Source organism: Manis pentadactyla, chromosome 2 (assembly GCF_030020395.1).
Source record: "Manis pentadactyla isolate mManPen7 chromosome 2, mManPen7.hap1, whole genome shotgun sequence".
Classification (NCBI taxonomy): Eukaryota; Metazoa; Chordata; class Mammalia; order Pholidota; family Manidae; genus Manis; species Manis pentadactyla.
This window is the reverse complement of record NC_080020.1, coordinates 195,214,172-195,286,260: the sequence shown is the minus strand read 5'-3', so window position 1 is coordinate 195,286,260 and position 72,089 is coordinate 195,214,172.

Here is a 72,089-nt window from a genome sequence, read left to right as displayed (position 1 = left end):
TTCTCCATTTCTATAATTTTATCACTTAGAGAAAATTATATAAATTGAATCGTATGTTATATAATCTTTGGGGATTATTTTTTGCTCAGCATAATCCTCTGGAGGTTCATCCAGATCATTAGGTATGTCAATAGCATGTCCCTTTTGTTATCAAGTAGTATTCTGTGGCATGTATGTGCCAAGATTTGTTTAACCATTTACTGTTGAAGAACAACTGGGCTGCTTCCAGTTATTGGCTATTGTGAGTAAAACTGCCATAAAAATGTATGTACAGGTTTTTGTGTGAACGTAAGATTATTTTTCTCTAGAATAAATGCCCAGGAGAACAATTGCTGTTTTATGGTAATACTTATTAAGTTTCAAAGACTATGCCAATCTTTTCCAGAATGGCTGCAACATTTCACATTCCCACCAGCAATGTATGAATGATAAAGGTTCTCTGTATCCTCACCAGCATTTGGTGTTGTCATTATTTTTTATTTTAGTGATTTTGATAGATATATAGTAATACTTCATTGTGGTTTTATTTGTATTTCTCTAATGGCTAATGATATTGATCATCTATTCATGTGCTCATTTGCCATTTGTATTTTCTCTTCAGGAAAATGTGTTTTCATTTGTTTTTCCTAGATTCCTATTAAGCTTATCTTTCACTGTTGGACTTTAAGATTTCCTTTTATAGTGTAGATACTAGTTCTTTGTTGGCTATGAGGTTTACTAGTACATTTTCCCATTCTGTAGCTTGTCTTTTCATTCTGTAACAGGGTCTTTCACAGAGCAAACCTTAAATTTCAATGAAGTCTAATTTATCAATTTTACCTTTTATGAAACATGTTTATGGAATGAACTTCTTGCCTACAAAATGCAAAAATTTTCTCCTGTGTTTTTTTCTCATAATTGTATAGTTTTATACTTTGCATTTAGGTCCATGATCCATTTTGAATTAATTTTTGTATAAGGTGTGACTGATCTTATCAAGATTCATTGTTTTGTTTATATATATCTAATTGATCCAGCACCTTTCTTGAAAATGGTGTCTTTCCACCACTGACTTACACATGAATTTTTGTCACAAACCAGTTTATATATAGTTGTATGGATCTATTTCTGAATTATCTAGTTTGTTACATTCATCTATGTGTCTAACCCTTAGCCAATACTACACAGTCTTGAGTACTACAGCTGGATAACAATTTCCATTTTCTTTAAAAATTCCATCAGTAGGAGTAAAATGATTATATGGAGTTGAAAAAATGTGTAAAAAGTTTGGCTTTATGAAAGTACAAGAGACCAAACAATATTACTGGAATATTACATTGAGTCTGAAGGATTCAAGTGATAAATCTGCAAGGAGGAGTCTATAAAAAGGGCAGGTCAGAATAGCAGACTTCAGGTGCCAACCAGGTATAGTTCCATGTACCTGGGGCAAATACAACAATTAAAAGATTAGTATTTCAGATATTCACACCCTATTTTTATACTTTTTGCCACATCCATTGCCCCTTGCTACATTATCAGCTTTTTCCTTTGAATCAACTCACTTTTTAACTTAAATTTATTCATGAAATAAATTTTATATCATTCCCAGCAGTGAAATTCCAGTAGTTTCTCATTGTTGGTTAACCATTCAAATTGTAAATGTTCATTGCTGTATGCCTTAAAATTATCTTCCTTAACATCAGAGTTTCCACATTGAAAATAGTGTGTATATCACACAGAGATCTGCCTCTACTTTATAACTGGCTAGCTGATTTTAGCAGATTAAATACAGGAAATTATCATCTCTATACTGTGTACTCCTGAGTGGTCTTGCCATGCAGAAAATAATTTATGCAACTTGAAATAACTCATTCTCTAGCCCAAACTATAGAGAAAAGATATTGTCCAGTTTCCAGGATTTGGTTCTTGTAGTTCTTCGATAGATCCCTCCTAGAGTAGCCATGCAATATAATATTAACATGTTCTTTGTATGGGCTGCCCTGAAGAATGGGTTTGTCTCATAACAATACTGATGTCACTTAATCTTGAATAGTATTATGATTTAATTTTCTGTATATGGATAAAAAATACAGGTTTAATCTTCTATTTTTTAATATAAATGGCAGGGTGGAGGGTGGCAGAAAAGGAAAAAGGCAAAGAATCCCTATAGTATTACATGGGAGTCATGAAATTTAATGTGATAAATTTAACTTGACCGAAACTGAAACAGTGTGGAACTGGTTGTTTCAGGAGAGTAAATGGGCCATTATGAGGACTGAAAGAAGGCTAGAGGGTGCAGGTACTGAGAAAAGGGTGCAGGGATACAGTTGGAGTCTGGACGTAGGGACATGTCCCAGATCTGAAAAGGCATTGAAGGACATCATTGTTCTCAGGACAAGAGAATAGACCAGCTTTTAACTCAACCAGAAAACTTAATTATAGTACTGTCTGGAGATAATCCAGTCATTTTCAAATTAGACCCCAGTGACCAATTATTCTACATGTTAATATTTTTTACCACCTCTCAAAAGTACTTCAAAATACTAATATCTACCTACATCAATAACTGTGGTCATATTATATAGGCTTATTTTTGAGCTCTTGAATGTACATTTGAATCAAAAGCTGAGAAAATATCTTAAATGAACATTATGTGTTACTTGTATTTTGGACCACCTTGTGCTCATGGACACTCTCTGAAATAAACAAATAGACTATTTAAAAAGCCAGTTGGTTTGAAGATTCATTAGGGCCCTGTTTCATCCTAGTATTCTTAAACGTTATTCCTGACTTATGGACTAGAGAGAGAAAATGTTCATTTAGATGTGTGGTAGGCTAATTAGGTTTAAAATTTGAAATGCTCTTGATATGACACTATTTAGCGAGAAACTGTCTTTTATTCCATCGCTCTACTGGGCTACATATTTTCCACTTCCAATACTTGAAATATCTGTAAATCCTTAGGAACACTAGAGTGAATTGACAAAGATGTATCTGCAACTTTGAGAAATATGCTAAACCAAAATATTCTTAGGTACATTTGTCCATTGTTTTCATCAGCAACTTTCTGAGTTCTAACATAGATTTACTATTTCAAACCCTACAAGTATTGTTCTTACCTTAGCTAAAGCCAAGTAGATTTTTGACAAATAACTAGCAGACATTTTGGAAGGATAATGGGTAACAGAAATATGCCAAAAGTCGCTACCCAAACTCCTCAGAAAGAAAAAGAGAAGATAGGATTTGACTCCATATAGGTCAGTCTCCAGAGGTAATGTCCTTAAAAAAACTGCATTATCCTGTGTTCTGCTTCCAGTGACATTAATGCTTTTTATAACTTGCTGTTTCATCCCATCTTATATTTGTGTAGGACTAGAATCAGCATAAAGAGATAACAAAGGTGAAAACGTGTCACATATTTCTTCTTTCCTTTGGTATAACATGGAGCTACTCTCTAGCTCTTTCTCCAATATGAGAAAAATATACATCCTAGACATTTCAAAGGTTAGGAATTTAGTGAATAAGAGATAAGTATATTCTGTCACTCCTATCACTGGATATTACCCTGAGGGTGATCTCATAAATCCATGGGTTGATGACAGATGCTTAGAAGTTTGAAATCAAACCTTGCTATAATATTTGTTCACACCTTTCATTAAGGGAAAGATTACCTCCCAGACTTTCTTGGATGTATGTGCACCCCTCCCCACCATAACATCTGAATAACCTAAGTAATGCCCCCAAAATAGCAATGATATTCAAAGGCAGGAGGGCCAGGCTTATACATAGAAACTGCACCTCGAACCACAATTAATACTTAAAGTATTAAAATTTCCTGGTATATATGACAGTGTGTATATGTACCTTCCATCATCAGAGGCTCATTCATATTTATGCCTTCATAGGTCTCTGCTCAAAAGACACCTAAGTCCATCATCTCATTTGATTTTTACAATTTCTTAATGTCTCCACATTCTGATGAGCCCAAATCATAAAAGAGTCTGATAAGAAGTTAAAATTCCCTAGGAACCAGTGCTCCTTTTATAACTTCAGAGATAACCAAAAGTCTGTAGTTGATTTTCCAGTCTGCTTGGGGACATGACTCTGAATATTTAGGATATTGCCTCACTGGCAGTTAGTGACTACTATTATAGCTCAAGAGCTAAACCTTTAAAGTTCACAATAAAATACCTCAACTATGGGGCAGATAAACTAAACTTGAGAAATAGCATGACACCATTACATTCTAAAATTCCTTGGAGCAACTGTACATGCTTCTGGTGCTGACTAGGGCCTAGAAAAGGTCACTGAATGGCTGGATATGTCTGGGACAGTTCTCCTGAGGTAGTATCCCTAGGGCTTTACTCCTGGCTATTGGATGGGTTCCTCACTTCTTCTGCACATTGCAGCAATGGGGCTGGAGAGTCCAAAAGAGCTTCTTCATTTGCTTGTTTGGTATCTGTGACAAGATGACTAGAACAGCTAGATTTGGCCAGACACTTTTTTCCTGTCCTTGTGGCTTCTCTGTACAGTTAGCTTTGGCTTCCTCATAGAATGACAGTCTCAGAGTAGCTTCCCACAGGACAGGATTGGGCCAAGGATGGGCAGAAGCTGCTAAGCTTTTTTTTTCAACTTTGCTTTATTGTGGAAAAATATGCATAATACAAAATTTACCATTTAGCTATTTTTAAGTGTACAATTCAATGGCATTAAATGTGTTCACATTGTTGTGCCACTATTACCACCAAACATCTCTAAAACTTTATCATAATACCAAACTGAAACTCCATACCTCGTTAACAATAGCTCCCCATTTCCCCTTCCCCCAGCCACTGACAACCACCTTCTATTCTCTGTCTCTATGAATTTGACTATACTAGGGACCTCATATAAGAGGAATTACACAGTATCTCTCCTTCTGTGTCTGCTTATTTCACTTAGCATAATTCCTTCAGGCTTCTTTCATGTTGTAGCATGTGTCAGCTTTTTTTATAAATCTGCAAAAGTATGAGAACATTATGTCTGTGACATTATGTATTGATCAAGTCACCCAGATCTAAGATGGGGGGACTTAGACTCCATCTTATACCCATTTGCAAAAACTTTACAGCATCTTTAATATAACATCTCTTAAATAAAAGGACATTCACCATGAGGAGATATATATATTAATTCTGCTTCTCTCTTATGAACTTTGGTAAAGCCACTTGATTTTTTTTTTTGCTTCTGTTTTTTTCCCACCTTCAAAGTGGTAAGAATGATTATTCTATTTACCAAAAATAGTGACATAATACAAAAGAAAAAAAAATATTACACTGAATTAAGTTATTCAGAAAAATATTTTACATAAACAAAGAAGAGCATCAGAGTTAATACCCTTACCTTTGGAGTAAGATAGAACTAAATTTAACATAGTGCTCCACTTATTGTTATAAGGCCACAGATTAACTGTTGCATAGCCTTAGTATCTTCACTTCTAAAATAGGGAAGGATAACAGATCCAACCTCATAGTATATAATTTAACATGATTAACACAATTCCCATTGCACAGCAAATACACAATAAGTATTAGCCTGTATCTATTATAAGTTCTTCTTATCAAACATGAATTCATGAAGGTAAATTTTTGATGGAGATTATAGGACCAACCTTAGATAGGCTGGTGAAGACCAGACTCTATTCAATACCCTGGAGATGTTACTTTTGCAAAGGCAATGTGCTATATAGAATTTTTTTCCTTCTCTTTATTTTTCCAGTCAGCTCACACAATACACTTCTTGTTACTGAGAGCCACCAGTAGGGAAGCTCACTGTAATTAAAAGATTGATCTTCTGGAAACAATGCTTAATAACAGGCATGAAAAAGCGTGAGTAATTCTGCATTTTCAAACACTGTCCTCAAGTTAATTTAACCTGAGCTGTTTGTGAACCACCTAGAAAGTCTAGAATCAATAAGTCCAGGCTGAAATCAATGGACCAGAGAGAAGAGGAGACAAACTCCAATTGGCTAGTTCATTCAGATCCGTGGAGCCTTGTGAAAAAAAAGCAGGTGAACACCCATTTTATATGCTCCAGATGCTAACAGTTCAGATTTGCAATGGCAGTTTTTTGTATTTTGTGTGTTCTCTAAAGGAAAAATCTATCTTTATGCATTTATATATGTGTGTGCTGCAGGTATAGTGGGAAAAACACTTTGTATATTGAAAAGACAAGAAAATAAAAGTGATTCTGAGCAACTTTCTCCTTTTTATACTTTAAAACCTGCACTCTAAAAAGATGCACATTTTTAATTCCAAAAAAAAAAAAAACCTGCCCTCTAAACAAACAAGCAAAAGAAACACAAAAAACTAATAGACCTTGATTAATAATCTACCACATTTGTTCTCAAACTTTCTTCACTTAAGGACCTTTGGGACATCGACTTTTCATTACTACCTTTTTGATCTATTTATTTTATGCTCTTTACTTATTCTTCTTGCCAGTTTTACTATACATTTTATTTTCCTCCAACACAGTTTTTCTTCTTTTCTATCAGTCTCTAAGAGTTGATTATTTTTCTCCAGAAATGATTTCAGTTCAATATTCATTGAGAATCAAGCTTGAACAAAGTCTGGCACAAAATGTTACTCATTATATTTTCTTCAGTCTTTGTGTACCTATCTGACAGCCTCTGGGTTGTTTGTTTCATTTTCCCCCCTCCTATGATTCAGTTGGCAAGAAATCTGAAAACTTTCACCTCTGTAAATCACTAAAGACATAATAAACTGTACATAATCCAAGCAAAAAATACCTGATCCATAGGTTTCACTGATTTTTACTAGGTCCAAATAGTCCCTGTGGAATACCCTAAATCTTACCCACTTATTATTTACAAAAAATGATAAATCCTAAATCTAATGCATAATTTTAACTCTCTTGGACACAGTGTAAGCAGTCAAAAAACCAAGTAGAAAAGGTTTCATATTTTTTAAGGTAAAGTTCTTAAACTATTCATTTGTATTGCTTTTATGGTATAAAATGTTGCATTTCCTGAACCTTCAAATACACCTGACTTTAAACAAATCTAGTATGTGAAAATCCAGATAGTTAATAGTTTCACAAAATGATTTCCCATAAGATGCTTTTAAATAGCATATCTTTCTAATGCATTTAAAATTACATTATCTCTACAAAACTTAATTCACAAATATTCAAAAAAGTATTTAAAAAGTTTATTATAAGTATATATTTTATCTCAATACTTTATATTTGTAGAACTCATTTAAGTTTAATATTTTTGAAACTGATTATTTCATTTGATATATTTGATAATTATGAAAACCCTTTAAAGTTGTCAGGAAACTTATTATTTGTTACTCATTTCATAGTGAGGGATTTGGGGCTTAGAGAAGTGGGTTTGCCTAACATCGGTCAGCTACTAAAAAGCAGAGCCAGTGCTGTGACCCAGCTCTTCTACTTTTATAATACTTTCCATCTGTCACAGTAATACAAATTAAAAAATTTCATATGACCCTTTTATTAGTAATAACATTTTTAAAATAAATTAATAGACCCTAATTCCAAATCCTTCATTAATGTTTCTTCTCATCTTAAGGTTTTGTTTGATTCCATGCTAGACCCTCTGTGAAATATTTAATTCAGTTCCTTAATTTGGTTAGATCTGTTCTAGATCACATAGGTAAATAAATCTCTTCTCATTTTAAATGATTTACTGTTTATTACATTTTATCATCACTGGATTGTTTCTTTTCAGTAATCTCCATTTATCTCAAAATGTTACTGATTTCAAAATCTCAAATACCTAAAATGCTACCCAGTCTTGTAAAATAACAAAGATTTTTAAAAATGAAAATAATTCATGAAACCAGTCTTCAGAGAAATCAATGCTTTGTGTTTACATATTTTTTCATTTCTATACTGTTCCAACTTACCTTGTTTATATTAACTTTCTAGGTGTTTATGTTTAACTTGGTTCCAGAATAACTATACCCTGATATATGTGTGGTCTGTGGTCTTTGAACACTCCCAGGAATGTTTAAAATCCTGGAATATAAGATGCTAAAAGTATCTTTCTAGTATTCCTTGTTTTATTCAAAATGACTCTATATATTCTCACATTTGGTTTTCCCATTTTGCTTGGTGATGAATAATATGGATCTTTTTGTCCCCTTTTACTATAGGGAAAACATGATAAAAGTTTCTGAGCAACACAAGTTTTAAGGTATGTTAAGGAATCTTATTTATTTTACTCGCCTTCTGACTCAGTAGTAAAAGTATAACCTTGCATGTGTTAGTCTTTATAATAAAAAAAACAAAGGATTTTTCCATAATGTCTTCCATATAATTTGATGAAACATGTGCCTAAGTATAGAAACCACCAGTTTGACACCATGATATTATTATTCATTTATGGTGATTCTGGCTTGTGATTTTAGTGCTTTACTTCTTTGGAAGTGACATTTCCAGGCTGTCAGAGAATTAGAGCTTCTGTATTCTGCATGATTAATAGCACACCCAATTCTCATCTTTATCACTTGGCTTTCAGTTGTGACAGGGAGTGACAGAATGAAGACCCTTGAATTATTAGCTAGTAGGTTTCAGATTAAATCTTCCCTGCATCACCCATAAGTGGAAGTCATATTTATCTAGGTGTTCATATTCAATACATCGTTAACATTCCCAGCTTTCTCAGGCTTCACCAGAACCATCTCCTTTTCTCAACTCTGCCCATGGTATTCCAACCTAATTATTATTTTAAGGTTCTATAAAAATATTATGACTAAGTCAAGAATGTTGAGGTGATGTTGAAGTGTTTATTTCACCCAGTTAGAATAGCCTGAGTTTTAAATGTTCATAGCATTTTCCTGCTCCTCTGTCTCTTCTTTAAGATGTCGTATTTCCACCTGGGTGACAGACCTCCCAGTTAGACTACTCCACCTTACTTCCATCCCGGAATACTAAGTCAGGTGACAGCATTTAGCTACCTGTTCGACTCTGGAAAATTAAGGAGATTTTATATTTAGATCTCGGGATACTTTGTCCATTTTGCTCACTTGAATGACTAAAGCTCATTTCATTGAAAACAGGATGTGTAAATTATATTTACACTCTTTAATTTAGTACAGTCTGTAATCTGACAAATGTAGGGACAAAAGTTACCTATGAGTTTCCAATCACTTTTTTGGGAGGGAGGGCTTTGTCTCAACAGCATTAGTATAGCAATATGTATTTTTAAAGAGATTACAGATATATTATGCCATTTGATCCTTATGAAAACCCTCTGAGGTAGGCTGGACACTTAAAAGACAAAGAAATTGGCTCAAAGAGATTTTCTAGCAAAGCTGGTTAGTTAGTCGCAAAATTAGGTCTCTTTATGCTTAGCCTGTCCTCTTTCTGCCACTCTGAAGGCTTAGCTGAAAGAGTTGAAAGGAAAATTTTCTAAGGCTTGCAATACATCATTTTATAATGTTGATTGGTTTCTTATCACTTAAGATTTTTCTAAAAAACTATTCCCTCTAGATAACTTAGAAAACCCTGAAAAAATAAATAAGATGAAACTCACCAATAAAGTCACTGCCTAAAGGAAAAAGTTTTCATGAATATATTCATATATATTTATGTAATTTATATCATATTAAGATTATAGTTCAATTTCTTGTTTATAGCATCAACTTCTAATCATATCAGGGACATGTTTTCATGCATTGACATTTTAACAAATTTTCAGACATTTTAAAAGATGGTATGTTATATTTTATTATCTGGATATATCATCATAACCCTTACCATTTATTAGTCTCAGACAATCATGTTCTTTCTAATTTTTCACATCATCAATAAATTGCAATAACCTTGGATTTACATCTATGCTTAAAAAATTAGAATTATTAGTCATAGGATATAAATGTTTTAAAAATTGTTTTTACAAAGTATCAAATGTGTTCCTAAAGTTTTGTATCAATTTATACTCTTCTAGCAGTGTAGGTGAATACTCTGCATTAAAATGTACCATCTAATTTAATATTTGGTAGGTGGATCAACTTGTTAACTAGCTTTGGTTTATCTTCCTTTGATTACCAGTGCTTTTATTTTCAGTTTTAGGAGGACATGTCTGGTTCTTTTTCCTACATCATATTTTAGGTTTATTTTTCCTCTTTAAGTCTGCTGCTTTTGCAGATCACTCCTTCTACCCCATTGTGTCACCAGTTCTATAGGTTTTTAGCCTTATTCAGTTGGAGAAAACTTCCAAGAGAAGTTACCAGATCTTTACTAGTTATGTAGTTCTCCAATGTTCTCTTCTTCTTGGTGGGTAGCATTTTCCAGATTTCCCTGTGAAGAAATGATGTTGTTAATTTCCCAGATTTTTGAGAGAATGATAATTCATGATAATGATAACTCATTATAACAAAGTCTTATAGGTTAAAAGGTTAACATACTTCAATTTTGCTTCCTTTTCCTCATAATTGCAGGAAATCTCACTCTTCCTTGTTAAGTCACAAGGGGAAAATAAACTTAATTAACTAAGCATTATTTTACTTGTTTTAGAACATTACAAAAACAATGTCATATTTTTATGTAGTCTTCTGGAGCTTGCTTCTTTACTTAGTGATATATTTGTAGATTAATAGATGTAGATGCATGTAGCTGTAGTAAATTCATTTTCACAGCTGTATAGTATTCCATTGTATAAAAATACAAGCTATTTATTGATTTTTCTGAACATGAATATTTGAGTTCCTTGAAGTTCTTTGCATTACCTCTAATGCTATGAGAAATCTTGTACATGTTCCTCATAGACATTTGCAAAAATTTCCCCTGGGTAAATAAATAGAAATTCGGGTTAGAGCATGTTGCTCTTGAGAAGAGGCATAAATCAGTTTAAAATAATTGCATTCTTATATTCTTATTCATAGAACTGAGTACTCACAACTTTCTTGGTTGCTTAAGATGCCTTGTCATCTTAAGACAGGATGACAAGAAATCATTTTTCAAAAGACTTGGTTAAAAAAAAAAAAAAGAAAACAACAACCAATGAACAAAAAGCCATACCTAGGTTTAAGCTATTTTTCAGTTCCTTTGGATTTTGTTCCATAATTGTATTCGATATCATCAGACCCTAATCGTAATGGATGTATTCTGGACCATGGCACTAAAACACACCTCAGGATGCCATCTCAGCAAAGGAGAAGAACGGTTTGATGTAACCGATCCCCGGACTTTCCGAAGAACGAAAAGTAGTGTGCGTTCATCATCGATTATAAATGTTTATTGAACATTCCCCTGTTGTCAGAACTTGGACTCAAGAAGCAATAAGGTAAATGAAACTGGGAAAATCTGGAAATCCCAAGCAGATCTAAAAGGTTAGGTAAGCTCCAGATGTCAGAGCATGGAAGCAGGGAAAGCAGTGAACTGTTTCAGAGAGGAGTGCTCAGAGATAAGTGACCAGGTGAGGTTTTGAAGACAGGTAAGCTCCCAAATAGTACAAGCAGATGGTGATGCCATAGTCAGACAGACTAACTCGGCAAAAATCTAGAGGAAATTGGTTCTCAGGCAAGGCACACAAATCAAGGGGAGCCCATTTGGAGGGCAACTTATAGAGCACCACACGCGTGTGCATGTTTAGAAACTAGTCCCATGAGTGTGATGAGATGGAGAAAACTTTATACATAAAATTGTCACTTGGGGAGACAATCTACTTGAAAGATCAGCAGCCACAAGTGTTCTTAAGGTAAAAAACTCAGACGCTTAAGCCATCAATAATTGCCAAAATTTTAGAGAAGGGAGTGAATCCAATTCTACCTGAAACACAAAAAGAGAAAGAAAAAATAAAAACAAGTTGAGAGGAAAAAGTAGGTAAGGAAGGAGGGGAAACAATATACAGGACTCAGTTAAAATACCCTTTCCACAACTGTTTCTATAAATCTTCAGCAAGTCATTCTTATGAAGTGTAAATGTAAGTAGATTTTTTGACCAAATCCAGTAAAGTGCAGAGTTTCAAATGGGTGGAGGTGGGGTGGAACCAAGACAGAATGAAAAGATGTGGAAGCTGGAAGTAGGTGTGACCAAGGGAAAGCCAGTGCAAGGATCTTGAAACTACCACGGGACTAACTTCGGTCTCCTGTCAGCTGTGGAACTGGTAGGTTTTCAAGGAGGCAGAAGTTCTTTGCTGACAACTGGCTTACACAGAGAAAGTGCAGGAATACCATACTCCCTGCCATGATTAGCATAGGACCTTTAGCAAGACTGATCTTAGATTGGTGTGATGGAAGACTACATCTAACATTTGTCATGTACTCCGTTCTTGGACACAAAAATTGCTCCAGGGCCAGGAGTTGGTTTGAGCTCACAAGGATAGAATGGAGTGGTTGGATATATTAAGATTCAAATACTTCAGGCAAGGAGTCAAATTCATAGCACACATGAGTCACAATGGACATGTGCAATCAGTTTAAATGCCAGATACTGCCTAGGGCAATTGGTATTGAAGTAAGACTGAGATTAATGATAATGTCTGTTTTTGAAGGCTAGCTTCACGAGATTTTAAAATAGTTTCCCTTTTTGTTAAAGTTTATTATGATAAACCTTCATCTATGAACCAGTTGAAGATATTAAAGAGAAATTGCAGAGTATAGCATGGTGGAAAAATTGAAAACAAACAGCAATATTTTATGTCAATTGTTATTTGATGTAAGATCTGGTGTCACTATTATTTAAGGGTAACTTAAGGGGGGTTTCAACCTGGAAGTTCTTTTTTGCTTGGTAGTGACAGGAAGTTCTGTATAATATCTGACAGAAAAAAGCTACATGAGGGTTTTCAGTAGAGCAAGAAAATTGCAACTCTGGTCGCAAAGTTTGCGTACACTTGAGGCACTCTTTGTTCCCAGCCGACATAAACAATGCTGATTCCAAAGGAATAGGTAGTATGATTCACCTTTGAAACTTTAACTTAGAAATGGAAAAGGTTTTTTATGATTCTCTTCACACATCTAAGAGTGAAAAAGGCACATTATAGTAGTAATAAATGGAGAGTCTTTAAGCAAAAGATGGCAGATTCAATAAGTCATTATCTCTTCCTTCTCCAAAAAGTCCATTCCAAGGACAGTAAAAGGATTAAGACTTAAAACCAAAATAATAAAAATAATAATAATAATAGAAGAAGAAAAGGAGATGGTAGCAAAATATTTTTGGAAATGGCAGAGCAGAAAGCTGAATGGCAGTTCACTTAGCAGATGCAAATAGCCAAGACCCAGGCTGGCAGTGAGAAAAATTGAGGCAGCACAAATTACATGCTAAAGTTCTCAAAATGTGGAAGGAGGAACATAGGTGGAACTGAAAACAAGTGGACTGACCAAAGTCTAAGAAGGTATAGTCCCAAATCTCTTCCAAGAAGCTGCACAACAGTAATAGTTCAACCCCAACCACAGCATAAGACCAGAGAACTGTCCTCTCAGAAAATAATTCCAATTGGACACATGCCTCACAGCATATATAAAAATTAATTCACATTGGATAACAACCTAATATAAGAACTAAAACCATAAAACTTTTAGAAGATAGGGCTAAATACGCATAGCCTTGGATTTGGCAATGGGTTCTTAGATTGACACCAAATACATGAGCAAACAAAGAAAAAAATAGATAAATTGCATTTCACTGATATTAAAAACTTTTGTGCAAGGGACTTTATCCTTGTGCAAAAAAGTTGAAATGTCAACCTAAAAAATAGGAGAAAATATTTGCAAATTATACATCTGATAACTGTTTAGTATCCAGAACATGTAAAGCACTATTTTTAACTCATTAACAGTAAGACAGACAACCCAATTCAAAAATGAGTAAAGAGTTTGAATAAACATTTCTCCATAAAAGATATACAGATGACCAACAAGCACATGAAAAAACACTCACTACCTTTAGTCATTAAGGAAATGCTAGTCAGAACCACACAGATACCATTTGCACCTACTAGGATGGTTATAATTTTTTTAAAAGGAAAGCAAATGTTGTCAGGATGTGGAGAAGTGGAACCCTCATATTTTTTTTACTGGATGTCCTTTCGGTGTGATGAAAATATTTTGGAACTACACAGAGGTAGTGAGTACACAACATTGTGAATGTGCTAGATGCTACTGAACAGTTACCTTTAAAATGGCCAATCTATGTTATGTGAATTTCACCTCAATAATTGAAAACATTATTTTTAAAAGGGCAATACAGAGGATCCTTAGACAGGAGGACACCAGGCACATATGTGGTTTGTTGTATCATTGTGAAAATAGAGATGTTAAAGTAAATTTACATATTAAATGAAATCCTCATCTCTGTTCCCAAATTTGGTTCCAGAATTCTGACATGTTTTCAACACTTCAGACAGGAACATAAAAGATTTCTGTGTGTGTGTGAGAAATCTAACTAGCCCTAGAGAAAAGACCAAAGATATGCAGGACGCCCAAGCAAAATCATGCAGCTAGATCATCCTACAGTGAAGTCCTCGGTTGACCCCATTCACAGGCAGATAATTTATAAGAAACTTTTTAGGGTCTTACTCTTAAATATGAGCCCACAACAATGAACAGCAAAACATGTGGGATAAACCTTTGACAGGAAAAACAGGAACCAAAACACAGAAAAAGGAAAAAGGCAACTTGAAAAAATACAGACCAGGGAGGAATAAATGATAAAGCAAGATATCACCTAAAGGGTAAGAGAAGATACTGAAACAATTAAATAAGAATAGGGTGATGTTTTGAAAAAGAACAGTGAGATTGACAGGACTTTGGAAACAAAATGCATGACAGGATAGATGAAATTCTCAACAGAAATGTTGGAACAATGAAATTGAGTAAAATTCCAAGTAAATAGATAAGATTAAAAAGAAATAAAAGAATAGAAAAGATAAATCATCTGAAACATAGGAATTCGAGACAGAAAATGGAGGGGAATAAATAATCAAAGACCTAATTTTAAAAATATGTATTTCAGAGTTGAATTCCTCTTTCACTCTTTTGTATGTACATTCCAATCAGGCTTTATTTATCATCCCGTCAACATCCCATCAAAGCAGCTCTTGTTAATGTCACCCGTCATCTCCAAGTAGCTATATTCAATGTCCAGGTCTCAGTTCTCATCTTCCTGTACCACTTTGCATCATTTGACACAGCTGCTTACTCTCTCCCTCCTAAAATTCTTTGCTCATTTGATGTCCAGGAAATCACTCTCTAGGATCTTCTAACAGCTCACTTAGGGGCCCACTTTAGCCTGTTTTGCTAATGCTATACTCCCTGGACCACACCAGGACTGCTGTTTCTCTTTTTTTCTTCTTTTTATTAAAGTATAGCTGATATTCAATCTTATATTGGTTTCAAGTATACAACACAGTGGTGTTCAACAGTTACCCACATTATTAAATCCTCACCCCACTAGTGTGGCTACTATCTGTTAACATGGGAAGATGTTACAGAATCATTGGCTGTATTCTCCATGCTGCACTTCCATCCCTGTGACCAACTTATGTCATGATTGAGCATTTTTGTGCAGCGCTGCTTGAACCTCTTATTTTCTCTATTCACATTTCCTTGATTGTTTTATTCAATTTCATGGCTTTAAATATTATTCTTATACTAATGATTTGCAAATATACAGCTTTAATTCAGAACTCCTCCATGAATGACATCTTCCTATATCTAATTAGCTATTTAACCTTCCACTCAGGTAACTAGAAGACATTTCAAACTTTTAAGTTTTAAATCTAAATTTATAATGTCCAACCCCCAAACTTGTTCCTTCTCCAGATTTCCGTCTCAGTAAATCACAGTAGCATTCTTCCAGTTATTTTAGCCAAAATTCTTGCTGTTATCTTACCCATATTCTCTCATATTTAAGACATTTGGCACTTCATATTACATCTCTCTGAAGAATATGTCCAGAATCTAACCACTTATCTTCTCCTCTACCCCTGTGGTTCACTGCAGTATCTCTTACCTGGATTATCGCTATAACCTTTTCTTTCCTCATTCCTACCAATCTTCTTGCCCTACAGTATATCCTTTTCAAAGAAATCTAGGGAAACTTTTTAAATAGAAGCCAGACCATGCAATTTGTATGTTAAAGAATCTTCAATTGATTCCCACCTCATTCAGAATAAAATCCAGTGGTTTTAACAGATTTACAAGATACCATATATAATCTCACTTTTTATTGCTCTGTACCTTGTCAAAGCCACAGTACAATAGCTTTCTAGAAGTCTCTCAGATATGTTCAGTGTATTCCTTCCTTGATGTCTTTGCTCTTGCTTCCTCAGTTCTTCCAGATATTTTCTTAAACATCAACTCATCAGGGAGTACTTCACTGCCTATCTTATTTAAAAAATAATAGTAATGACTTACTGTCTCATTCAAGTGATTCATACAAATAATAAGAATTTCAACAACACTTAAATGTACAAAGAAAGAAAATATTACCCAAAATCCTACCACCCATAAAAAATTATGAAGTCTAATCAGCTTTCAGGGTAACTGTTCTTGCAAATAAAGACCCATGTGTTTAGGGAGACTGAATGCTATTTCTGATTAAAAGTATTAAATTTTATTTTATTTTAAGAAAATAATGGGAAAGTGAAGTGAGACTGAACAAATAGTTAAACATGGGATACATGTTCCTTTACCATGATAGTGACTTTTTTTCAAAGTACCATAAAAGATTAAAAAGAGAGATATAAAAATCATTATGAAGATGAAGTCTTTTTTTATATATATACATACATGCTTCAAATTTAGAGTTCTCAATATAGTCCTTGTTCTGCTGGTATAATTAGTATTCTTCTTTTGTTTTATCTCCCAAGTTTTATGAGATATTGATTTTATGTTTTTAGAGTGTTTAATATTTAGATTCCACTCTGTAACCATAGCTCTCATGGCTCTTTAGTTTTAACTCAATGTTGAAATAAATTCAGTGCTATCAGCTACCCAGCTTCCCATTCCTGATTTTTAACTTTCTATTCCTATTTTAATGCATTGGATTTCCTTTTCTTGATTTGTTTAAGAAAGGAGCATGGATGCTACAGCCCCTGGGTTCCTTTATGTCTGAGGATGCTTCTCTGTTGACTTTGAATTACGTCTTTGCTGAGTGTGCTCTTTTTTGGATCGCACTTTACCTCCCATAAACTGACTAGATGTTTCTCCATTATATTCTGCCAGTAGGTGCTGTGGTAGGTTAATCTGAAGCCAACTTAATATTTTCTTTTTTGGTATTTTTCTTCTTTTAATGTTCCTACCTAGAAGACTGAAATATTCATTCGTGCAAATGAGGATATACATTAATGTCAATTTCTTTATGTCATTTTTCTGCCTTAGACTGAATTTTTCAATATTAAATTCTCAACTAGTTTCATTTTAGGAAATCTCATACCATAGTTTAAATTACTGTTTTGTTCCATCCTTTGAATTTTCTATTCCAGAGACACAAGCTGTCCTCATGTTGGATTTTTACAGGCTGTCTTTCATTTCTTTCATATTCTCTACAATGTACTTTTTAATTTATTGGTTATTTTTCTTAGCATTCTTTGTGATTTTCAGAAATCTTTCATAATTGCTCTTAATGCTATTTCAGATCTATCTATCCTGTTGTTTCCAGTTTACTTAATAGTTTGACTTTTCAGTTTGCTTTCTTAGCTCTCCAGTCTCCTTTGTAATCTCATTCTTAAGTAAATGTTTCATTTTAGCAGAGTAACATTTTTACTTATTTGTTCAACAGCCTGAAACACTTGTAGAGTAATATCTTACATGTCTTGTGTGTGTGTTATTTCAAATTGTGTTCTTTTCCTGGACTGTGTTTACTATGTTTTATTTTCCTTTCTTCCCATGGAGAGACTACTAGTTGACTCTCAGTGTTAATTTCCTCCTTTCTAAGTAATAAAAGCCCAATTTTAGGCACAAGGCTGCTTGGATTAAAGGACACCTTTCCAGCCTCCTTAGTTATGTATGGCTATGAGGTTATACTCTGTTCATCTTGATGTAATTATAAATGTCTTCCATTTATATGGTGTATCCTTTAAGAAGTGGAATATACTCTTTTTCCCTTCTTGCCTTTTCCTGATGCCTGAAATATGGATATAAGGCTGCAACTTGAATGGTTATTTTGGAGTAACCACATCTTAAAACCTAGATCTCTGTTTACACTGTTATCAGCCTTAAAAAATCTGAACATCTGTCTAGAGACTTTCAACATGAAAAATAAATAATTATTAAAAATCTTGTTTAAGTTGCTGTTATCTTGGGGTATGTTTTGATTGCAGCTGAAACCAATCCTGACTGATAACCTCCCTCTATTCCTTCCTCTTTACCTCTCTCCTTAATTCTCTCTCTGTCTCTCTTTCCTTTCTGGTCACATCTCTGAATAATTTCATGCAGATTTTCTTAATTTTGTTCATGCTTCACAGCTCTGTTGAGACTTGCACTGGCTGTCATGCTCTGTGAGAGATGTTTCTGTTACTCCCTTCAGAGACCTCTTTGGTTTTCTCTCTGAGCTACAGTCTGTGAGCAGAGTTTTGTGTTCTGTCTGTCCATTCCTCTGTTACCTAAGAACTGGAACATTTGTGTGGAAGTGGGAACATCTGAGGAACTATGCCATCTTGAGGACAGGGAGACAGTCTGCAGCATTCAAATCCTGATTCTACCACTTACCAGCAGTGTGTCATGGATAAGTATTTAACTTTGCTATACCTTGGTTTCCTCATTTGTAAAGGGAGATAAAATTAAAAGCTAAATCACAGTGTTATGAAAATCAAATAAGACAATGACACAAAAAGGCTTAGAAGCTCACTTGGTGCATTTAGAGTGTTGTGTTAGTATAGAGAAAATTGAAGTTCCTTATTCAGTTCTATTTGACCACTGTACATGTGCAATGATGTAACACTTGGCCTACTGCACAGGCACTTGCTTACACACATGTTGACAATAAGCCATTTTTGTCTGTGTTGCTATATAAAGAGCTCCACCCAGTGCTCCGTGCAGAGGCTGGAACAGAGGCAGAGGTCCTTGCTGCATGCAGACTTGCTGGAGGCGGATGGGATTCTAGTACTGGACCTGCCACCACAAGAATAAAGCTTGGTATAAACCCTTTAACCGACAACATTTTGTTGTTGTTATTTGGTCTCATCGAATCCAGAGTGAACTTGCCCAGAGCTGGGAACCCCCCTCCATCCCAGAGTTACATTCTCGCATAGTTGTCAGGATTCAATACAGACTGAAAAATGGAACAAGCTGCCCTCGTGGAAGGGATACGTCATCAGGCTGTCCCTATGGATCAGGAAATACTGCAGGATGCCTGCATGGGTATGCTCACCGATATGGTGAGCATATGGTCCTAGGTGGTGGTCTTCCTAGAGGAGTGGGCCCCTCCCCAGGGCTGGGAGTGGGTGGAAGTGACACCTGGGACAGTAGTGGAGGCCCTCTACATGACTGGGAAATTCTTAAAGAAACAGGATGCCCTCAACGTGGTGGGACCCATGGGTTGGTTATTTCACAGTGTTATGAAAAGATGTCTTTAAGGATGTATTCCTGTGAGAAGCACGAGAAGAGGCAGCACAAAAATGCAGGCTGCAAGATGCTGTAGAGGAGGTAAAAGATTTGTTGATGACAGATGGCATCACTGTCAGGGGCTGTGGAGAAGGTAGAGGATGTAATGGTGGCATGAGAAGCAGCAGCATGAGAACACAGGCTGCGAGGTGCTGTGGAGGAGGTGCCATCAGCTCCAGAAATGGTAGAGGATACATTGGAAAAGGACAAGGGGGTGGAGGTAGTGTTGGAGGCACCAAGCTCTCCTCTATTGAACTCCCACTTGGTTGTAGTTAAGAAAATAAAGATGCAGCAACTGTGAGTTCCTCTGGGAGAGGGGCAGCCTCCTCCCCAGGACATGGAACACTTGATGCTCCACCCCTACACACAGATGGAGCTGGTGGATTTGGGCTCCCGGCTTTGGCAGAAATCCTTAGAGTTTGTGTTAACCTGGCTCCTGTGCCTTTGAAAATGTAGGGGCGGATGGGATTATTTTGTCTGGATTAGAAACGGGAAGGCTGGCTTCCCTGGCAATTTATCCTGCCTTGAGGCAGCAATTACAAAATATATACCCTAGGTAACCACTTAACTTCTGGAGTGGATTTTGGCTGCACTTCACACCGTATGGCCCAGTCAGGATCATGTACCCATCTTCCTCCACTAGATGGCAGACATATGCTGAGCTCCAACAGGTGTTTCTGGAGTTGGGCATGAAAAATGCCTTTTAGAACCCAGTTAATGATGGCCTGGATGAGGAGCTGTTTACAGTGGGGATAAGAGATACAGTGCTGCAAATGGCTCCCTCATCCTTCTCTGGGCCCTTAGTGGCCATTCTTGCCCCTCACTTAGGGCAGCCCATAAATGTGGTTACCCATACTGTGGCAGATTTGGTAACTGGTGTGGGTGTGCAAGGGAGTGCAGCTTGCTACTCAGAGGAAGGGCTTAAAGGGCCCTGTGAAGATCACGAGGATCCAGATGTGGGCTGATTTAATGGAGGCAGGAGCAGACAGAGAGAAACTGGATGGGAAGTAGAATAAAATCTTACTGGGGCTGTGGCAACAAAGGAAGCCAGAGCAGCAGTTTTGGCCATTGGCTAAAGCAAGGACCAAGAAATGGAAGCCAGAGACAAAGCCACAAGTCCAGCCTGGGTGCTTGCAAGACTTTCTGCTGGAGAGTGAGCCGGCCTCACCTGGACTCTCACAGGAAGACAGCTGGGTGATAAAGTGACTGAGGGGAGGGCTGAGGCACCCGCCTTTGGGGATCAGGGAAGGACCGAAGGCCAAATGCTGAGATATCAATTCATTAGTCCCCAGTGAATGCACAATGTTCCTGGCTTTGGTAGATACAGGAGCTGGATGCACACTGATGTATGGCAACCCTGAGTGGTTTCCCAGGATCCCTTCTGTTGTAGATGGATACAGGGGTAAGGCTATCAGAGTGAAACAAGCCTGAATCCTATTGGGAATAGGATGTCTAACACTATGTATGATGTCATGCTTACTTATGATTCTCTTACAGACAAAGGTAGCATTATTACAGGAGTTTTGGGGTGTTTTAGGCTACTAGAGAGTGTTTATTCCACACTTGGCACAAATTCTGAAGCCCTTAAGCTGTATGGTACCAAAAGGTGTCAGGTGGAACTGGGAGGAAACATGTACATTTATCTTTGCCACTGTAAAGCAGGTAGTCAAGACCTTGCAGGCCTTAGTGATGAACTTATCAAGGCTTTACAAGCTGGATGTCCATGTGACCAAAGATGGTTATAGCTGGAGTCTCTGGCAGCAGCTTGAATGGATTTGCCAACCTATTGTATCATGGTCACAATTCTGGAAGGAGCAGAGGTACAGTATACCTTAATAGAGAAACAATTGGCTGCTGTGTACCATGCCTTGCTTGCTACAGAGCCCATTACTGGGGCTTGACCCTGTGGCTACCAATATGGTACCATGCCAACTGGTTGGGTGGTCATCGGCCCCTTTGGGGGCAAGACTGTGGCAAGCCCTGTGGGCCACTGGTCAGACTAAAACAGTTACAATATATCATGTGACAGGCATTTGACACTAGCATCCCCAGGGAATGATGAAGCAGATGAACTGGCCCAGGTTCATTGGCTAGAAGGAAAGCCTGCCTCTGACGTGGTCCAGTGGTTACATCGACATTTGTTGCATGCAGGACAGAAGACAACGTGGGCTGTAGCCCATATGTGGGGCTTGCCTTTAACCTTTGAGGAAGTCAGCAGAGTCTGACACAAGTGCATTTTGTGCTCTAAAAGGGACTTACACCAAGTCTCACAGCAACCTGGGATGATAGCTAGCACACATTGCTGCCTCCCCTATACAACTGTAAGTACCAACCAAGGAGAAATTGTTGAAGCCAGGGTTTGGCCAGCAGAATAATATCTTGCTGCCATCACCAACTGCAGTAAACCCTGGAGACTCCATTCAATGGATAAGGCCTTGGACTTTTTGACACATGGACCAGCAATGGCTGGCTCTCCTGGCACCTTGGAGACAAGGCCTGGAGTCTGGCCTCCTGTATATTTCTGGAGTAAGGACAGAGTGACCTCCACAGATTATGATAGTATACCCTAAATGGCTGGAAGGCAAGAGTATCTTCCTGGGGAGTTTTGTTTTACCTTCATGGCTAGTGCACACACCTCCAGTAGCACTATACATAGACACTTTGGTAACTCCCACAGGAAGAGCGGTAAAGGTATGGTATACTAGACCCAGATGGGACCTACTTCCTGCCATGGTCCTGTCACAGGACCACTCTCTCGCATACATCCTACCTGATGGACAAGATTTGCCTGTATTGGTCTAATTAAAACATGTATTTTACCACCCTTAAGGTTAATCTCCTCTAATGTCTTTGTGAATTGGGCACACACCCCAGCAAAAACTGCTGCTTGCCAGGTGTGCATGGAGCTCCCTACCACTTCCACTATTGGTCTCCTATGGAATATGATTTGTGAACTCATCTGTGTGGAACTGGTTTGAATACAGCTAGAATGACCACTTGGTGGGAGTCAGTCTCCTAAGGTTTGAGGATTATCATAATTTTTGTTGTTATGTGTATATTGTTATAGCCTCTGTTGCTGTTGTAAAATCTGGTTACCATGCTCCAGTTTTCTCACACAAGGATCATTGTGGAATATTAAGGGCATGTAGTTGTGAGGCAAGAATCCTAGAGGGGTTGATTGTAGGGAAAATGGAAGTTTCATGGCCAGGATCTTCCCCTGATCTTAATCTACTCACACACTGTGCATCTGGCCTACTGCGCAGGTGCATGCTTGCATATGTGTTGGCAAGAAGCCATTACTGCTTGTGTTGCTATAAAAAGAGCTTCACCCAGTGTTTGACGCAGAGGCTGGATGAAGAGGCAGAGATGGAGATGTGCTTGCTGCACGCACACTTGTCTGAGGTGGACAGGATTCTAGCACTTGACCTGCCACCACAAGAATGAAGATTGGTATAAACTCTTTCACCCACAGTGTTCCACTGTTATTTGTTCTCACTGAATCCAGAGTGAACTTGCCCTGAATTGGGAACCCTCTCCAGCCTTGAGCTACAGTTAGAGTATAATCACCATTATTATCATTGTCATCATACATGAACTCTGATACTTCTTCTTAGTTTTTGTTGAATTTTGTACACTGAGTGCAAGGATGTAAATCCTGCCATGGGTGAATAATTTTACCAGGATAGTTACTGCTGGTCTTGGAGGTTTTCTATCAGTCCAACATGGATATCAATCTCCATCAGCTCCTTCATAGAGCCTAGTCTAGAGTCTCTACCTAGTAATCCTCAGTCTCAACATTAGCAGGAACTTTGCAATTATGTCATGAACTGTGGGTAAATATTAAATTGTTTTTGAGGTTCATTACTTCTTTGTGTTTTAATAACATTCTACAAACTACATCACAGAGCCATAATCCCGACTTGTTTATGTGTCTTCTATCATAGGTCTCAAAGAACTTCTGTAAACTCTCCCTGCATCTCGAATTTGTTGACTTCATTTGGACACTAAGTACTTGGAAGTCACGGAAGTCAAGAGCAGTGTGGGAGCAGGAGGAACAGAGTCTATGTGTCCTTCGTCCAGCCCAGGGACCCACGCACTGCTCAGTCATTCGCAGGTCTTCTCTGAAGCATGTTGCATTTGACCACTCTGAGGACTGAAATAATAAAATAAAAAGAGGTAAAAAAAATAATGACACAAAAATCCTGATCACAAATTGTAATGTTAAACCATTGTACCTGTTTTACATCTCCTCTAATTAATTGAATCTGTTAATACTCCTTTTCAACCAGCGGGCTCTTCTCCTTCCTTTAGAAAAATAAGTACAGAATAACTCTGATGATCCAAGGACACCTGGCATAGATTTAAGGGCACATTTGCCTTGAAGTATGTTTACATTGTAGATGACTTCTCTCTGCACTCTGTTTTTCTGTTTCCCTGACCCAGAAGACATAATCTCTGCTTTTAATATAGTAAACTGTCAGCTTTGACCCCCTTCTAGATTTGGTGGTGGATTTGTTTTATTGTCATTACTCGTCCATTCATTTTTGAAGTGGGAAACTAATTATCTTTTTATGAGTTGGATCTTCATGAAACTTCATCAGATAACATTTACCTGTAACATCTAATCTAAAAGAGCCTACAGGTTGTCTTTTACCTACAATGATAAATATTGGGTGAAATAGGATAGAGTGGCATAACCTGTAACATTTTCTCTCTTCCATTAATTCTAGTCAACCCCACACAGAAAGGGCAGATGACAAGTGAAACTGGTAGCGGAAACAGAGCTTGCCATGCCTCTGCAGGGAACACTATACTAAATCAAGGCAAACAATGGAAAAAAGCAGAAATGGAAATACCTGAGCCTCCAGGACTCTGACAAATAGGAGGTTGTCTCTGTGTCACATCATTCCTGGAAAACAAACAGTGATATATACTATGTACCAGTTATATGCCCAGGTTTTCTTAATTTAAAGAACATTTCTAATGATTTTCTTCTTTTGAAAACAGTAAGGAATCCTGTAGCCTTAAAGAAAAAACAGCAAGAGGAATGGCCTTTTAAAGTGCTTCCCAAGTTTTATCACTAAAATAAGCACTAAGAAAAGTGAAACAAAGGAAAATGTCATTACAGAGAAGAGCAGAGTGAGAATGGTTATGGATATCACACTTGAGAAATTCAGTTATATCAACTAGAAATATATTAGCTTCTGTGGATTAGATACAGTGGGCATGAAGTACGTAGACTACATTCCAGATTCTTTTCTTCAAAATCCTAGCAGGCCTTGACAGCAGGACGTGTTTATTTATGAAAAATGTGAACATTTTAAAGGTTGATTAAATAGGCTAATTATATATGTATGTATGTATTTCTGCTCGCCTTCCAAATACTTATTACAGGACAGTTAGTAGAAAGCCTTTCCTTGTTGTCAAACTTGTTAAGATCTAGTTTTACTGCTCACCAAATATCTACACCATTCAAAGCCACATGACACTCAGGAAAAAAAGTAAAGATAAAATAAGAAACAAATAATAATTATTGATGACTTAAATGGTGTTTCACTATATATGTTTTATTTAGGTAAATACTTATTATTGATACAATACCACATCCACTTAGTAATTAATATTGTTTTCTTTTGGCTTTGGCCACACAGGACACTTTGTTAACCATGGGAACAGAATTCTCAAGTTTGCACTTAAAGTAATTAATCTGCAACTCATATCCATATTAAAATAAATCTGATATTATCTACCCACTTCCTCTGAGCCCACTTTCTCCTTGATCTTTTTCAGTTTGGCTTCCTCCCTAAATGTGATACTTAAACCATAGTTTATAGGGTCTCCTCCCTAATTTCTCTAAAAATCTATCCCCAAGTCATATATTTTTTTTCCAGCAGTTTCTACTCTATTGCTGCCTAAGTATTGCCACTTAAAAAGTAAACACTCCTAATACATACACATGTATACATTATGCATTTTTTCATATTTTCTGGATTATGAAGTCATAATATTAGAGAAATTTTTAGGTGCAAGCAGGAAAGGTCTGGCTTAAATAATATAATTAAATAATCCAAATGATATAGTCCAGAGATACAGCAGTTTTCAGGATGAGTTGACTGAAAAATTCAGGATGTAGTTATTACTCCCCTCTGCTAATCAGAGCAGCAATTTCAGTGTTACACTGTTTCCCCTAATGGTCTCAAAGTAGCCGTGAGGAAGAGGAAGATCTGCATATTTTGTTCTTTATATTCATGAAGATAGAAGGATGTGCTCTCTGCAGACTCTCCCTTTATGGTAAAAATCTCTCTACCAAATGTCTGCCTACATCTTCTAGCATCTTTTTGGCCACAAATGGGCCACATGACCATTTCTGAATTGTCCCTAGTAAGACAATGGAATTTTTTTCCTTAGATATATTTCTTTATGCATATTTGAGTTTTTAGTTTTTAAATTTTGTATTTCATTCTGTAATTTCATTTCCTCAAGGTCTATTTTTGATATTTATATTCCACTATTTTTCTGAAAATTATCTCAAATTAATTTTCCAGACAGAATCTGATAAGGAGCAAAAGGGCTGATTATAGGGATGTTTAGTTATTTTAGAAGTAAATGGATTAAAAAAAAATGAGTGAAAGAAGTTAAATTCAAGCATTGCAAATTTGCAGAAGTTAAGGAACATCCTTAAAGAAAGAAGTTGGTGACACTTTAAATTTTTCTTATCGAGTAAGAAATGGATGTGATAAAGCCTATTTTAATAAAGAATAGATATTTGATAATCAGCAAATTTAATAATATTGGAACTAAGGGAACTCCCTGGACACTCAAAAGAATTAATTAAAGACAAATAAAGGATATTTTCTCTTAGAGTTTTGACAGAAGATGAACTAAGTAAGAATTGACTAAGTGCTCAAAACACCATGGCAGTGTGCTAGGAATTGTGAATAATACCAGGCACAGAAGACAGGGCCTTACCACCAAGAAATTTACATATGGAAATTTCAGAAAATTATGTAAAAAATTAAGTGACAATAGCAGAGTAGACAGTAGTTGAAGACAGCCACAATAGATGTCTTATAATTAAACACATTATAAATTGCCAGCTGAGTTACAAGGATAATAATTTCTATTAGAGGTCACACTGAGAAAACCTTTAAGTGAACATAAGAAACTCATTAATTAGAAAGTTACTACAGATAAAAACATTAATTTATCTTTGTTGGTAATTCAATAAAACATTTAAGAAATAATACAAGTCTTATTTATACAAATTTAGAAAGTATAAGATAGGGAATACCATATTATAAAGCCAGCATATCCTTGGTACAAAATCTGGACAAAGATATTATAAGAAAAAATTATAGACCAAACATTTCCCTAGACTGTAGATGTAAATATCTTAAAACAACATTCACAAACAAAACCCAACAATATAGAAAAAAGATAATAAATAATGACCAAGTAGAGTTCATTTCAGGTATGCAAGGCTGTTTTAATATTTGAGATTAAATCAATGTAATTTCCAACAGAATAAAAGAGTAAAATCACAAAAGATACTGAAAAGGCATTTGAAAAAATTTGTGCATCTATTTGATTAAAAAAATTCTCAGCAAACTAGGAATGCAAGAAAACATCTTCAACTTGAAAAATAGCATATCTATGAAAGCCCCACAACTAACATCTTACTTAATTATTAAAATTAAATGTTAAATGTTTTCATCCTTATACCAGGAACAAAGCAAAGATGTGTTCTTACAACTTCTAATTAACATCATACTGAACATTTCAGTGAGTGCAATAAGGTAAGGAAAAAAAACACAGATGCTTATAGTGAATTAATTAAGAAGCAAATGCCTTTATTTAGAAACAACATATTGTTTATGTAAAAACTACTTTAAAACTAGTAGAATTAAAAAGTGAATTTGACAAGATCATAGGATACAAGGCCAATACACAAAAATCAACTGTATTTCTAACAGTGGTAGCAACCAATTGTAAAACAAAATAATACCATTTTTATTTGTACCAAAAACTATAAGATACTTAGATATAAATTTCACAAAGTGTGAAATCCTTAAACTGAAACAAAATGTCACTTAAAAACATTTTTAAAAATCTAAATAACAAGAGAAGTATACAACATTCACAAGTATGAAGATTTGATATTATTAAGATTGAATTCTTCCTGGCTTGTTTTATAGATTTAATAAAATACTATAAAAATTCCAGGTCTCTTTTTATAGAAAGTTATAAGCTGAGTCTAAAATATTTGTGAAAATGGGACCTGGAATAGCCTAAATATCTTGAAAAAAATAAAGTCGGAGGACTTACACACCTGGTTTTAAGATGTACTACAAAGCTCCATGAATCCTGACTGTGTGGTATTGGCAAAACAGTAGGATTAATGTAATAACATAGGAAATTCAGAAATAGATTAACACATATATGGTCAACCAGTTGTCAACAAACGTATCAGTGCACGTCAGTGGAGAAAGCCATTTCAACAAATGGTGGTGATTAAGAGTTTGGAAGAAGAAAATGAGCTTCAACCCTAATTAGATTATATCATACACAATAATTTGAGAATATTCATAGACCTACACATAAAAGCCAAAAATACAGAGCCTGTAGAAAAAAATCATAAAAGAGTAACTTCATATCATCAAAAATAAATAAATAAATGAGGGAAGGATTGAGTTTTATCAAAATTAAGAACTTGTGTTCATCAAAAGCTGCCTTTAGTAAAATAAGTCAAATCATAGGCTTGGAAAAAATATTTCCAAAGCATGTATTTTATAACAGATTCATATTCAGAATGTATAATGAATTCCTATGAAAACAACCAAATTAAAAATGCCCAGGAGACTTGAGTTTTCCAAAAAAGAAAAATACAAGATTGACCAGTAAGTACATGAAAAATGCTCAACATCATGAACCACAAGGAAAATGCAAATTGAAATTTTATTAAGATATTGTCTCATAGACAATAAAATGGCTCAACTTTAAAAGACTGTTACCAGAAGGATACGAAGCACCTGGTACTCTCATACATTGCTGTGGGAATATACAGTGGAATAACCAGTTTGGAGAACTATTGAACAATTCCTTAGAAAGTTAAATAAACACCAAGATAAATGAACATATGTTCATAAAAAGACTTGTACAACATTCTTAGCACCTTTATTCACACAAATAAATGGTGAAACTCCTAAGGTCAATCAACAAAATAATGTATAAACAAATCATAGTATATTTGAACAATGGAATACTATTTTAGAATAAAAAATATAATTACTGATATATGCAATGATATGGGTGAATCTCAAAAACATGTTGAGCAAAAGAATCCAGACACAAAAGAGTAGGTGCTATATACTGCATTTGTATGAAGTTCTAGATTGGGCAAAACTAGTCTATAGTGATGGAAACCAGAAGTGGTTCTTTTCTACAGAGCTGTGGGAAAGAGAGACAGGAAAATATGATTGAAATATTCTGCATTATAATGTAGCTGTTGGTTACCTGGGTGTATACACTTATCAAAACTCATTGAACTATACACTTAAGATATGCACATTTCATTATATGTGAATTTCACTTCCATTAAAAAGTATATAAGTTGTTGGAAAAAAATCCATGTATTTCAAGGGAAAGTTACAGAAGGCAGTTATCATCTCCTGCAAAACATGGCCACTGATCAGTAACAGAGCAAATGTGAGTCTAGCATCATCAAGCCAGACTAAGCAAAAAGTGGCCGCAAACCTAGTTAAAAAGTGGATGTAATGTATGACTACAAGTGTAGGTAACACTAGCTAATCATTTTCTAGGAAAGCCCTTTACCTTTTCTGAATCTCAGTTTTCTCATTAGTAACAATAACATGATTGGATGTCAGTGAATTTTGTCCTTTTTTTTAAAAAAAGTAATTTTATCTATAAACACAGTACATAGGAATAATCAGTGCAGAACTTACCTAGTTGAAGTAGTGTGGGGCTTCAGCCCACAACTTATTTAGGCCTGTCTGTCTCCACTGCAGCGGCTCCTAATGCGCCTCTGTGTAACCATGTGATCCTGAGAAGATGGTTCAAAACCTTGGATGCACAAGAATAGCCTCAAAGTAATTAACCTGCAACTTACTTTTAATGTGTCTTACATGTTGATATAAATTATTCTTATGTTTACTAGATCTGGATTATTTTTATGACTTCATGAAGTCAAATTGAAACTTGCAGTGAGATAAAAAGAAAATGAATGCCCTCTGGTCCAAAACATTATTAGGTAAGTTTGTTGTCTTTTTCATTTTCTTTTCTTTTTTGCGGGGGGAATGCATAAGGAATACATATTTAAACTAGATATTTTCTGTTTTTTAAAACAAAATGTATTGACAATATTCTTATTTTTCACTTGTAATTTCTTTCAAAATAATGTGCAAAGAATGCAAACATTTCAGAAGGGTGTGAGGATCCTAAAAATTCTCTTAAATAGTGATTATTTTAAAATTGAGACAACCAGTGCTATGATACAGAATAAACTAAACAGAAATAGCTAAATGCTATTATCTAGAATTAGGGGCACATCAAATAAAACATGAAATATAGACACTACATTATGGAAATAGGTTTATTGTCAAATAGGCAATTAAAAGCCAAAGCATAGTGAACCACAGACACATTCATTTTCTAAAGCTAGGATGAATACCAAGTGGATTCTTTTCCTTTCTTTTCTCTTTCTTATAAAGAAAACAGGGATAGAATGTATTTCACATATGGTGGAGTGTGTATTTTCAGACAATGTCAGCACGTCTTTATTACTCAATCTGTTACTAAAAAAATTAAACCTGCTTTTGCAGTTTTTGGACAGTTGGTTTGGCTACACATGTTAAAAGCCTTTACCTGAGTTAATTTACCATTTAGAACTATGTGAGTGTGAAAGTAATCCTCGCGGTAAACAGCATGTACTCCACAGTAAATACTGCATTATCCCCAACCAGAATGATGGAGTCAACTCAATAAATAAAAGCCCTAGCAGTAATTCCTACTTTTTACAATTAAAAACTAATTATTGGCTGAAAATAAACAGTGTGGTAATTTCATTCATTATGTGCAGCAAACAAAGCCCTACAAAGCTTCTGTATTTGAAAACCTGTTATCTTTCAGTTAATGGACATTAATTTTCTTTCAACCATCTCTCTTGACCATTTCATAAGGACAATTACAGCAGAAGCACAGGCAGGAAGGTTAGTGCAGAGAAATCCAGTTGGCTAAAATGTGCACCACAGGAGACTATTATTTGCCAAAAGGCTCTGAGATATCTTTATAATTAGTAAAGAAAAATAAATTTTCTATTGCTGAAACATTTGCTGCAAATACAACCTTTAGCCTTTTTTATTTAATGGAAACTGAAGACATCGGTAATGTAGTTGGCTAGAAAATACTTTAATAATGGCTAATATTAATGCATCGGAATTTATCGAGCTATTAGACATATTGTACATATGTCCCCTTCTTCAGTTCTCACAACAATCAGATGAGACGGGCATTGCTCACCTTGCATATGTTAGGTTCATTTCCATGAATTTAATTCATGAAGAATTCATAATAAAAGTAGCTTTGAGTCAAGGCAGAGACTCTTTCATCAAATCAAATGCTGTAATAGACGTCAAAGGCCACAAGGACATTTATATATTATATTCACACAATAATTCCATTACAGGGAGTTTAACCCAATAAATAATATGTATGTTGTTTCCAAAACAACTTGCAGAAGCCAGGGAGTTGTGAGAGAGATGAAGTAAAGAAATCAAGGCAAAGTAAAAAACACAAGTAGTAAAAGGAAGTCCCTGTAAATTTACTACACAACAAGGTATTGGGTTTAATTGTCAGAATTGGGTCACAAATTCAACTCTAACCAGAGATCCAAGCAAAGAGAAATCAATTACATGATTCGGTGTTCCTAATATTGAATGTCAGTAGATGGAATAAGGCACATTTTTCCATGCTGGTCCTAATGTTTGAGAAGAATTTCTCCCATGGAACCTCATAAATGTGATTTTCCTTAAAGAACTCAAAACGTTCTTCAACAGTATGCTCACAGTAAATACTGCAAATTAAGAGTCAAATTCTATAACTTAGCTCAGTGAAACATTTTACCAGAAGATCAAAATGATAAAAGTACTGAAGTCTTATATGGTCTTATCTGAACCAGTAGCACATTTAGAACAAACATAAGAACAATTGAATGTATTTAGGTTAATAGTGTTGAAAACTGTGTTCCCAGAAATCTTCACCTCTGTCACACATTCCAGAGAAAGGATGAGAGAGTAAGAGTGCACATATGGTAGAGTTTTGGGATTCTATTTCTGGTTTAGGCAGAGTAGCTCTTTGCCTCATCTTCATTATTGGACTTCTTTATTATTTTAAGAGAGGATCTATTGAAAAAAAAAGAAGAAGTGGATTTATTATGGCATTAATTATAGCAGCAAAAGAATTGCATAAAATCACAAAAATACAGTAATGACTAATCAGTAACACAAGTGTAGTTCTAAAAGAAGTATTGTGCACAAATGAAGTATTAAAGTTGGGTCACAAATTCAACTTGGATTTTAACAGAGATCAAAGCAAAGATAAATTAATTACAAGATTCAATATCAACATGAGCCAATATGTTGCTGCCATTGCAGCATGATGATTATGAAGATTAAAAAGAAATATGGAAAATTTTAGTGTGATACTAAACAGAATTTCATAGAGTATGTGTGGGAAATTTACGACCATGTAAAAATGTATGCATGTGAATGACAAGGAAATGCACAAAGATTGTGATTTCAAGGGTTTTTATTTTCATCTTTAAACTTTATTCTAGAAAAGAGCAATAATTTTGGCTATATAATATTTTAAATTAAAAGGCAAGCCACCATATGATAGAAGGAATTTGTAGTAAATACAACTGTAAATATTTAATTTCCTCATTAAAAGTAATAATTATTGAATGATAATAGGAAAACATTAAGATTCTGAATTTTCTGATTTAATAATTTGGAATTTGAGTAGCTAAATAGTAACAAACACTAAAAATTAATGACAATGTGCCAGAAAACCTTTTAAATAGCCTCATGTACATAAACTCATTAATCCTTGTAACAGCCCTTGTGAAGTAGCTACTATTTATAGGGATGGGGAACCTGAATTAGAGGAATATGAAGTAACTTGCTCAAACCGTATGGCTAGTAAATGGTGGCTCCTGGATTCAAACCCAAACAGTCTAGCTCCATACTTTTAATTAAAACACAAACTGCCTCTGAATAGCAAACTGCCAAGTTTCTCTCAGCCCTACTACACTCCATAATACTATGTCATGCAACAATAATGCTATCACCTTCCATCTGCCTGCTATTCAACAATTTCCAAAATAGTGTCATTTGCACTACCTGTTCCTCACTACAAATCTATATGCATGGCCACTATCCTCTAGCTTTGATTCCAATGTATACTGCTATTGTACTTCTTTGTTAGACATGTGCTGCCATTTCTATAGACTTGATTTCTTGGTCCCTCTTCTAACTGAACACATTCTGGTCCATAGGGTTTGATTATCAGATTTCAAAAAGAATTCTGGGGAGTTGTTAAATTTCATAAACTATAGACTGTTATAGAGAGAAAGGAATAAGCCCTTCTATTATAACATCCTGGTTTGTTGGAGCATTTGGAGATAACCAAGTTTATAAAGCTAATGAGTGGCAGATATCAGACTGAAACATGTATTTTTCTAGGACATGGCATGTAAATGTACATGTGGTCAGTGACAATATTAACCATACAGATACTCTAATATTAAATCTAATGTGCCAAATAAAGTTATAAATGCTTAAACTGTGATTTTAACTATCATTTTCTTCCTGAGAAAAATTGCACATAGATAGGTCCCAGTAGGAGGCCAGAAATCAGAAACCGAGGCTTCAAGTAGGGCTGTGATATGCTACTGGGAGATAGAATTCACATCTGAGAGGAATACAAGAAACAACAAAAGCCTTTGTGTCTGGTCAATGTTTAGAGTTTTCCTATAAATAGAAAACAAATCACTTTATACCTGCATTTTTTAAAGATCAGCATTGTTAGTCTATTTTTAAGTCAAGACCCCAGGGAACTGCATAGCAAGAAAGTGATTGATAGATCATAGTGACAGACTGAAAATTTAATGCTCTTTCTACCTAGCAAAAAGCTGAACTTAACTAATATCCAATTGAGTACCCACTTTAATAATAGCTAAAAATTGCTTTCTTATAAAAGTAACTTAAAATTCACAAGACAAAGGAAATTTATGAATAGAAGAAATGTGAAGAAGATACAGAAAAAACAGTTCTTGTGACTTTGCTGATGGTGTGAAAAGGGTCAGTTATAATCTTTTCTTAATATTCAAATCAGGAATTAATTTTGCAATTGCTGATTTTTTATTATCACAAAATTTGAACTTTGAAGAATTATTATAGTATATTAAAATAATTATTTAGATTAAATGTGGCCTTCACCTCTCTGGGGATCAAAATTAGTAAAATCATGTTGACTCCTTGAATGAGAGTGTTATCAAAACAATCAGCAAGTAATTTGTTTTTCCTTTTTTTTTTTAACTGAACAAATGCTTTACTTTAGAAAAAAGGAAAATGTTGATACTTAAAGAAAAGATAAATCAATTATAATCTCACCACCAAGAACTAATAAATACAATTACAATAATAATGTTTGTAAAACATTCACTCACCTTGTACTCTTAATATTCTGAAGTACTTTTTATATATTGACTCATTTAATCCTCATAACAAAGCTTTGAGACATAAACTCAAATTTTACAGTCTCCATTTCACAGAAGACAAACTGAGTCAAAGAAAGGTTAAAGTGATTTGCTCCAAATTACAAACTACTAAGTGTCAGTCAGGATTCAGATTTACACATTTTGATTTTAGTTTGGTGATTGCTGCCCACTATTTTCTATTGTTGGAAACTGGTTTTTATATTACATATATCATAAACATTAAGGAAGCAAATGGCTCCATGGAATATAGACTCCATGTTAAAGGTTGTAGGAGTTATGCAAGTAACAAATTAAGAATACTTTTAAACTAAAAATATCTTTTTAGTATTTTAACATTTTCATGTCATAACAATGTCTACCAAATTAACTAGTTATTGGGAAATAAAAATTGCAAAATGAATTTCTTTGTGAATGTAAGAAAATAAATGCCCTAGAAAATATGATACCATTACGGCTAGCTTTGATATTGTATTATCTGATTTCCATTAATTCAATATCTTTCCACTCAAAGTATTTTCAAATAATCTTAATATCAATATTGACTGAAATTCAAGTTGAACAAAAGTTTTTTTTATATAGCATATTATGCACCTCTCATATATCTTATGACAAAATCAGTGGAGATCTAGCTACAAAATTAACAAGTTCATCTTGAAGCTGACACACAGAAACTTCATCAAAATGCGAGGTGGCTTTATTTTGCTCTACTTCTTCACTGCTGCCATTTTAGTGGCATTTAAGGCCATTAAAGCTACTAATGAAACTTTTAAAAATTCAGATATGTCAATTCACTCCTTACCAGGAGGTGATTCAAGAGACATTGCATTTGAATGAATTGCAAAGCTAAAAAAGTGCAATTTGAATATGCCTTGGTTTCTAGATTTGAAGACAATGTTTCAATATTTAACAGAAGTTATTAAATAGTTGTTTATGAGCAACACATATACAGAGTTATTCTATCAAGTCATAACTAAAGAGAACTCTTTCTAAAATTTCTACACAGCAGTGTGTTCAGCCCACACTCTGTACAGTCGACCCTTGAACAATATATGTTTGAACTGTGCGGGTCCACTTATAATTTTTTTTTCAATAAATACATTGGAAAAATTTTTGGAGATTTGTGACATTTGAAAAAACATTTTCTCTTTTCTAACTTACTTTTTCATAAAATACAGTATATTATACATATTATAAAATACATATTAATCAACTGTTTATGTTATCGGTAAGGTTTCCAGTCAACAGTAGGCAATCAGTAGTTACATTTTGGGGGAATCAAAGGTTGTATGTGGATTTTTGACTATGCAGAGTATCAGCACCCCTAACAACCACATTGTTCAAGGGTCAACTGTATTTTCAATTACAGATGATCCTCTAATCCCCTCACCACAAGTACATATAAGGTTAAGTGTTTGCATCACTAGGGGACAGAAAACTGGAGGTTCATAGTCATATTGTTATAGTATTTAGCAACAAGAGGTCCTGTTGTTATTACCTAGCCGTGGTACAGGTAGGCTTGCTGTTATGTAACCTAATCTGCTACCTCCTGGGACCTGGACTATATATCATAAGCTCCCTGTAGCTGATATATGTGACTGAATTCAAACTAGTAGATCACAAGTGAATATGATAAGCTCTATTTCAAGACCTGGCCCACAAAAAGTCTCCCACACATGATTTTCTATGCTTTCTTCCCATTAGAGCTTATTGGAATGGAGAAGGCACTCTATCAGTGTGGATTCTACCAACCCACCAATGTCAGCTACTAAATATTCAAGAATCTTTTGAGCTGTTGTTGAACTGTTGGCAGCTTAAAATTTACTATAGTGAGAGAAGTATTTACACCAAAGAAATCACCAAACGTAAACATTAAGGCTTTTTTTCCTTCTGTTTTTGGAAAGACGGTTTACTAGCATACTACTGCCACTGGAATAGTTTTGTAATCTACATGTGGAAGATGACAAAGCCAAATCTAAAAGGAAACTTAATTTTTTATTCACTACTGCAATAAAAGCCACCTGACCAGAAACTCCTATACTGGATTATTCTGTGAGCAAGAGACAGGGTGCCCACGTTTGCTCAGGACAGCATTTGTGTGCACTCTCCCAGTCTCATTAAGAGTACCACCTTTCAAATGCAAAAGTGTCTTATTTTGAATGATAGTCACTCTAGCAAGAGAAAAATGTAAAACGATTTTTGAATTAAGTCACTGAAATTTGGATGCTAACCTGTTACAGTCCCTGTTAGTAGTATCTTAAGTAATATACTAGTTAAAACCCTTTGTTTTGCAATAAAGATACTGATATTTGATCTTCATAATAATTTCATGAAGAAAAACTGTTATCTGCTATGTAGACTTTAGCATATGTATAAAGTAAGGCACATAAAGCAAATTTTCCAATTGATAGTGGGAGAGGGTTACACATTTTCTTGCCTTGGAATCCAGGACTACTGACAATAGCTAGTTGAATGTTAGTTCCTATCATCCATCTAAGATTCTGGACATTTCCACGGATTAGTTATGTCCAGACTCCTATTCTTCAATCTTATTATCTTTTAGTCATTCAGTCAAAATCCTCTACAGTGTTTCCATCCTACACTTTAAAATTATGATTAAAATTTAAATCAAATGTGTGCTTTTCATATATAATATGATTTGCTTTATGTTTCATAGTAAATATAAAGCAGATAAGGTTAATATCACCATTAATGAAGAAATTGAGGGTCAGAGGTTAAGTAAAATATCTACAATCCGTTTTTTGACTACTGATTATCACAATTATCAAAATTTGTTGGCAAGTTATAATGTATCTTCAATTTAGAAAAGAAAGATAAACCCTAATTTCAAAACTTTTCTGAAAACAGAAGGAGATGCAGGACTCCCCAATTTTTAAAAATGAGATCACCAAAATATTGGCACTGGACAAAAATAATTTTGGAAATAAATTCCGCTGATGAACATAAATATGAAAATTCTAAATAAAATATTAGCAATCCAAGTATAATAATTGTGATATATGTGGGTATACATAGGAAGGATTATTTCAGGAATATAAGAAGTGTTTCAGAGTATTTAATGATGTAATCCGCTGTTTAAGCACATTAATGGAGGATAAAAGAATTTATGATCATTATCAGTAGTTTCAAAGAAGGGGTTTGATAAAATAAAAACATTATTAAAGTAATGTCTTATAATTTTATCTTGCTAGAGTGACTATCAATCAAAGACTTCTGTACATTTAGGAGAATGTAGACAAACATTATGTGTATTTAATGAATACATAATTCATTAAATGTGTGGATACATAAACATAAATAAAAATAAAAAGCAGACCAGAAAGACATAAACCCACTTCAAAATAGTAACTACTGTTGAAGAAGAAGGTTGAGAAGGAAGCAGTGGAAGATCTACCTTCATCTGTGATGCTTCGTATCACCTAAAATAACATGAAATGAATATGGCAAACTATCAATATTTATTAATTCTTGGCAGAGGCATTTTTACATAGTAATAAAATCAATTTGTGTAGTGAGTGACCAAAGAATCAGCTGTCTCTTGTTTATCAGGAATTGAGAAGAACATCAAGATAGTATATGGACTGTAAGATCAGACAGAGAAAATAGCAGAACTAGAAAGACAAATGTTTTTCCTGACTCCAATTCAGTGTTCTTGCCATTAAATTACACTGACTTTAATCAGAAAAATTTTGTGTAGTATTTTAATTTGATTCAACAACAGTATTTTTACCTCTATTTAGATTTTATCTTTCCTTCAGATAAAGTGATCCAGTATATCTTTTTCATAGTTGTTTCATTCTGCCCTATAATAATAAGGTGTTTACAAAGAGTAGTCAGTCTTTCCCAGTGTGAGAATTCCTGGATGTCAGAGATATATCTTGGTCATCTTTTTATCTCCATTTATCATAGTGCCATGCACAGAAGACACCTAGCGTATGCTTAAAGAATTGAACACAATGGTTTATTCTTCCAACAAGTTGAGCAAACATGTTTCTGATATTTGTTATATGTCATGCACTGGGCTAATTGTCATACATAAAATGGGTGAAGGCTATAATAGTAAATTGAACAGAAACTCTAACGCATTAGGTAATTTTCAATTAGCAGTCATCTTGAAATTTTTGTGACCATCTCTAACCCGTTTCAATTGGAAAATTTTCAAACACAGAAGAACTATACATAATGCTGGGCATTTTTGTCAGAATGATGAGCTAAAGCCAAAGAAAAGCCAAGTCTTGGCATGATTGCCCCTCAAATAATCAATTTGTTTTTGCTGAGGTTAGAGCATGAAAGATCACAGAGCAGAAAAGAAAAACTAATCAATACCAAAACGAAATCCTTCATGCCGTTTTTCCATCAGACCCTTTAAAAATATTTATAAAGTATATAAAAATAAGATACAGCACTGAAACACTTAAATTTTTAAAATATTTCCCATGGGAATTTATTTCTGGGTAAGAAAGAGTAAGCACATTCATCCTGTCTCTCCCACTAAATGCAATTATGAAAACTGAACAGAATGTATGGGAGCAGCTATTTAAGGAATTTGAAAGTAAATAATAGTTGATACATTAGGAAGAAGACCAGAATTCTAAGTACTATCAAACTATTATTTCATTTATCTTTTTTTCCTTTAGTATCTATAATCTCAACACAACCCAAAAAATGAGGAAATTCTAGAAGTTCTCTAGTTCTAGGTCAAAGAGAGGCAAAGGGTCTCCTAACTGCCAAAGAAAATGGATGAAGTACTTCCATTTTTCTTTTCTTTTTCTCCATTCTCTCACATCCCAGCCCCAAAACAATCACAAGGCAATGGTGGCACCAAAAGTGACAGAAATAGGAGACTGCAGGAAACTAAAATTCTGAGCATGCATAATAACCTTCCTTTGTGATAAGAAAAACTCTGGTCTCAAGAGGATGGTACAGAACTCCATTGCTTTTTCCCCCCCTTTGTATCCTCCTATTTTATAGTTCCAGAGTCAGACATAACCATGGGTAATGTGGGGTAGACCAGGGTTAATAAAATTCCAACTTTCTGGATGACCCAAAAGGGGAGGTTCTTGGAACCATAATGTACTGAGAAGATAAAAGAGGAAGGATTTCATGAAAGTGACTGCATAAAGTTGTTTATGAATTTTCAGCCTTACCCTCAATCTGCACATGCATTCCACCTGATCTTGAAAGAATTCCATAGTCTTTGAGAACTGAACAATGAGATAGCTTGCCACCCAGGTCCCAGGCTGGCCACTTAATGATTCACCCATGGAACAGATATACTTAACGCTGCAAAAATTTTGAAAGTGGAACTGACATTGAAACACATCCTACAAAAGACTAATCAAAACTTGTGGCCTCAACCTAACCAGGTCAAGTGTCTGCTAAAAGATAAAAATAAATTAAAAAGTAAATTAACATTCTCCACAGGATTTAAACAAGATCTAGAGTCTCATAACATAATGTACAAAATGTTCAGAAGAACAATCTAAAATTACTTGGCAAACAAAGAAACAATAGATGTCAATGCTTAGAGGACACAAATACTGGAATTATCTGAAAAAGCAGCTATTTTCAATATGTTTCAATATTTGAAAGTGGATGCTCTTGAAATAAATGGAAAAATATAAAAGCTCAGCAAAGAAAGAAGATATTAAGAACCAAATAGAACTTAAAGGCCAAAAAAAAACACACTGATATTTTAAAGGAACATGCTTAATATTAAAATAGAGATGACAAAGGAGAGTCAGTGAACTTGAAAATAGATCAGTAAAACAATTCATTTAGAAATGAGAGAGAAGAGATTGAAAAGAATGAACCTATGAAAAAATAACAAAAATTCTACGATTCATGTCACTGTAGAAAAGAAAACCTAGTGCAGAGAAAATATTTGAGGAAATAATGAGGGAAAACTTGATTTTGGTGAAAGACATGAATCTACAGTTTAAGTTAAGTGAGCCCTAAACTGGATAACTCAAAGTAATCCATGCCCAAGCACATAATAAAAATGCTGAAAACTAAAGACAAAGGAAAATATCTTGAAAACAATTGAAGAAAAATGTCATATTACCTTGAGGGAAACAATGACCCAAATGGCTTTGAATTTATCATAAGAAACTATAGGGCCAAAAGGAAATGGAACAGTATTGCCAAAGTGCTAAAAGAAAAGAACTATCAATAAGAAATCCATATCCAGTAAAAATATTTCCAGAGATAAAAGTGAAATAAAGACTCTGAGATGAATGAACCTTAGGGAGAATTCACTGTTGGTAGACTCTTTTTAAAAAAATTGCTAAAGGTAATTTTTCAAACAGAAGTGAAATTATACAAGAAGGAAATTTGAGCATCAATAGTGATGGATGAAGGAACACTGAAATTGTTAATAGTGATAAACATAGATAAACATAGTTGAATATTAATTTGTTTTAAGTTTATGGAACGTGTTTGATGGTTAAAAGCAATAAGCACAGCATTGCTAAATAGGATTTTCAATATGTAAACAGTAACTACCATATAAAAAAGATAGTAAAAGGACACATAAAATGGTAATTTTCTACATTGCCCATAAAATGACAAGGTCTTGGTCAAAATGACTAGGAAAATTTAATTAGTGTGTTTTAATCTCTAGAAAAAACACCAAAGAATACAAAGAGTAGTAATAAAAAATAAAACATATAAGTTAAAATTGAATATTAAAATTTATCCAAATAACTGAAAAGGAGGTAAAGAAGAATGAAACAAGGAATAGAAAACAGATTAAACAAACATAAAACAGATTTAAAAATGGAAGACAAATCTAAATGTGCCAACAAAATTCTTCAAAAATATCAGCAAATCAAATAGAAAGTTATTAACCATGACCAGTTCTATTATGTGACATTGTTGGATTTGATTTGCTCTATTTTCTTGAGGATTTTTAGATCTATGTTCATGAGAAATCTTAGTCTATAGTTTTCTTTTCTTATAATGTTTTTTTTGTGATTTTATTCTTATAGTTTTATTAATAATGCATAAATACTTGTCAGACATCACGAACTTGACTAACCTATCTTAGCTACCCTGTGGAAGAAATATTTTGTATTTTCTCTAACCCATGTAATTTCTGCTCATAAGGAAGTTAAAAACATCATCTTGGACCCCAGGTTACACAACCAATTAACCTAATTTACACAATCTTTTCAAAAAAAAAACCTTTAAAATGTCACTTCTCTTCAATTTTTAAAACACCTGCCCAAGTAGCTCGCTAGGATTAGAGGCACAGAAGGCTGATAATCAAAGAAACAGGAAGTAAAAAATATGTGTTCAATAAAAATATGACTATCCATCATCAGTGCTTTATTGATGGGCAGGTCTTTCCATACTGGTGTATCAAAAATACATTTTGGCATGTAAAGAAAAAAATTAACTCATTCATTTCTTAAATTTCTTATCCCTTAGTGTCTACATTAATAAATCTTTGTAGTATATGTGAAATATCATGACAACATGTGAGTCTGAATTTGGAATTAGACTTGGCCTCATAGAATGAGTGAGGAAAGTAAGTGTACATCTTCTATCTTCTAGAAGTAATTATAGTGAACTGGTAAAATATTTTCCTTATATGTTCAGTAGAATTCAGCCTTGAAGCCATCTGGACTTGGTGTCATCTGTGTTTTGGAAGCTCATTAATTATTTATTAAATTTCTTTAATAGGAGTAGATCGATGCTGATAGTCTATTTCTTATGTGCATTTTGAGAAATTGTGTCTTTGGAGTGATAATCTCTATATGTAGGTTATCAAATTTGTGGGTATAGACTTGTTCATAGTATTTCTTTATTATCTCTTTAATGTCCACGGGATCTATAATATGTCTCTTCTTTCGTTTCTGATATTAGAGATTTCTCTTTTTTCTTTTTCTTAATTAGCCTGGCTAGAGGCTTATCAATTCACTGGTCTTTTCAAAGAACCAGCTTTTGTTTTTGTTAATTTTCTCTATTGATTTCCTGATTTCAATTTTATGGATTTCTGCTCTAGTCATTATTATTCATGTTTCTATTACTATTTTGGATTTTATTTACTCTTTTTTGTCTAATTTCCTATGATAGAAAATTAGATTAGTGATTTCAGACCCTTCTTCTTTTCTAATATATACATTCAATCTATAAATTTCCCATTAAGTATTGTCTTCACTGCATCCCACAAATCAGTTGATTAGTTGTATTTTCATTTCCTTTTAATTCAAAATATTTTTAAATTTCTCTTGAGATTTCTTCTTTGAACCATTTGTTATTTAGAAATGTGTTGACCCATGAGTTATTTAGAAATCAATTGATTTTTAACAAAGGTGCAGAAACACTTCAATAGAGAAATGCTGATCTTTTCAACAAGTGGTGTTGAAAAAATTGAACATCCATATGCAAAAAAATAAAAATGAACACTGACCTAAATTCCACATCTCTATAGGAAAATGTAAATCATAAAATTATTAAGCTTTTAGAAGGAAACAATGGAGAAAAATATTTGTGAGTTGATTAATCAAGGAATTCTTAAACACTACACCAAAAAGACAACCCATAGTTGAAAAATAAACAAATCAATTGGGCCTCCTTCAAATTTAAAACTTTTGCTGCACTATAGTTTCTTAAAAGAATAAAATTCAAGCCACAGACTGGGAAAGAATACTTAAATATCCCATATCTGACAATGGACTTGTGTCTATATATATAAATAAATAACTCTCAATAGTAAGAAATAAACAACTAATTTATATAATGGTGAAAGGTTTGAGCATCAATGAAGGTATACTTACTGCAAATAAGCACACAAAATTACTTTCAACATGAATTAGTTATTAGAGAAATGAACCACTGCATACCTAATGGAATGACTAAAATTAAAAACAGTGACAATACCAAGGGCAAGCAAGGATGCCAAGCAGCAGTAGAACTCTCATGCATTGCTAGTGCAAATACAAAATGGTATGTCCACTCTGGAGAAGAGGTTGACGGTCTCTTACAATGCTAAATGTACACTTACCATGTGATTCATCTGTCCCTATCCTAGATATCTACCCTAGAGTAATCAAACAATATGTTCACACTAAAACCTATATACAAATGTTTAGAGTTTCTCTATTCTAAATGCTCCAAGCTGGAAACAACCCAAATGTCCTTTAATGGGTAAATGAATAAGAAAATAATGGTACATCCACAGTATAGAATATTAGTCAACGATGGAAAGGAATGGACTATGATATGTGCAGAAACTTAGCTGAATCTCAAAAGTATTGCACTGACTGAAGAGAGATTCAAGTGGTTGCATAGTGTCCCATTTATATGATGTTCTCAAAAAAATAAAAGTACAGTGATATAGAACAGTTCATTATGTGTGGCTCAGGGCATGTGTGGCTACAAATGGATCACATGAGGCAGTTTCTTGGGGTTACTGGAACTGATTCATCTCTTAATTATGGTGTAACTACACAATTCCACATATGTGTTAAAATTTTAGAGCTGTACCCCCCAAAAAGTCAATTATACTGCATTGCTGTTTTTTAAAAATTCGTATTTAATAATTTTTATGGAAAGTATTCATCTTGCAGAAATTCTTGGGTCTAATTACTGTGCACTCATTTCTTTTCAGCTAGTTGTAAAAGAAACTCTTCCCAACTACCTTATCAGGTGAGAAATCTGAGTTAATAGGATCTCAATGTACATTTTCATTAAAATTATACTTCTAACCCACCAAGAAAACTTACCTATTTCCAAAAATCAAGGAAAATTATATTATCTATCAATATATAAATCTGTCACCCATCCATCTATTGATCTTGTTGGTTTCCCAGATTCTTCCTCAAAATGATTTATCTATTGGAAATTTTATGATTCTAATATTAAGGGAAAAGGAAACGGCAATAATGAGATGCTGAGTATCAAAATTATGCTACAAATCTGTCTTGAGTCAACACATACTAACTCAAAAAACAATTAGTATACATTCACTTCAAGACAAAAGAGCTGGCAAAGTATATTGGTAAATTTGCACTTAGAAGAAGTTATAACTTCTTCACACAGAAATTTCACATGCAATTTTCGTATTCATGTTTTTAAAGCAAAATGCAATGCTAAATTACAGAATCCATAAACAATCATTTTTTTAGCTTTCAAACACCTACTACAGTGATAATGCAAACTAAGTAAAGACTGATAAGAACATGCAAAAATAGGAAAGGGAGTGAAACATTATTGCTTTAGTGTTTGTTAAACATTGTTTACTATAAAAAAATCACACAAACTATATTCTGGATCACATGGTTTATGTTGCATATGCACATTGGAACTTTTACCTTGTTTCCACAATTGATACTGTTTATGATTACACGTTATTTTCATAGCCAATTTTAAGAATTAAGAGTAAAATGGTCATACTTTTTAAAAATTAAAGTATCATTGATATACACTCTTATATAGGTTTCACAAGTAAAACAATGTGGTTGCTATATTCACCCATATTATTGACTCCCTCCCAATACCCCACTGCAGTCATTGTCCATCAATGTACTAAGGTGCCACAGAGTCACTACTTGTCTTCTCTGAGCTACACTGTCTTTCCCATGACCCCCTACACACCATGTGAACTAATCATAATGCCCCTCAATCCCCTTCTTCCTCCCTCCCCACCTGCTCTCCCCTACCTCTCCCCTTTGGTTATCACTAGTCCCTTCTTGGAATCTGTGGGTCTGCTGCTATTTTGTTCCTTCAGTTTTGCTTTGTTTTTATACTCCACAAATAAGGGGAATCATTTGGTATTTGTCTTTCTCTGCATGACTTATGTCACTGAGCATAATACCCTCTAGCTCCATCCATGTTGTTGCAAATGGTAGGATTTGTTTCTTTCTTATGGCTGAATAATATTCCATTGTGTATATGTCCCTCCTCTTCATTATCCATTCATCTACTGATGGACACTAAGGTTCCTTCCACATCTTGGCTGATGTAAATAGTGGTGCAATAAGCATAGGGGTGCATATGTCTTTTTGAATATGAGAGCTTGTTTTCTTTGGGTAAATTCCTGGATTATAATTCCTGAGTCAAATGGCATTTTAATTTTTAGTTTTTTGAGGAACCTCCATATTGCTTTCCACAATGCTTGAACTAGTTTACATTCCCACCAGCAGTGCAGAAGAGTTCCCCTTTCTCCACATCCTCACCAGCATTTGTTGTTCCTAGTCTTTTCTATGTTGGCCATCCTAACTGGAGTGAGGTGATATCTCATCATGGTTTTAATTTGCATTTCCCTGATAATTAGCATTGTGGAGCATCTTTTCATGTGCCTGTTGGCCATCTGAATTTCTTCTTTGGAGAATTGTCTGTTCATACCCTCCACCCATTTTTTAAATTGGGTTACTTGCTTTTTGGGTGTTGAGGCATGTGAGTTCCTTATATATTTTGGATGTTAACCCCTTGTCGGATATGTCATTTACAGATGTATTCTTCCATACTGTAGGATGCCTTTTTGTTCTGCTGATGGTGTCCTTTGCTGTACAGAAGCTTTTTAGCTTAATGTAGCCCCATTTTTTCATTTTTTATTTTGTTTCCTTTGCCCGAGTAGATTTGTTCAGGAAACAGTTGCTCATGTTTATATTCAAAAGATTTTTGCCTGTGTTTTCTTCTAAGAGTTATGGTTTCATGACTTACATTCAGGTCTTTGATCCATTTTAAGTATACTTTTGTGTACAGGGTTAGACAATAATCCAGTTTCATTCTCTTGCGTGTAGCTGTCCAGTTTTGCCAACACCAGTTGTTGAAGACGTTGTCATTTCCCCATTGTATATCCATGTGTCCTTTATTGTATATTAATTGACCATATATGTTTGGGTATATATCTGGATTCTCTAGCCTGTTCCATTGGTCTCTGGGTCTGTTCTTGTGCCAGTACCAAATTGTCTTGATTACTGTGGCTTTGTAGTAGAGCTTGAAGTTGGGGAGCATAATCTCCCCCAGCTTTATTCTTACTTCTCAGAATTGCTTTGGCACTACAGGGTCTTTTGTGGTTCCATATAAATTTTAAAACTATTTGTTCTAGTTTGCTGAAGAATGCTGTTGGTATTTTGATAGGGATTGCATTAAATCTATAGATTGCTTTAGGCAGGATGGCCATTTTGACAATATTAATTCTTCTTATCCATGAGCATGGGATGTACTTCCATTTTTTGGTGTCCTCTTTAATTTCTCTTAAGTGTCTTGTTGTAGATTTCATGGTATAGGTCTTCCATTTCTTTGGTTAGGTTTATTCCTAGGTATTTTATTCTTTTTGATACAATTGTGAAGGGAATTGTTTTCCTGATTTCTTCCTGCAACTTTGCCTGAATTCAGATATTAGATCTAGTAGTTTTGGAGTGGATTCTTTAGGGTTTTTTATGTATAATATCATGTCATCTGCAAACAGTGACAGTTTAACTTCTTCCTTACCAGTCTGGATGCCTTTTATTTCTTTGTGTTGTCTGATTGCCATGGCTAGGTCCCCCAGAACTATGTTGAATAAAAGTGAGGAGAGTGAGCATCCTTGTCTTGTTCCTGATCTTAAAGGAAAAGCTTTCAGCTTCTCACTGTTAAGTATGATGTTGGCTGTAGGTTTGTCATATATGACCTTCATTATGTTGAAGTATTTGCCCTCTATACCTATTTTGTTGAGAGTTTTTATCATGAATGGATGTTGAATTTTGTCAAATGCTTTTTCAGCATCTATGGAGATGATCATGTGGTTTTTGTTCTTTTTGTTGATGTGGTGGATGATGATGGATTTTCGAATGTTTTACCATCCTTGCATGCCTGGAATAAATCCTACTTGATCATGATGGATGATCTTTTTTATGTATTTTTGAATTCGGTTTGCTAATATTTTGTTCAGAATTTTTGTATTTATGTTCATCAGGGATATTGGTCTGTAATTTTCTTTTTTGTGTTGTCTTTGCCTGGTTTTGGTGTTAGAGTGATGCTGGCCTCATAGGATGAGTTTGGGAGTGTTCCTTCTTCTACTTCTTGGAAAACTTTAAGGATAATGGGTATCAGGTCTTCACTAAATGTTTGATAAAATTCAGCAGTGAAGCCATCTAGTCTAGGCGTTTTGTTCTTAGGTAGTATTTTTATTACCAATTCAATTTCTTTGCTGGTAATTGGTGTGCTCAGATTTTCTGTTTCTTCCTGGGTCAGCCTTGGAAGGTTGTATTTTTCTAGGAAGTTATCCTTTCTATATTTCTATATTTCTATATTTCTGTATTTCTTCTAGGTTATCCTGTTTGTTAGCATATAGTTTTTCATAGTATTCTCTAATAATTCTTTGTATTTCTATGGTGTCTATAGTGATTTTTCCTATCTCATTTCTGATTCTGTTTATTTGTGTAGATTCTCTTTTTTTTCTTGATGAGTCTGGCTAGAGGGTTATCTATTTTGTTTATTTTCTCAAAGAACCAGCTCCTGCTTTCATTGATTCTTTCTATTGTTTTATTCTTCTCAATTTTATTTATTTCTGCTCTCATCTTTATTATGTCTCTCCTTCTACTGACATTGGGCCTTATTTATTCTTCTTTTTCTAGTTTCATTAATTGTGAATTTAGACTGTTCATATGGGATTGTTCTTCTTTCCTGATGTTGGTCTGTTTGCAATGTACTTCCTTCCCTCTTAGCATGGCGTTTGCTGTGTCTCACTGATTTTGTGATGTTGTATTGTTGTTGTTGTTTGTCTCCATATATTGCTTGATCTCTGTTTTTATTTGGTCATTGATCCATTGATTATTTAGGAGCATCTTGTTAAGCCTCCATGTGTTTGTGGGATCTTTCATTTTCTTTGCATAATTTATTTCTAATTTCATACCTTTGTGTTCTGAGAAGCTGGTTGGTACAATTTCAATCTTTTTGAATTTACCTAGGCTCCTTTTGTGGCCTAGTATATGACCTATTCTTGAAAATATTCCATGTGCACTTGAGAGGAATGTGTATCCTGCTGCTTTTGGGTGGAGTGTTTGCTTAGGTCCAACTGTTCTAAGGTGTTGTTCAGTGCCTTTGTCTCCTTACTAATATTCTGTTTGGTTGATCTGTCCTTTAGAGTGAGTGGTGTGCTGAAGTCTCCTAAAATGAATGCATTGCATTCTCTTTCTCCCTTTTATTTTGTTAATATTTGTTTCACGTATGTGCTCCTGTGTTGGGTGCATAAATATTCATAATAGTTATATCCTCTTGTTGGACTGACCCCTTTACCATTATGTAATTTCCTTCTTTGTATCTTGTTACTTTCTTTGTTTTGAAGTCTATTTTGTATGATACAAGTACTGCAACTCCTGCTTTTTTCTCCCTATTAGTTGCCTGAAATATCTTTTTCCATCCCTTCACTTTTAGTCTCTGTATTTTCACTTTGTGTTTGAAGTCAGTCTCTTGTAAGCAGCATATAGGTGGGTCTTGTTTTTTTATCCATTCAGTTACTCTGTGTCTTTTGATTGGTACATTCAGACCATTTACATTAGGGTGATTATCAATAGATATGTACTTATCACCATTGCAGGCTTTAGAATTGTGGTCACCAAATGTTCAAGGGTAACTTCCTTACTATCTAACAGTCTAATTTATCTCATTTACTGTGCTATTACAAACACAATCTAAAGGTTCTTTTTTTTTTCCTACTCCTTTTTCTTTCTCTTCCAATCTTTACATATTAGGTATCATATTTTTTACCCTCTGTCTATCCCTTGACTGACTTTGTGGGTAGTTGATTAGATTTTGTATCTGCCTAATAATTAAATGTTCTACTTTCTTTACTGTGGTTTTATTTCCTCTGGTGACAGCTATTTAGTCTTAGGAACACTTCCATCTATAGAAGTCTCTCCAGAATACACTGTAGAGATGGCTTCTGGGAGGTAAATTCTCTCAGCTTTTGCTTATCTGGAAATTGTTTAATCCCTCCTTGAAATGTAGATGATAATATTGCCAGGTAGAGTATTTTTGGTTCAAAGCCCCTCTTTTTCATTGCATTGAATACATCATGCCACTCCCTTCTGGCCTGTAAGGTTTCTGTTAGAAGTCTGATGATAGGCTGATGGGTTTTCCTTTGTATATGATCTTTTTTCTCTCTCTGCTTGCTTTTAATATTCTGTCCTTATCCTTGATCTTTGCCATTTGAATTATTATATGTCTTGATGTTGTTTTCCTTGGCTCCCTTGTGTTGGGAGATCTGTGTACCTCCATGTCCTCAGAGACTATCTCTTTCCCCAGATTGGGGAAGTTTTCACAAATACCCCCTCAAAGACACTTTCTATCCTTTTTTCTCTCTCTTCGTCTTCTGGTACCCCTATAATGCGAATATTGTTCTGTTTGGATTGGTCATGCAGTTCTCTCAATATTCTTTCATTCTTAGAGATCCTTTTTTCTTTCTGTGCCTCATTTTTTTGTATTCCTGTTCTCTAATTTCTATTCCATTTACCGTCTCTTCTATTACATCTAACCTGCTTTTAAATCTCTCCACTGTATGTTTCATCTCAGATATTTCATTCCTTACTGATTGAATCTCAGTCCTGAATTCTACCCTGAGTTCTTGAATATTTTTCTGTACCTCCATGATCATGTTTATGATTTTTATTTTGAAATCTTTTTCAGGAAGATTGATGGGTTCAGTTTCACTTGGCTCTTTTTCTCATGTTTGTGGAATTTTGGTTTGAACCATGTTCCTTCGATGTTTCCTATTTGTATGTGGTGCCCTCTAGTGCCCGGAAGCTATACTCTCTGGAGCTAGTCAGCCCCCAGAGTGATGTTGGAGGTCTCAGGTGAGCGGCACCTGTTCCATGGAACAGACCCTGTTCCATGAGGTCTGTTCTTTCCTACAGGTGTATGCAGTCTGGCACAGCCTTCTTTCCTGTTGCTCTTTTAGGATTAGTTGTATTAGCTATATTTTCGTATTATATGTGGTTTTGGGATGAGGCCTCTATCGCACCTCTTGCACTGCCATCTATAATCTCTAAGATGGTCATACTTTTAAAGGTACATATGCTTAAAACCCTTTCATATACATGATAAAATTTGTTCTTAATGATAGCTCAAGAGCGTAAAAATTGTCATATCTTCCATGACCCATGGTTAGTTAGTAACAAAAGAGAATCACATTCTCCTGGATTGCTCCACATTCAATTGCTTTTCCCCTAAAATCATTAAAATGAATCTTACATATTGGTAGAGAAAGTGACTGGGTGATATGATTTTAAGTCCTTCTCATTGCCCAAATTCAACCCTTCTCACTGGTTCCCTAAAATCATTAAAATGAATCTTACATATTGGTACAGAAAGTGACTGGGTGATAAGATTTTAAGTCCTTCTCATTGCCCAAATTCAACCCTTCTCACTGGTCCCTGCAAAGTAATTGACAATAACTTTTTCCTTTTAACCTAAATATTTAACTTTATTTGATATGAATGCCTGACATGTAAATAACATTTTAAGCCATCATCAGGAATTTACATCTTAATGACAAGGAAAGATCTGAGATCAGTGCCAATGAGAAGTATTTTATATATTACTTATTTATTTTGTGGGATATACTTTGCATCTGCCTAATCAATGCATTTTCTCCTATAACAAAGTGACATTCAAATCTAAGGTATAAAGATAATACTTGTGGAAAATGTTAAAAAATAAACAAAGGGAATTAGTTGTGTGTTTCAATAGTTTAATATTGTCAGTTTCTGAGAGCCTGATTTACTTATCTCCACAACAGGATTGTAATGAGTGGGTGTATTAATTATTATTATAAATTGAAAACTTTAACATCTAGATGTTTGGATGGAATTGATCACTTTTGAATAATCAAAAGGAAAAGGCTATTTAGTATGAGGGTGGTGATGACAGATATTGCTGACTTCCCAATCCTGCCAATGGTTCCCTTTCTTTCTTTTCATCTCTGTAGTCAAGGGTGAAGTTTACCCCAGTCTAGTGCAGTATTATGAGCCATGGTCATAATTTTATCCCATCTCTGTTTCTGTCCAGATATCAGGAGACTATTTAGTTTATTTGGACTGACCCCATTACTCTAAAGTTGCTTAAGGATACAAAACCTCAGACACCAAAGTATATTCTGATGTCCTGACAGAGCTTTTTCACAAAACATTTACAGACTTAATGTTGCATACGACAGGAGAGTTAATATTTACCTTTTCTCACTCATACCTGGCATAGAATAACTGAATGCCACCTGAAGGCCAGGTAATGATTGAGGCAGAGGCTAACTTGGCCATAAAAGGGACTTGGGCAGTGAGATTATCTTGTACGAAGTGTCCAAAATAAGAGTATTTGATTCAGAAGTCTTTCTTATAGGAAATGATATTATAGAAGAGATTCCACATAATTGTATGTCAATATTTGCTCATTTCTGTACAGGCACTGAATGAGCTAATTTCTTTTTCAACCTCATCTGTATTCTTTAGTTCCATACTTCTGCATATATATATATATACATATACATATATAATGTTAATCCCCTTCTCTTTACCACTGTTGCTACTAAAATGAAGCTTGTTATCCAGGCAACTGTATTTACATGTTTTTCTCTACTCCCTCTGAGTTAGAGAGAAGGTAAAAACACAAAATCCTTAGCATTTGAAATTTACAACAGTCTGCAAAATGAAACATCTTTTCCTTACTGCACCCTCCCCACCCACTGAATGCCTTGACTAACACTATTGGTTTTATCAAGAAGCAATTTCTGAACTTTTGTTTTGAAAGAGTGGAAATCTTGCTATTTATATTGATCTTATGGTAAAGATAATCACTAGTATGTGATCTCAGAACATATCATTCAGAGTACTCATGCTCCTTTCTGTATATAGTACCCTAATCAGTCCTGTAGACTCAGTGAACCACACTTCTAATGCTAACAGAGTAGGGTGAGGATTTCAAAGGGCTACTTTTTTTTGCCCTTTACTTAAAATTAGAGAGAACAGCAAACTCAGGCTAAGAATAATTACACAAGATTTCACTTACAGTCTTACATTTTTAGTTGGAAAGAATAAATTATGTTTGTTGAGCATCTTTTGTGCCAAGCGTTGTGCTAGCCCTAGAATTGTAGGCTCAGGATAAAATACATCCTGCTTAGAATGTTGGCTCACCCGCTCAGTGTATGTTTATCCATCTCATTGGGTTTCTTTGTGCATTAATCACCTAAAGTTCTTAATAAAATGTTAGCTATAGGAAATGGTTAATGTACTGATTTATATCAGACATTAATAAGTCAAAATGCATGTTGTAACAACTAAAAACACTAAAAATAGCAAAACAATCTATAATTAAAGAACCAATGGGAGGTGCGTTAAAGGAACCCTTTTAAAAATCTTTAATAAAAACAAGCAAAAAGAATGACCAGACCTAGTGGCATAAATAGAAGTTAAACAGTTGATGAAAGATTTAAATCCCTATATAAGTAATTGTATTAAATATAAAATAAATAAATAGTTGAACAAATAGACAATAATTATCAAGTTAAATTTTTTTTAAGGTCCTCTAAGTTTGTATTCCCTCAGAAGCATACAAATGAAGTGCAAGTAGTTTAATGGGAGCAGCAAGGGATATAGGTAGAAAAGGAAGATGCGGCACAGGGAAGGCAAGGCAGCCTATAAATGAATGCTCTGAAGCCAGCTACCAGAGGGAATACCTGGTGCCTGATACAATGAGAAATTCCCAGAATGTAGTACAAAATAAACACTACCAAAGTTCAAGGGACCTGAGGTATTCACACTCCCACACTTGTCAGTCATTGGTTAAGGACTGCCTTTGGGGAATGTTAATTCCCAGGTACTTCCTGACACCTGTGTCTTTGGGCAAAGTGGGTGCTGCAGCCTAAGGGCAGCCCTCCACAAAAGGTGCAAGTGCTGGGGATTGGAAGACAGGCTAGCAAGCACAGAAATGGTAAAGTGGTCCAAGGGAACACGGATGCAGCATGTACAGTATCTGCTATACCAACTACAAGAGACGCATACCAACTCTAAGGATTCAAAGTGGTTGAAAGCAAAGGTTGGAAAAAACATCTCTCAAAGGAACACTAACAAAAAGGAAGCTGGTATAGCTATAGTTACAATAACATCAGATAAAGTAGAATTTAAGGCAAGAACTACCAGAGAAAAGACTATTTCATAGTGATAAAAGTGTCAGTCTACTGGAGGATGTAACAAATCTAAATCTGTATGCTTCCATTCACAGAGCTTCACAACATATAAAGTTAAATTAGAACAATAGGAAAAACATATGCAAATAATAGCCAGAGTTTTTAACAACCTCTTTTAGTAACTGAGAGGACTAACAAAGGATATAAAATATTTTAACAATCAAATTAACAAATTTGCTGTAACTGACACACACACAACAGAACACCAAAACACAGTCATTTCAAGTGGACCCACATTTTTAAAAATTCTTTATATGGTTGACTTTAAAGTCTCAGCAAATTTCAAAGGATTTAAATCATGTAGAGTGTGTTCTCTGAACACAGTGGAATTAATTGAGAAACTAATCAAAATAACTAGAAAAAACCTTAAATGTTTGAAATATAATGTTCTTTTAAAACATTGATAGATGATTAAAGAATCACAGTAAAAATTAGAAAATGTCATAAAATCCTGGCATATGGAAACCTGTGAGATACACTAAATTCATTTATGGGAGAAGGTTATAGCCTTAAAAGTATACATTAAAAATGAAGAAGTACTAAAAATAAGCAGTCAAAGAAGCAAATGAAGCAAAGCCAGTCAAGGACGGATATGAGGAAATGAGTAATGCAAAGAGCTAGTATCATGGTGATAATGGTTTGGAGGTTCCAGTGAATGAACAAAATGAGGAATAATGAGGAATGAGGAGGAATGAGCTCTTAAAGTGGTAGCCTGACTGCTGTTTGAAATTCAGATGATAAAAGAATGCATTTATTGTAAATGACAGTATCTTTGGTCTGTTCATAGCAATTGGTGACTGATACAGGTTAGAGGTGAGATGACTGGAGGTGAAGACACTCAGGATATGAGAGGGATTATTTCATGAATACTGAAATCATCAGTTCGGACAGGAGTGGTAGTAAAAGAGGGGTAAGCAGGTACTACGACCTTCAGTGAGTGGAGAAGGCATATTTACCGAAAGGACAGCCAGTGACTGTGCAAGGACACTCAGTGCAATTATTACCTGATTTGTATGCAGCCCAGTGGAACTGGCTTATCAGAGAAGTAGGAGGGAAATTGTCTGAAAGGAGCAGTGAAGATTAGGGAATATATGTACTCCCCCTCCACATCTGGAGGCAATCAGGTGAGAGTAAATACAGCCACACATTGAGAATCCTACAAGGGAAAGCAGTGCCTTCAAAGGAAAGCTAAATTTTAATTACAGCAAGAAGGTAAACTGAACCTTAAGAGTAGTGGTTGAGGATACCAGGGGCCTTATTAATGACAGAGCCTGTTATGTAGAAAGAACTTGGAGTGTTAAGCTTGGCTGTGTGATCATATCAAAAGAGAGGTTGTACAAAGCTTATGGAGTTGAGATTCCTGGTAATGAAGGATAAACCTTGAATCTTGTGCTTTTGAAATCCAGGGAGGTAAACAGGACTGCAGGGCATGATGGGATTGGTCCTGATTATCTCTTGGAGGAAGGTGGATAATCAGTTCAGATGTGTACTACTTAATGGGTGGGTGGTATAGGCACTTTGACGCGGTAAGACGAGGACTAGAGAGAGTGGAGAGATGATTTTACAAAGTCCTCTCCGTTAATGTATTCTTGACCTAACTATTTTCCTGTAACCAATATAACCTCTGTTCATTAAATTTTAAAATGAATATACATCCTAAAGAGAAGCATTCTTCTAAATGAAGTGACCATAGAGGACACTGAATGCTTTCCAAATTCCAAACTGAAGGAAAACTTCTGTTTCGGATTCCATTTCAGGCAAAGGAGTCATAGATTCGGGCACCATGTCCGGTCTGTTTTCCTTGGGTTCTCTGAGATGATAATCACTTCTAAGGAAACTCCTTGAAGTAATGGGCCTCAAAATTAAAGTGAAAATCACTTGACATTTCTGCGGCATCCTAGAAGCTTTTAATTCATGTTCTATCTTTGCCTTTTTCCCTTACTTTCACTTTTTCTCTTTGATGGGGACAATGATTTTCAGATTTTTCTGACTTTGAAACTTTATCCTAGAACCTTCTTCTAGTGTTTTTCTGGCTTTTGTTTCAAAGGCTAGAAATTTAAATTAAGGATCCTAATCAATTAAAAGCTTCTGATCCCAGGAGAAAAAATTCTGTTTTTATCAAATATCATCAAAAGCTAAAGAACCAAGAACCAGGAAATTGATGATTAAAAAGACTTTGAACAGCTAGGACTTTCAACTCATTTTGGAGGAGCGCTCATGTACTTAAAGCACCTCTAATCATTTTGATCTTGCTATTCTCCAGAGACAAGGTGCTTGTCACAGAGCAGTGTGCCTGCAAGCTTTTACTGAGGATACACCATTAAGTATATAGATTTTCACAAGGTTATTTTTATGATAAAATGTCATATTTCTCAATATTTCGGATAATCTTTTTGTCATTCCTTTTGGCTTTGGTGTAAAATATATTAGGCTTTTTAATGTGTTGGTCTCTTATTAAAGTGTTGCTGACCCTTAAAAAGAATAGTTTAGGTATATTTCCCTCTTACCATTTCCATGATTATAGAAGCAGTGTAAGTGCTTTGTGTAAAATTTAGAACACAGAAAAATTGGGTACATGCAGGCATTAACATTTATTTTTAACTTGGTTATTCACATTTGATGCTTATCCTAGAAATAAAAATTGAATCCTAAATTTTTGATGATTTGTGTATATATAGTGTCTCCTCTCTCCTCTCTCCTCTCTGTATCTTAATCTCATATTTTATTAATATGATGCATAAAATTATCTTATTTGTTTTGATTTCATTACATGCTATTATTTCCAGTCTGTTTGAGGCACCTAGTTGGCTATGTATTAGCCTTTTTGTTTATTTCTTTATACCATTTTGTCTTCTCCCATTGCAAATCTTATTTCTATCTTAAGATGAGTTTTACCCTTCAGTGAATTTATCTCTATTTCATAGGCTTATTTGCATAAATGTATATAAATAAGATATGGCATTCATTTATGTGTATTTTATACTTTATATTTACTTATGATATATCTCATTTTGTTTCTTAATTTCTTACATGTAACAATATCTTAGTGGGCCCATCCATGTTGCTATAAATAGATCTAGTTAATTTTTTTCTTGTTCCTCAATCTCTTCTTTATCTCAATCATCTACTTCATTTTACTTATCCTTTTCCCTAGAAAGACTACTAGATTGGCTTCTAGTCTTGGTGATAAATGTTTCTTATGTTTCTTTGTGCTCCTATGTAAGAGTTTCTCTGACATATCACTACCCAGGAGTGGAACTGCAGGAATGTAGAGAATACACGTACTTAGTTTCGCTAAGTACTGCCAAGTACTTTCCAAAATGACTATACCAGTTTTATTCAAATCAGCTCTGAGAGTATGTTAATATTAGTAATTATCTATTTATAACAGCATTGTAATTACACATTATTTTCATTATTTCAGTGAAAAGACATTAGTTTTTATATCAAACTCTGGAAATTTTTAATATAAATGTGGACCTGAATAAGAAAGGAATTCTTGGTTTTTCCTCATTCACTATCTGCAGACCAGACTTTGCTTAACTTAATCTATAATAGTTAGGTTCAAGCACCTGTTAATTTCTGCCCTTCAAGTTTGTAAATTATGCTCCTCTTTTAGTTAAATGTTCTTTGAAACTACCGTTTCTATTTTTATCATGGTCATTAGCATGTGAAAACTTATTTGCTGTGATAAATTCCCCAGTGCCTCATAAGATAGGGAAATACAGACATGTATGAGTTACCTGATGCTTTAATCATGATAGAAACCTTTCCATATAGGAACAAAGAATCTTTTTTTGCAATTTAAATAACTAAATATAAGCAAATAACACAAAGGATCCCAATTTTTCCTTCTTCAGAAATTAACAGTAATACAGCTAAAAGTCTGTGATTTCTCACTTCATAAAGTATAATTTGTCTTCAAATATTTGTGTTCTCTGGACAATGGCTTTTAGTCTTTTAGGTCCAATGACATCAAAATTGGCCTCCTATCTGGGAGAGTGCTAATGATTCACCTAAAATAAACAGGATAATATTAAATATTTCCCTTTAATTTTGATTAATCATCTGGGGTTAAGATTCTATAATCCATAATTCAAGTACTGATATGAGTGGCTGGGGAAAAAAATGGGCCAAATTTTAAAAACAATGAGTTGAAGACTCAGAAATACTGTTCAATTATTTGGGGGTTAACTTTTTACTCCAAACTTGCCATTGTATCTTAAATAATAAAAGTTTTTTTAAGAATGATTACAAATCAGAGTATAACAACAAAGCAAAACCGAAGGAACAAAACAGCAGCAGACTCACAGACTCCAAGGAGGGACTAGCGGTTACTAATGGGAAGGGGTTGAGAAAGGTGTGTGGGAAGTGGGGGAGAAGGGGGTTAAGGGGCACTATAATTAGTACACACAATAAAGGTAGGTCATGAAGAAGGCAGTAAAGCACGGAAAAGACAAGTAGTGACTCTATAGCATCTTACTATGCTGATAGACAGTGATGGCAATGGGTTGTGGGGGGCACTTGATAATATGGGTGAATGTTGAAACCACACTGTTACTCATGTGAAACCTTCTAAGATTGTATATCAATGATACCTTAATTAAAAATAAAAAACAAAAGAATGATTACAAATCAGGTCATTTCTGTCAATTCATAATATGGTTCTTGACGTTAGCACACTGGTTATAATAATTGAGATAAAAGGATTCCTAAATTTTTGAGTTAATCTCAAAAATTGTATAATTTTTAGGTGTCAGAAAGCCCTTATGCTGTCATTTTATCTTGGGGGAGGGTTGGTTTCAGCATAGAGAAAAGTAATAGGAGAATTTTAAATGCTCTCAAAAACAGGTAATCAATAAATATTTGTGGAGTGAATAAAAATTTCTGTATCTCATTTAAATATGTGTGTGTGTGAGGGGAAGAATTGTTATAATGGGATATAATTATGGCCAGTATTCAAGTGTTAATGCAAGGATGGAAGATGAGGCTTTGGACTTGTTAAATGTTTTAAGGCAGCACTGTCAGGTAACAAGGGATCCACTCACCAGGAAAAGGGTACAACAAGGCATTTGTAACTTCCTGTAATCTAGATTTTAAAAAAAAAAGAGAGTCTCCCAAGAAAAAAATACCACACACTGAGAAAACTTTAAATTTCAAATTTATATCAACCTCTTGGTGTCAGAAATACAAAGCCAAAAAACAATTATAAAACTATCCCTTGCATACTGGCAAGTACAAGCACAAATAAACATAGAGGATCATTTCCACAATCCAAGGCAAAGGAGATGCCTTTAGAGAAAAGCCTGGACAAAAACAAATTTGAATTCAAACATTACAAAGCAGAAACAGAAGAGCTGACAAAAAATAAGCAAATGTAAAATAGAAAAATTAACACACTAATAAATTTGAATAAGAGAGAAACTAATATTTTAAAAGGTTATACAGTAAGTATATTTTAAATGATTTGCTTTAAAAGAGGGCTCTCAATAAGACAGATTTGAAAATTTAAAGAAACTTTTAGAAACAAATGACACCATAATTTAAGTTTGAAACTTACTGTGGGAAAGTAGTCACAGATTAATAACAAATAAAGAGCTAGTTTGTGAACAAGAGTTAGATTTGAGAACAAAAACAAAATAGCAGAATAGAACACAGAAGGTGAAGAGATTTCAAAATATTTAAAAGATTAATAGACATGGATGCTGACATGTAAAAGGTAGAGTGAGAAATTGAAGTCTAATAGACATTCCAGAAGAAAAGAAAATGTGAGAGCGAAAGGCAGTGTCTGAAGAAAACCTCAACAATAAACCTGCTACTAGAAGAGCTCAAAAAAAAAAAAATGCTAATTCTTTGTCCCTCTTCACCACTATTTCTTTCTAATTAAAAAGAAGCTAAAATTTAAGATTATTTTTATACCTGCTCCCACAGACTGCTTTCACAGTTTATGCCCAGGATTTTCTGTTTTTTGTTCATCTTCATAAGGATGCTACCAAATTGCTTTACTTCCATTTATCTAAACAGAGACTAAAATTCAGAGAGGATAATAACTTGTATGAAATCACACAGCTGGGATCCAGATCTAGTAAACTTGCTCCAAATAATTTTTTTTTTACCTCTCATCTGCAATTTTCTAATATTAATTACCATATTAAATAGCATGAAGGTCACTTCAAGTAATGCTCATGGAAAAAGGACTTTCATATGAAATAATGCAAAGCTCTTTACTGGAAGTAGAAACATGGAGTAAAAAGAATCATGGACATGTATACACATGTTGAACTTACAAGATATTTCAAAATTACTGTACAGTTGTTAATTGGAAAAATCATTCATTTTCCAGATATTTTATAAGAAAGAATTCATTCTGACACATATTTCCTTCTTCGTGTCAGTTATAATGCTCTATAAACAGGGTTTCTAATGGATTTGCTGGCAGCCCCTTAAATCATTCAGTGAATGCTACAGTAGACAATTTGTGTTCAGGCTTGCTTTAATCACTTACGAAAATTTCTGTTGTGTTTGCTCAGTGTAAAAATGTTTGCTTGCCAACTGAACTCAAAAGCCTGCATGCAATCTTCTATTTGCTTAGCCTTCCCGCTCTGTTGTGTATGTGTGTATGCATGAATGTGCTCTCATTCATCTAGTTCTTCAATTAAACATTGTATTTATTCCCAAGGATATTATAGTGAATATAAAAAAAATTTGTGACCTCATGTAGCTTATCATTTAATGGAGTGGAAGGAAAAAATTAAGCAGTGAAAGAAAATAATCATACATTTTGATTAAGTGTTACAGAAGATATGTGTAAGTGGCTAATCTTATTTGGGGTTGACCAATTTTTGATAAGATGATCAAAGAATGTCTTTCTAAGTACTGATCCTAAAGACATGAAGCCCATATTCTCTAAATCTTTTTACTCCAAATCTTTTTCACATCAGCGATGTTACTCTGCTAGCCCTGATGGTAATAGCTTAGTAAGTCCATTAAGGATGAGTCAGCTTCATCACATGGCCACCAAATACCTGTAGAGAAGCTGGAGTTTTAAAAGTGGATAGATCAGAATCAAGTACTTCAGCAAGAGCAAAATATCTAGGATTAATTTTTTTTTATCTTCCCTTACTCTTTGCATATTTACTTCCCAAAATATAGTTTTTATTACATTCTACTCTTTCATGTACTCTCTAACTCTGATTTCAGTCTTGGACCCACCTCACTGCTGTGTGTGTGTGTATATATATATATGTGTGTGTGTGTGTGTGTGTGTGTGTGTGTGTGTGTATATATGTGTGTGTGTGTGTATGGCCGATGTTCCTCCCTATCTCCAGGTCTTGTTCATACATTCCCTTCCACCTGGAAAGCTCCTCCCCACTTAGTCCAATCCAATCTCTTCAAGGCAAATTTACTCAACAAAACACAGCAAAGCTGAACTCAGAATTCATTCATTCACTCATCCATTCACTTATTCAATACACCTGCTAACACCAGGCAATGTGCTGAATTCTAAGAAAATAACTATGAAGAAAATATACCATGAAAATTATTTTTTATTTCTATTCACTTATTTTTTATATATGCACATTAAAAAATATGTTGAAATACATAGAATAAAAAGCATAAATTTTAGTGTACAGTTTGATAAATTTGATAGTATATACACTCATGGAACCATACCCAGATCAAGATATCTAACATTCTACTATTCCCCCAAATCCTTTACCTATTTCACCCATTCCCACCACCCACTGTGATAACCAGTCTGTTCTCTGTATTTATGAGCCTATTTCAGAATTGTTTATTTGTTCATTTGTTTTGTTCTTTAGAATCCACATATAAGTGAAATCATATGGTATTTGTCTTTCTCTGTCTGACTTATTTCACTTAGCATAATACCTCCTAGGTCCATCCATGTGCTTGCGCATGGCAAGATTTCTTTTTTCTTTTTTGGCAAAGTAATACCCCATTGTATAATAGAATGTATCACATCTTTTTCATCCATCCATATATTGATAGTCATTTAGGTGGTTTCCAACTTTGGCTATTGTAAATAACACAGCAATAAACAGCAGTACATCTATCTTTCCGGATTAGTGATTTTGTTTTCTTCAGGTTAAGTCCCAAAAGTGGAATAGCTGGGTCATATGATAATTCTATTTTTAGTTTTATGAGGAACCTTACTGTGTCCAACAGTGGCTGCACCAATTTGCAATTGATCAGCAGTGGACAAGGTTCTCTTTTCTCCATAACCTTGTCAAAACTTCTTATTTCTTGTCTTGATATTAGACGCTTTTACAGGTATGAGATAATATCTCATTGTGGCTTTGATTTGCAGTTCCCTGATGACTAGTGATATTGAATACCTTTTCATGTGTCTATTGGTCATCTCTGTCTTTGGAAAAATGTCTCTTCATGTCCTTTGCCCATTTTTAATTGGATCATTTGGTTCTTTGGTGTTGAGTTGTATGAATTCTTTATATACTTTGGATATTAGCCCCTTCTCAGATATATCATTTGCAAATATATTCTCCCATATATAGGTTGCTTTTTTGTTTTGTTGATGGTGTCCTTTGCTGTGCAGAAGCTATATAGTTTGATATAGTCCCATTTGTTTACTTCTGCTTGTGTCCCTGGCTTACAGAGACATAGCCAGAAAAATATTACTAATGCCAGTGTTCAAGAGTGTACTGTCTTTGTTTTCTTCTAGGAGTTTTAGAGTTTTGGGTGTTATATTTAGGTATTTAATCTATTTTGAGTTTGTTTTTGTGTGTGGTGTAAGACAGTGATCCAGTTTCATTCTTTAGATATAGCTGTCCAGTTTTCCCAACACCATTTATTAGAGAGCCTGTCTTCTCCACCCTGTATATTCATATTTCCTTTGTCATGTATTAATTGACCATATAGGCATCAGTTTATTTCTGGGCTCTCTATTCTGTTCCACTGGTCTATCTATCTGTTTTTCTGTCAGTATCACACTGTTTTGTTTACTGTGTCTTTGTAGGATAACTTGAAATCAAGGAGTGTAATACCCCTACCTTTATTCTTTCTCAGGATTACATGGGCTATTTGGGAATTTTGGTGGTTCCATACAAATTTTAGAACTATTTGCTCTAGTTCCATAAAAAAATGCCATTGGTATTTTGATAGGGATTGTATTGGATCTCTAGGTTGTTTTGGGCAACATGGACATTTTAACAATATTAATTCTTCCTATGCATGAGCATGGGATGGATTTCATTAATTTGTGTCTTAGTCAATTTCTTTCATTAATGTCTTACAGTTCTCAGAATACAGGTTTTTCACCTCTGGTTATATTCATTTCTAGGTATTTTTTTCTTTTTGATGCAATTGTAAATGGGATTGTTTTCTTAATTTCTCTGTTAGTTCATTATTTGCATATAGTAACAGCAGATTTCTGTATATTGATTTGTATACAACTACTTTGCTGAATTCCTTTATTAATTCTAATAGTTTTTTGGTGGAATCTTTAGGGTTTTCTGCAAATGGTGTCATATTATCTGCAAATAGTGACACTCTTGTTTCTCCCTTATCAATTTTCTTGCCTAATTGCTGTATCTAGGACTTCCAGTATTGTGTTGAATAAGAGTGGAGAAAATGAGCATATTTGTCTTATTCCTATTTTAGAGGATAAGCTTTCAGCTTTTTGCCACTGAGTATGTTTGCTGTGGGTTTGTCATGTATGGCCTTTATTATGTTGAATAATGTTTCCCTGTATACCCACTTTATTGAGACTTTTAATCATGAATGGATGCTAAATTTTGTCGACTGCTTTTTAAGCATCTATTGCGATGATCTGGTGGTTTTTATCCTTCCTTTTGTTAATGTGGTGTATTACAATGATTGCATTGTGAATACTGAACCATTCTTCCATCCCTGGAATAAATCCCATTTGGTCATGTTGAATGTTCTTTTTAATGAATTTTTAAATTTGGTTTGCTAATATTTTGTTGAGGATTTTTGCCTCTATATTCATGAGGGAAGTTGGTCTGTAATTTTCTTTTTTAGAAACGTCTGGTTTTGATACCACAGTAATTCTGGCCTCATAGAATGAGTTTGGAAGCTTTCCTTCCTCTTCGGTAGTTTGGATAAATGTTGGCTCTTCCTTAAATGTTTGGAAAAACTGTCCTGTGAGGCCATCTGTTGTGGACTTTTGTGCATTGGGAGTTTTTTAATTACCACTTCAGTTTCATTACTAGTAATCAGTCTGTTCAGAATTTCTTTTTCTTCCTGGTTCAGTTTTGGGAGATTGCATGTTTCCAGGAATTTATCCACTTCTTCTGGGTCAATTTGTTGGCATGTGAGTTTTCATGGTAATCTGTTACAATTGTTTTTAATTCTGTTGTGTTAGTTATAACATATCTGCTTTCATTTCTCATTCTGTTTATTTGAGTCCTCTCTTTCTTGATGAGTATAGTTAATGGTTTATTGATTATGTTTATCTTCTCAAATAACCAGCTTTTAGTTTCATTCTCTTGTTGTTTTTGCCTCTCATTTATTTCTACAGTGATCTTTATTATTTCCTTCCTTCTACTAAATTTGAGCTTTGTTTATTCTTCTTTTTCTATTTCCCTTGGGTATAAATTGTTTGAGATTTTTTTTTGTTTCTAGAGGTTGACCTGTGTTGCTATAAACTTCCCTCTTTGAACTGCTTTTGCTGCATCCCAGTGATTTTTCATTGTGGTGTTTCTAGTTTCCTTATTCTCTGAGTATTTTCTAATTTCCTTTTTAGTTTCTTCATTGACCCACTGGTTGTTTAGTAGAATGCTCTTTAACCTCCATGTGTTTATGATTTTTCAATTTCTTTCCTGTAATTGATTTCCGGTTTCCTTCTGTTGTACTTGGAAAAAAATGCTTGGTGTGATTGTAATCTTCCTAAATTCATTGATTTGTTCTGTGGCCTAAAATTTTTTCTATCCTGGGGAATGTTCTGTGTGCACTTGAGAAGACTGATAACTCTACTGTTTTGGATGTAATATTCTGCGTATACTAGTTAAGTCTATTTGGTCATTCAAAGCTACTGTTTCCTTATTGATTTTCTGTCTGAATGATTTATCCATTGATACAAGTGGGGTGTTAAAGTCCCCTGCAATTATTGTATTATTGTCTATTTCTCTCTTTATATCTGTTAATATTTGGTCTGTGTATTTAGGTGTTCCTCTGTTGAGTGCATAGATAATTATAATTGTTATATCTTTTTGCTGGATTGAGTCCCTAATTATTATGTCACGTCCTTCTTTGTCTCTTGTTGCAGTCTCTGTTTTAAAGTCTGTTTTATCTGATAAGTACTGCTACTCTAGACTTTTCTCATTTCTATTTGCCTGGAATATCTTTTTGCATCCCTTTAGTTTCGGTCTGTGTGTGTCTTTAGGTCTGAAATGAGTCTCTTGTAGGCAGCATATAGATGGATCTTGTTTGTTTATCCATTCATTTATTCTATGTAGTTTAATTGGAACATTTAGTCCATTTCATTTAAAGTAATTATTAATTGGTATGCATATTGGCATTTTCTTGAACATTTATTGTTGCTTTGTCATTCTCTGATCCTTTCTTCTGCTCTCTTCTCTTGTGTGTGATGACTTTCTTTAGTGTTATGTTTAGATTCCTTTCTGTTTATTTTTTCTGTATCTTTTATAGGTTTTTGGATTGTGGTTATTATGTGACTTGTATGTGATGTCTTACATATATAATGTGTCTATGTTAAATTGATGCTTGCTTAAGTTTGAACACATTCTAATGGCACTACATTTTTAACTCCTCTTCCTCCATGTTTTATGTATAAAATGTCTTCCTTAACACCTTTTATTCAGTGATTCAATAATTTTTAAAAGTAGTTAGTTTTACTACTTTTGCCTTTTAAACTTCCAACTAGCTTTTGAGAGACTGTTCTACTGTCTTTGCTATTTGCCTTTACCTGTGACACTTTTTTATTTTCAGAGTTGTCTCACTTCTTATGGCCTTTTCTTTTCTTAAAGAATTACCTTTAACATTTTTGTTAAGGTTGGTTTAGTGGTAGTTAACTTCTTTAATTTGTGTTTATCTGAGAAGCTTCTTTCCTTTAATTCTAAATGATAAACTCACTGGGTAGAATATTGTTGGTTGTAGGTCTTTATCTTTCAGCACTTTGAATATATCATCCCACTCCCATCTGTAGAGTTTCTGCTGAGAAATCAGCTAAATAGCCTTATGGGGTTTCCCTAGTGGCTAACTTGTTGCTTTCCTCTTGCTACTCTTAAGATTTTCTTTGTCTTTTATCTTTGACATTTTAATTATTATGTGTCTCCTTGTTTGGGGCTTTTCCTGCTTCCTGAATTTGGGTGTCTGTTTCCATCCCAAAGTTAGGGAAGTTTTCATCTATTATTTTTTAAATAAGTTTTTCACCCCTTCTTCTCTCTCTCTCTCCTCCTTCAGGGACTCCTATAATGTGAATGTTAGAATGACTGATGTTGTCTCAGAGCTCCCTTAAGCTATTCTCATTTATTTTGATTCTTTTATCTTTCTGCTGTTCAACTTGAGTGCTTTCCATTATTCTGTCTTCCAAATCACTATTCCATTCTTCTGCATCCTCTAATCTGCTGTTGATTCCCACTAGTATATTTTTTATTTCATTTATTATATTGAAGAATATCTGATTCTTCATCAGGATGAAATAAACATCCCTGATTGTTTATTTGTTACAGTTTCTCTCTCTTTGTTGAGGTTCTCCCTGAGTTCATCCACTCTTCCTTCAAGTCTGGTGAACATCTTTATAATCATTACTTTAAACTTTTTGTCAGGTAGATTGCTTAACTCTGTTTCATTTATTTTGTTTTCTGCAGTGTTATCATGTTCTTTTGTTTCATCCATATTCCTGTGTCTCCTCATTTTGTTTGGCTTTCTGTGTTTGTTTCTATAGGTTAGGTGAAAGGGCTACCTTTCCCAGTCTTGAAGACATGGCCTTATAAAGAAACTTCCCCTTGGTTGACTGTAGATACCTGGGAGTTTTGTCTGGCTGACTGGATTCCGGTGGGCATGGGCCAGGATGTCCCCATGCTGGGACTCCCAGGGCATGGACTGGGGGCTTGCTTTGTGGTAGCCAGCTGGGGCCTTACTTGTGGGGTTCCTAGAGGTGGAGGGTCATGGACCAGGTATCTCCCAGGTAGACACCAGCTGAGGTCACATTATCGGGGTGGCTGGGGGTGGATGAGTACAGTCTGGAGATCTCCCAGGTTGGCACCAGGCTGGGGCTATACCAACAGGTCATCTGGGGTCAAAAGAGGCATTGGCAAAGTAAATCCACGTGAGCATTATGTGCTATGCCTTGGTGGGACTGCTGACTATCTGACGAGCATTTTTTAGTGTGGGTGGGGGCCAGGAGGCTGCCTCTGTCACGTCTGGAACTGGTACAGGATGAGTTCCATTGTTTATGTTCCCCCTGCACATTGATAGTGCAAATAAGAACAGGGTCAAGGGGAACACCTTCTGCTCAACAAGGAATAAAAGACACATAACAAATGCAGGAGAGGCAGAGACATGGTAACAGAGGTAGTTCAACAACCAGCATGGCCCTGCAATAGGGAGGGATATTGCTGAGCTGTGGCGTACAGACTCGCCTGCCCTGGGGCAGAGAAAAAGGCAGTGAGCTGGAGGGTTTAAAGCTGACCACAGCTATAATTGAAAGAAGCTGATTTTCAGAACTCAAGTGCCTAAATGGCAAGGGAGCTGCTGGAACTCTCTCTGGGACCAGAGGTGCTACTTTAAACCTTCCAACTCACTCCTTTTTTTCTCTGCCCCAGGGCAGGTGAGTCTGTACTCAGTAGCTCAGCAATATCCCTTCCTACTGCAGGGCCATGCTGGGTATTGAACTCCCTCTGTTACCATGTCTCTATCTCTCCTGCATTTTTTATATGGTCTTTTTATCCCTTGTTGTGCAGGAGGTGTTCACTCAGGCCTCAGTTCTTCCTCAGGATGAATTGCTGTGTGTAGGAGTACATTTGGCATGTGTGTGTGAGGAGGTGTGCTCAGACTCTTTCTATGCTGCCCTCTTAGACCTGCCCCCACCATGGAAATAATTTGTAAGAGTTAATGAGAAAGATGAGTTTAAAATATGAACAAGTTTTGCATATCATAAGTCAAGTACCTTGTTATAGGAAAGAACTAGGATTATTAATAATCACTTGTGAAACATTACACATGTTCCAAGGAAATGGGAATTTGTTTTCTAATAATTTCATGGTAAAATACACACAGAAAGAAACTATTTATTTCCCATTACCATGAACTTAAATATAATTCTTTTTTATCTCTTATTAATTAGATTACTCTAATCAAATTATTACCCATTAGTGGGTTGTAGAGTGTAGTGTTGCAACTAGCACTGTTTAAGAAATGAAATAGGTTAGAACAGGAAGAAAATATGAGATCACACATCATATGTAATAAGTGTAAATTTTTATTCACAAATCTTTTCTTTCAATAATGTACAATGTAAAATTAATTTTTTTGTGTGTCAATGTCAGTAAAGTTTTAAAACCACATATTAATGGCTACTTATGAAGTCACCCTGAGGATACAGAAACTCCGTTTACATAGCAGTCACTCTGGGGTTGGTCATTTAATCCTTTCTCACGTTAGTTTCTCAATCTGTAAGAGATTAGAGGTACTATTCTCCAAATTTGAAAGTTCCTAATTACACAAAATTTGTCCATTCAGATTAACTAAAGAAGAGTCAGTTGGCTAAAAGTTTCACTGTAAGAATAGGTTTTTGTTGTTGTTTCTGGTGTGTTGTTAAGGAAGATTATACAAAACAACTGTCATTGATTGCAAACATTGTGCTCACCAGCTGAATTGATTAGTTAGAAGTAAATTTAAGTTTTCTCCATAGGGGCAGGACTTTTTCTTTTTGCTGTATCTATTGTACCTACCCCTGTGTTCACCATTTAGTAAATAAATAGTTGTTGAAGGAAAGACTTGTTCAGCCAGTCCACTGATAAAAAACATGTTTTTTTCAGTGCTATAAATATTCCAATTCTAAACTACTTAAATATTTTCCTTATAATCTCTATTATATATCATTTAGATTAGATTTCAATTCAAAATTAGTGTGGGGGCTATCTAAACTAATGAGGTTTCTATGTACATATTGTATGTTAAACATGTCAAAACAAGGTGCAATGTCAAATACAAAAATCATGTGTCTGCATAATACCGAGCTCCTAGATAATATCTAGGGCACAGTGGGCAATTGATAAATATTTGTTGACTTGATTTTTGGTTCGATGGGTGAGTTAGAAAGCAAAGGCACCTATGCATTCAAATCAAATTTTTCATGTACATCATTTGTACCAGACCGTTCATCTCTGGTCTCACTGTGCATCTAAGTTTGTAGGCTTCCATATTTGGATACATCTGAAATTTTTAATTATTTTAATAACCAAAGTTATATACAACTGCACCTAATAACTCTCTTAGAAATATTACCCTAAAATTAAAAACAAGCACAATATGTCAATCAAGATGCTCAACTTGTTTCACAAATAAGCATCCTGGTCATCATCGTTTTGCTTAAGCCAGATAAGTAACTTTCTCTAACACCCAGAGAAAATGACAAATACAAAAAGTAAATTCTACCTTCTGTGCTTTCCAGTAGTCAAGAAAATATTTCCTTGGCTACTTTAGTATCTGAAATTAAAAGAAGTTTATCTCAAACCCATAACTGGGGATGAATGTGGCTGACTCAGTTTGTATAGAAGCTGCTTACCATGCGGCTTTCGAGCAGACTGGCAGAGACATGGTATTGAACAGCTAATCATGAGGAATATTTGATGTTAAAGATACAGGCAGAACTGCTTTTTTGTTAAGGGAAAAAAAATGCAAAAAGACCATTTTCTGACCCAGAATATTTTATTCAGGCAAAAATGTATGTATGCTTCTTACTGCACATTGATCATTTTTGTTTTACTTTATGGGCTATTTTTAAGAAATAAAAGAAATTTTTAATAGATACTGCAATTTAGCAGGTGTTAGCTGGGCTTATTGTGGTGATCATTTTGCAATATAAAAATATTGAATCATTACATTATACACCTGAAACTAATATAATATTATGTCAATTATACCTCAATAAAAAATTAAAATTTAAAATATAAATAATGCAACTTTGCATGAGTTTTTTTAAATGAGAGGAATTGGATAAAGGGAAATTAAAAGGATTGAGAAGTCAGCATTAAAGTTTTGAAAGATAGAGGGGCTGAGCAATAAGGTCACCGTTTAGTCATACAATGGTATCTAAAATTTCACTAACCTAAAGTTCTGTATTGGGTATACATAATTACTAATTTCAGTTCTAAACTACTTAAATATTTTCCTTATAACCTCTATTATATATCATTTAGCTTAGATTTCAATTCAAAATTAGTGTGGGAAGTATCTAAACTAATGAGGTTTCAATATACTTATTGTATGTCAAACACGTCAAGACAAGGTGCAATGTCAAATACAAAAATCATAATACCGAGCTCCTAGGTAGTATCTAGGATACAGCAGGCAACTAACTTGTGGAGCAGATGATATTGAATACAAAGGAAGTATCACAATGAAATAAGCCATTAATTTTTTGCATTTTTTTATTGAGATGTCATTGATATACACTCTTATAAAGGTTTTACATGAAAAACACTATGGTCACAGTTTGCATCTTACTACACTGATGGACAGTGACTGCAATGGGGCTTGGCAGGGAGGACTCGATAAAATGGGTGAATGTAGTAACCACATTGTTTTTCATGTAAAACCTTCTTAAGAGTGTGTATCAATAATACCTTAATAAAAAATGATAGTATAAAAAAATAGCACATATTCTTTAAAGTATTTGTCTCTGAACGAAATCAGTTATTGTACAGTAAGTTATTTTGTTATTTTAAAATTCCAAACAAAAAACAAAAGAGCAGAAATATATTTGGGAAATATATGTGTGTGTGTGTGTGTGTGTGTGTGTGTGTGTGTGTGTATTATTTAAACATTGCTCCAAATAGTTCCATAGTTATTGTAACATATGAACATTCTTTGCAAGGTTTTCAATAACTTTCATTCTGTATCCTCGAGAAGGAGAAGAGCCATTGAGAGTATATTAAATAGCTATTTCTTCAGTAACCAGGTTACCACGGAATCATCTCTAAGTGGAGATTCAGTCAAAAGGTATCCATCTTGTCTACTAGAATATCATGAGAAATCAAGTTGCCCTACATTCAGGATACAGAATAATTTCCTTTCTAATATGTCAGTGAATCTACTGAGAAAGGAAATTAGTTTAATTTGTAATGCTATTTAGTATTACCACTTCTTTTACAAATTGGTCGCAAAGTATTTATTTTTTAAAATAATTCTAATTTTATCATAGTAATTCTAAGCTTATCACTGTGGAATTCAAAACATTCCATGAGTATTACTTTAACTTGCTTCCTCCATTCCTCTAGTGTCTCTTCTTTATTTTCTTTCTTTTTATTTTATTTTATTTTTATTTTGGTATCATTAATCTACAATTACAGAAAGAACATTATGTTTCTAGGTTCCCCCTTTCACCAAGTCCCCCCCACATACTCCTTCACAGTCACTGTCCATCTGTGTAGTAAGATGCTATAGACTCACTACTTGTCTTCTCTGTGTTGCACAGCCCTCCCCGTGTCCCCCCCCCACTATACATGCTAATCGTAATGCCCTCTTTCTTTTTCCCCGCCCTTATCCCTCCCTTCCCACCCATCCTCCCCAGTCCCGTTCCCTTTGGTAACTATTAGTCCATTCTTGGATTCTGTGATTCTGCTGCTGTTTTGTTCCTTCAGTTTTCCTTTGTTCTTATACTCCACATATGAGTGAAATCATTTGGTACTTCTCCTTCTCCACTTGGCTTATTTCACCGAGCATAATACCCTCTAGCTCCACCCATGTTGTTGCGAATGGTAGGATCTTTTTTTTTGTTATGGCTGCGTAATATTCCATTGTGTATATGTACCTCTTTATCCATTCATCTACTGATGGACATTTAGGTTGCTTCCATATCTTGGCTATTGTAAACAGTGCGCGATAAACATAGGGGTGCATCTGTCTTTTTCAAACTGGAGTGCTGCATTCTTAGGGTAAATTCCTAGAAGTGGAATTCCTGGGTCAAATGGTATTTCTATATTGAGCATTCTGAAGAACCTCCATACTGCTTTCCACAATGGTTGAACTAGTTTACATTCTGGCCAGCAGTGTAGGAGGGTTCCCCTTTCTCCACAACCTTGCCAACATTTGTTGTTGTTTGTCTTTTCGATGATGGCAATCCTTACTGGTGTGAGATGATACGTCATTGTGGTCTTAATTTGCATTTCTCTGATGATTAGCGATGTGGAGCATCTTTTCATGTGCCTGTTGGCCATCTGGATTTCTTCGTTAGAGAACTGTCTATTCAGCTCCTCTGCCCATTTTTTAATTGGATTATTTGCTTTTTGTTTGTTGAGGCCTGTGAGCTCTTTATATATTTTGGATGTCAATACTTTATCGGATCCGTTATTTATGAATATGTTCT